General features: G+C 41.7%; 2 protein-coding genes and 1 long non-coding RNA gene across 9 annotated transcripts in view; 1 reads left to right on the top strand and 2 right to left on the bottom strand.

The window, feature by feature from the left end:
• LOC131706711 (uncharacterized) overlaps nucleotides 1-1852 on the top strand; it is a 7053-nt gene extending 5201 nt beyond the window's left edge. The window contains exons 3-4 of the long non-coding RNA XR_009310753.1: nucleotides 562-667; nucleotides 1673-1852. This is a non-coding gene — a long non-coding RNA (uncharacterized LOC131706711). The remainder of the gene's footprint in view (nucleotides 1-561; nucleotides 668-1672) is intronic.
• A 15039-nt stretch (nucleotides 1853-16891) lies between these two features.
• LOC131706654 (ubiquitin-like protein 4A) lies at nucleotides 16892-22798 on the bottom strand. 4 transcript variants are annotated; one of them, XR_009310721.1, is made up of 5 exons: nucleotides 22081-22798; nucleotides 21466-21571; nucleotides 20205-20310; nucleotides 17696-18074; nucleotides 16892-17401 (listed from the first exon to the last, which is right to left on the bottom strand). XR_009310721.1 is itself a non-coding variant. In XM_059008181.1 (5 exons), the coding sequence occupies exons 3-5, from the start codon at nucleotides 20298-20300 to the stop codon at nucleotides 17291-17293; spliced, it is 291 nt and encodes a 96-aa protein (XP_058864164.1). In that variant the 5' UTR covers nucleotides 20301-20310; nucleotides 21466-21571; nucleotides 22081-22798; the 3' UTR covers nucleotides 16892-17290. The 4 variants fall into 4 exon arrangements, 3 of the variants coding, with proteins under 3 accessions (XP_058864164.1, XP_058864165.1, XP_058864163.1); XM_059008181.1 differs by having other exon boundaries at nucleotides 17696-17779; XM_059008182.1 differs by lacking the exons at nucleotides 21466-21571; nucleotides 22081-22798 and adding an exon at nucleotides 20872-21079 and having other exon boundaries at nucleotides 17696-17779.
• Nucleotides 22799-28188: 5390 nt separating this feature from the next.
• On the bottom strand, nucleotides 28189-54190 carry LOC117409779 (prostaglandin E2 receptor EP1 subtype-like). 4 transcript variants are annotated; one of them, XM_059008177.1, is made up of 3 exons: nucleotides 54069-54190; nucleotides 33220-34102; nucleotides 28189-31403 (listed from the first exon to the last, which is right to left on the bottom strand). In XM_059008177.1, exons 2-3 carry the CDS (start codon nucleotides 34063-34065, stop codon nucleotides 31137-31139), a joined length of 1113 nt encoding a protein of 370 aa, XP_058864160.1. In that variant the 5' UTR covers nucleotides 34066-34102; nucleotides 54069-54190; the 3' UTR covers nucleotides 28189-31136. The 4 variants fall into 4 exon arrangements, with proteins under 4 accessions (XP_058864160.1, XP_033871934.1, XP_033871939.1 ...); XM_034016043.3 differs by lacking the exon at nucleotides 54069-54190 and adding an exon at nucleotides 40809-41003 and having other exon boundaries at nucleotides 28190-31403; XM_034016048.3 differs by lacking the exon at nucleotides 54069-54190 and adding an exon at nucleotides 40121-40244 and having other exon boundaries at nucleotides 28190-31403.
• Nucleotides 54191-72089: the final 17899 nt, after the last annotated feature.

The following is a 72089-nucleotide window of genomic DNA, read 5'->3' as shown; positions in this document are numbered from 1 at the left end:
ATATTGACTGACGGTTCGCATTGTGTGTGTTTGGTAAGACAAACCACATTTTCTACTTCTACTTTCTACGATTGGGCAAGTCAGCGGTTGTTTGATAACAGAACATAAAACATCACAGAGTGGGTTGAACTGCATTGCTGGAAATCAAGGCCCTTTAAAATGTGTACCTTCCCAGCTCAGGTATTGCTGAGGTAAAGAGACACTTCCTACAGGAGGACAGGACGTTGTCAAGGAGGGGATGTCGTCACGTGTCCTGAGGGCTTTCTTAAAAACATTGTTTTATTATTTCTAAGCGTACGTTGTTATTGCCTTTTAGCTCTTGAGCATAATAATCTCAATCCCGTTTGAAATGACACTAAGTGCATTTGCATGGTGGCAGATGAGGGATGTCGCTTCACTCGAGGCTTGCGTACTGATGAAGATGTAGTTTCAGTGTTTAATGCTCATCCCCTCACTGTGTGTGTTCTTGTCTCTCGCCTGTCCTGTGAGGATGAAGATGTAGTTTCACTGTTTAATGCTCATCCCCTCACTGTGTGTCTGTGTGTTCTTGTCTCTTGACAGGTCTGTGAGGATGAGAAGGTCTCCACAGTCTGGAGTCTGATCTCTGACAGCCTCAACATACCTGTCAATCAACAGGGACTCCTCTACAAAGGCAAGGCGCTGGCAGGTAGGCTGAACAGCACAGCACAGCACAGCACAGCTCACCCCTCCTCTCACCCCTCGCCTCATCCCTCCTCTCACTCCTCGCCTCACCCCGGGTCAGTGTGGCACAGCCTGCCAGCTCTTCTAAACAAACACTTCAGCCCTGCCGACGCAGTGAGAGTCTGGAGCAGCAACACGAGGTAACCTGAACACAAACACACACAAACACACACACAGTGAGAGGCTGCAGCAGCTACACAAGGTAACCTGAACACAATAAACACACACACACACACACACACACACAGTGAGAGTCTGCAGCAGCTACACAAGGTAACCTGAACACAATAAACACACACACTGCTATACACACACACACACACACACAGTGAGAGTCTGCAGCAGCTACACAAGGTAAATTGAACACAATAAACACACACACTGCTACACACACACACACACACACAGAGTGAGAGTCTGGAGCAGCTACACAAGGTAACCTGAACACAATAAACACACACACTGCTACACACACACACAGTGAGAGTCTGGAGCAGCTACACAAGGTAACCTGAACACAATAAACACACACACTACTATATATACACACACACACACACACACACACACACACTGCTACAATGCACACCGGATTTAAAAGTATGTTCTGTATTACAGTGCCACATGTCGTCTCTTTTGGCAGGTGATATTTTCAAAATAATATTGAGTGGCAATAAAGAGTGCTGACTGTATTTGAACCCGGAGTAACTGTTTGTTAAGGTAGTTAGTAACACTTGTGATTGTATTTAATGATTCTTTATATCCGTGATTGTCTTGATTTCAATGCAGTTAATTAACGCAGAAGTTGTTCTTCCCTGCAACTATTGTAAGGATTAATGCTGCCTCTTTCAACTTGGGGTGCATGCTATGTATTTTTTGGGTGACACTTGTGGGACAGGTAAAGTTGTATATAATGTCCAACTAGGCTGAAAGCATTTATAGATTGCTTAATTTTTTTTTTATATTTTAGGTGATGAAGTGACACTTTGAATATGGGGCCTGATGAGAGAAGTATCCTTTTCATGTGGTTTTGGTTTTGCCGTTGTGAGCAGGTGTGGGAGACAGCACCGTGTCTGCATGTGAAATAACAAAGTCATCGCAGTGGAGGGACTCTCTGAAGGCTGCTGTTTGTGGATTTGTCTTGTAATGTGAGTGCACTGTAGGGGAGACACCGCTGGCATTCACAGGGCATGCTTGTTCATTTAAAGCACGCTGCACTGCAGGGGAGAGACCGCTGGCATTCACAGGGCATGCTTGTTCATTTAAAGCACGCTGCACTGTAGGGGAGACACCACTGGCATTCACAGGGCATGCTTGTTCATTTAAAGCATGCTGCTGTGGGATGTTTGCACAGTGATCTTGTATCTTATTTTCAGGTGAAGTTTTGAATGCATCAAGTTGGAAGACTTGGCTTAAGATAATGAACTCCACTTTTCATAATGTAAATAGTTTAGTTTGCATGATTTGATAATACAGGTGGATTTAATTAGACAACAAAACCACCCATTACTCCATAAACAATGACTTGAACATTCATTATCCTGTCTGACCATGTTTCAGGAGACCTCTAGTGGTCAAGATGCACCATGTGAGGGAATAATGCTATTTTTATTCTCAAACCTCCCTTGAATTACTTTACCACAACATCTGCACACACACACACACACACATATATATATATATATATATATATGTGTGTATATATATATAATATATATATATATATATATATATATATATATGTATAATGTATGTATATATCAATACATGTATATATGTGTTCTTATCTAGTGTCGTGGTAGAACAGTTTTGGCCTTAGCAATAGTCAATGCTAGTAATTGGAAATGCTGAGTAATTGAAAGTATTTTATGTGTTTCACTGATCTGTCATGAGGGGTGTTTGTGCTGCACTGAGGGTCACTGATCTGTCATGAGGGGTGTTTGTGCTGCACTGTGGGTCACTGATCTGTCATGAGGGGTGTTTGTGCTGCAGTGTGGGTCACTGATCTGTCATGAGGGGTGTTTGTGTTTCACTGTGGGTCACTGATCTGTCATGAGTGGTGTTTGTGCTGCACTGCGGGTCACTGATCTGTCATGTGGGGTGTTTGTGCTGCACTGTGGGTCACTGATCTGTCATGTGGGGTGTTTGTGCTGCACTGTGGGTCACTGATCTGTCATGTGCGGTGTTTGTGCTGCACTGTGGGTCACTGATCTGTCATGAGGGGTGTTTCTGCTGCACTGAGGGTCACTGATCTGTCATGAGGGGTGTTTGTGCTGCACTGTGGGTCACTGATCTGTCATGTGGGGTGTTTGTGTTTCACTCATCTGTCATGTGGGGTGTTTGAGCTGCATTGTGGGTCACTGATCTGTCATGAGGGGTGTTTGTGCTGCATTGTGGGTCACTGATCTGGCATGAGGGGTGTTTGTGCTGCACTGAGGGTCACTGATCTGTCATGAGGGGTGTTTGTGCTGCACTGTGGGTCACTGATCTGTCATGTGGGGTGTTTGTGCTGCACTGTGGGTCACTCATCTGTCATGTGGGGTGTTTGTGCTGCACTGATCTGTCATGTGGGGTGTTTGTGCTGCATTGTGGGTCACTGATCTGTCATGAGGGGTGTTTGTGCTGCACTGTGTTTCACTGATCTGTCATGTGGGGTGTTTGTGCTGCACTGATCTGTCATGAGGGGTGTTTGTGCTGCATTGTGGGTCACTGATCTGTCATGAGGGGTGTTTGTGCTGCACTGTGTTTCACTGATCTGTCATGTGGGGTGTTTGTGCTGCACTGATCTGTCATGAGGGGTGTTTGTGCTGCACTGTGGGTCACTGATCTGTCATGTGGGGTGTTTGTGCTGCATTGTGGGTCACTGATCTGTCATGAGGGGTGTTTGTGCTGCACTGTGGGTCACTGATCTGTCATGTGGGGTGTTTGTGCTGCATTGTGGGTCACTGATCTGTCATGAGGGGTGTTTGTGCTGCACTGTGTTTCACTGATCTGTCATGTGGGGTGTTTGTGCTGCACTGATCTGTCATGAGGGGTGTTTGTGCTGCATTGTGGGTCACTGATCTGTCATGAGGGGTGTTTGTGCTGCACTGTGTTTCACTGATCTGTCATGTGGGGTGTTTGTGCTGCACTGATCTGTCATGTGGGGTGTTTGTGCTGCATTGTGGGTCACTGATCTGTCATGAGGGGTGTTTGTGCTGCACTGTGTTTCACTGATCTGTCATGTGGGGTGTTTGTGCTGCACTGATCTGTCATGTGGGGTGTTTGTGCTGCATTGTGGGTCACTGATCTGTCATGAGGGGTGTTTGTGCTGCACTGTGGGTCACTGATCTGTCATGAGGGGTGTTTGTGCTGCACTGTGGGTCACTGATCTGTCATGAGGGGTGTTTGTGCTGCACTGTGGGTCACTGATCTGGCATGAGGGGTGTTTGTGCTGCACTGTGGGTCACTGATCTGGCATGAGGGGTGTTTGTGCTGCACTGTGGGTCACTGATCTGGCATGAGAGGTGTTTGTGCTGCACTGTGGGTCACTGATCTGTCATGTGGGGTGTTTGTGCTGCACTGTGGGTCACTGATCTGCCATGTGGGGTGTTTGTGCTGCACTGTGGGTCACTGATCTGTCATGAGGGGTGTTTGTGCTGCACTGTGGGTCACTGATCTGTCATGTGGGGTGTTTGTGCTGCACTGTGGGTCACTGATCTGACATGTGGGGTGTTTGTGCTGCACTGTGGGTCACTGATCTGTCATGAGGGGTGTTTGTGCTGCACTGTGGGTCACTGATCTGTCATGAGGGTTGTTTGTGCTGCACTGTGGGTCACTGATCTGTCATGAGGGGTGTTTGTGCTGCACTGTGGGTCACTGATCTGTCATGTGGGGTGTTTGTGCTGCACTGATCTGTCATGTGGGGTGTTTGTGCTGCATTGTGGGTCACTGATCTGTCATGAGGGGTGTTTGTGCTACACTGTGGGTCACTGATCTGTCATGAGGGGTGTTTATGCTGCACTGTGGGTCACTGATCTGTCATGAGGGGTGTTTGTGCTGCACTGTGGGTCACTGCCACACAGGGTCACTGCCACACAGGGTCACTGTATTTTGGATCATGTTTTTTTGTTTTTTTTAAAACCTTTATTTAACCAGGAAGTCTTTTTAAGATTCAAAATCTCTTTTTGGAGACAGATCTGACCAATAGGGCAGTGTCACAAAGACGGCCAGAGTGGGTGGCGTCAGACCAGAAGCATGAAATAAACAGACAGAGATGTGTGGTTTGGTGAAGCTGAGCGAATGCTTTGCTCAGCATTTAATAAACAGAACAGAAAATAAAAGGTTTTAAACACAAAACAGGACACAGCACTTGCGCCAAAATAAATAGACAAACAAAACGTACTAAACACTTAACAAACGGTGCACAGAGAGACAAACAAACACGGTGAGTACAAACACTTCTAGATTATTATTTGACTTCACTTTTACGTTCTCCTTCTCTCTCACCCGTTCTCCACTCTCGAACACCCAACCCCGAGTGAAGGAAAATGTGTCTATATATACTGTTGTGCTGGGATTCAATTACTAATTAATTATTCACTTGAATCCCAGCACGTGAATTAATTACGTGCAACCCCGTGCTCACATATTACATTTAACCAGCACGTGAAGTGATTTGTGCCCTCCTCGTGCCTAAATATAAATCTACATTTTTAGCTACACGTGAAACACAGACCCGTTTATATCCCGTGTACCAATGACTATACACCAACATTAACACACGCACACAACATACAACACATAATATGCACACAGGGGCGGGGCACATTGCCACAGGCAGCAATACAGAAACAATCACACACATTAACAGATTAACAGAAACATTTCAAAAATAATAATACCATGAAACAGTAATTAATCAGGACATTCCATTGGATTATTTGCAACTTTAAAATTAATTAAAACAAGTACATTTATCAGAAATAAAATTTCCCCCCTGATTTTTTTTAATCTGTTAATAATGAGATAGTTTGATATGCTTTTGAAGGTCGTTCCATGACCAGTGTTTGCTCTGCAGTTGATAGAATGTCATTCGCTTGGTCGTTATTGTTGTCTTTGACAGATTCCTGGAGTGTGTGGCTGTGTGCCTGAGTGACATCCAGAACTTAAGAGAAGTCGTTTCAATTCTGGTTCTTTCTTGAGGAGAGGTGCCTTGTAGTGGTGAGTGTCAGGGTCAGTGTGGCTCGCTCCTGTGACTCTGAGCCCTGGAGCCGCTTTTAAGGGACAGTGTCCTGCAGAGTCTGCCTGTCTGCCCTTGACATTGTGTGAGGGCGTTTGTACCTGAGAATCAGGACTAGCTTCTCGTGACGAATGGGATGCTGGCTGGAGCATTTCTTTATGTAGTTCAGCATGTTAGTTCACATGTAGCTGACAGTGTGGACGTGCTCATCTTGCATTGCGAGTGTCAGCTGGTTAATTCATGACTACAGTAACCTGCAGGTCACAGCTTGCACAGGTTCATCAACATTGTCAGTTCCTCATGTATCCAGTGTGCACAGTGCTGTAGCAGACAGTGAGGAGTAGTGGAGCAACAATCAATCCATTTATCCATCCTCTGCCCTTAAATTTCCCGAGCTGCGATTACATATTGTTGAATCGATGCATGAGATGAGAGCCCAGTTTGGAGTCTGCTGTTGCCGTTGTCTCAGGAAATATGTTGATCAAGCTCTAGAATTTAAAGGGGAGGTTCCATTGTTTCTAATGTAACCGAGCCTAGGCTAGGAAATAAGTAGATCGAGCCAGGAAATAAGTTGATCGGATATGTTAATGAAAAATAAATAATTTAAAATTCATTTTGTAGGTATAATTTATATCAATTAGTAGATCGGATTTATTCATCAGTATGCTGCTTGATAAGATGATGTGAATATCACTTTAGATCCGATATATTAGCCTAACAAAAATGCATAATTTAAAATGACTTTTGTACGTATAATTTACATTAACATGTAGATCGGATACATTCGACAGCATTACGCTAGATAAGGGAATGTGAATATCGCTGTAATATATATTAGCAGCAAATAAATCATTTAAAATGAATTGTACGATTGTACATTTCTGATTGTGTATTTCTGTTTGTGTAACAAACATTAACTAGCAAAACGTGTTGCGTATTGACGTTATTTTGCATTTCTGGAGGTGTTTTTGTTTTGGGAAGCACTACAGTTTGGACAGCAGGTATGCGAGCGATTGTCCAAAAGTTAAAGCATGAGTTTCAATCATGGAAAACATTAAGCTCCATGCTGCGATCACTAACTAGGCCACGGAGCACATCAATCACAGGATGTACTTGAAAAACGTTGCTAATACAGTATTATTATTTGATATTTGTTCTTTCATTTATTTTACATACAGTATTTTGTATAATAAAAGACAGAAAATGAACAGGAAACTGGTTATCATAGTGCATGTGTTTCAATTACAAGTTTGGGAAGAAACAATACATTCATTAATTAAAATCTAAAGAGTTAACGTCTTTGCTAAACCGTGGTAAATACCTGTAGTTCAATACCAACCATGATTTTGTGTTGTGAGAGAGATCATACAGTATATGCAGGCTACTATATATCAGCATCATTTTAAAATGGTAAATCCCTGTAGTGCAACAACCAATAAGACATGTAACGAGAAAGAGATACAGTATATTGAATTAAAGTGAATTATCACGATTTAAAATATTAGCTATACTAATATTAAAATGTATAAAATGACTTGCCCTGCTAATAATATTATGGATGCAGCATGTCATTATATTACTGAAACATTTTAAGTTTGATTAAAGATTGACAACATTTTGACATGTAAAATCATTTAATATATAAATAAATCTCCGCGATCACACATAAACTACATCAGATTGACATCGATGTTATAGAAACATAAAAAGACAGGGGTTTAAAACAGTTTACCATTGAAACAGTCGTCGATCACACATTTTAAAGTTCATACGAAAAGACAGTGGCACGAACACGCACCAACATAATACACGGGCAGATCAAAATAAAAAGCCATGCAGTGAACCTCCCCTTTAATCAAACTGTAGCCCTGCCTTACTTTTGTCTACTTTTAGAACATATGAACATAAGAAAGTTTACAAATGAGAGGAGGCCATTCAGCCCATCTTTGCTTGTTTGGTTGTTAGTAGCTTATTGATCCCAGAATCTCATCAAGCAGCTTCTTGAAGGATCCCAGGGTGTCAGCTTCAACAACATTACTGGGGAGTTGGTTCCAGACCCTCACAATTCTCTGTGTAAAAAAGTGCCTCCTATTTTCTGTTCTGAATGCCCCTTTATCTAATCTCCATTTGTGACCCCTGGTCCTTGTTTCTTTTTTCAGGTCAAAGAAGTCCCCTGGGTCGACATTGTCTACCTTTTAGGATTTTGAATGTTTGAATCAGATCGCCCTGTAGTCGTCTTTGTTCAAGACTGAATAGATTCAATTCTTTTAGCCTGTCTGCATATGACATGCCTTTTAAACCCGGGATAATTCTGGTTGCTCTTCTTTGCACTCTTTCTAGAGCAGCAATATCCTTTTTGTAACAAGGTGACCAGAACTGAACACAATATTCTAGGTGAGGTCTTACTAATTCATTGTAAAATTTTAACATTACTTCCCTTGATTTACATTCAACACTCCTCACAATATATCCAAGCATCTTGTTGGCATTTTTTTTATAGCTTCCCCACATTGTCTAGAGGAAGACATTTCTGAGTCAACATAAACTCCTAGGTCTTTTTCATAGTTCCCTTCTTCAATTTCAGTATCTCCCATATGATATTTGTAATGCACGTTTTTATTGCCTGCATGCAATACTTTACACTTTTCTCTATTAAATTTCATTTGTCATGTGTCTGCCCAGGTCTGAATGCTGTCTAGATCATTTTGAATGACCTTTGCTGCTGCAACAGTGTTTGCCACTCCTATTTTTGTGTCGTCTGCAGATTTAACAAGTTTGCTTACTATACCAGAATCTAAATAATTAATGTAGATTAGGAATAGCAGAGGACCCAATACTGATCCCTGTGGTACACCACTGGTTACCTTGCTCCATTTTGAGGTTTCTCCTCTAAGCAGTACTTTCTGTTTTCTACATGTTTACCACTCCCTAATCCATGTGCATGCATTTGCATCCATGTGCATCCCCTGGTCAGCTGTCCAGCTCACTGCTGCAGAAGTTTGTTTGGGGCTGGGACAATGGACTTGTGTGTTTTAGCCATTTGTTAATCTTTGAAGAGGACCTGCAAGTTTGTCTTGCAGTCTTCCCTGCAATAATGATGGACTTTATTTATTTGAGAATCTGTGTTGGAAAATGTACTTTTTGACGGTGAAGTTGTGTTTAAAAAAACAAGTAAAGGAAATGTACATGATCTCTAACTCGCTATTTGACAAATAACAATTAAAAAATGAAAGCATGTGTGATGCCTATTTCCCTGCAAGCCCTTTTCTTTGCCCACTGGAGCACACAGCCTCTTATGGGGGTTTGGAACCGCAAATCACTGCATCTTAAACACACAGCTCTAGAGTCCGTAACTACAGCATGTACTGTACCGTTTATTGTGTGTGTTTTAATGAAGTCTGCTGCTGTACTTGTCTGGCTGTGAGCTTTTGCGTTACCAACAAACAAGGAATTAAACAAAACAAAAGCAGCTCCGTTCTCAGCCTGGCGTGAGATTGATTTTTTTTTTTTTTTTATCTACAATGGGAAGTGCTTTAGACTGAACAACCTCAAGCTCCCTTCATCTTGTCACAGCTCTGCACTGTGATATAAAGTCTATTTCCTGTACATTGTCATTATTTTTTGTGTTTTATTTATTGTGATTATTATTATGATTTTAAGAATGTATCGGAAATGTCTTTGTTTTTGCACAGTGGTAAGGTTAGTCCGAGTCATTACAATGGGCAACTGAGCTGTGTTAAGATAAAACTTTTTTTTTTTTAAATTAAAGAAAATTATCTTTATTAAAATCAACAGTTCTACTAAATGGCCACACGATGGCAGCATTGAATAAGGAATAGCAAGAGCTTCGTTCTGCCTGTCTTCATAAAGTGCACTGCCTGCTTTGCCCATTGTTGTAACCTGCTTGACAAAGCCACGCTGAATTAATCAGCTCACTGGGGGTGGGGGTGTGTCTATTTATTATTATTTTCTTAGCATGTGCCCTTATCCAGCGCGACTTACAATTGTTATAAGATATCACATTATTTTTTACATACAATTCCCCATTTATATAGTTGAGTTTTTTTCTGGAGCAATCTAGGTAAAGTACCTTGCTCAAGGGTACAGCAGCAGTGTCCCCCCCCACCTAGGATTGAACCCACAACCTTCCGGTCCAGAGCCCTAACCACTACTCCACACTACTGCCCGTATTTGTTTGACTCTGTCAAAGATACAATAGAAGTGACTCTTTTATTTTAGCTATTTTCAAGGCAGTAATCACCTCCATGTTGTACAAATCATTAGTCCAGTTCAAGTCACAAATGAGTGTAGTGGTACAGCTGGTAGGATGGCTCAGTTGGTAGAGCACAGGGCCCTGATTCCCAGGGTTGGTGGTCCAAACCCCATTCACAATGCCTGTTTTTCTGGTTTGTTTTTTTTTCAAGTTGGTTAATTTGCCTTGTAGGCAATGTAAAACTAACATCAAGGACAGCTGCTAGGTGTCGCAGTGGGGTTGGTCCCTGTGCTTAAATGCTGTTTACCTTGAGAGACTGGGATCAAATCCAGGCTGCAGATTGAAATCGTCTGTTTTCACAGCACCTTGGAGTTTGAATCTGTTAAAGACACGATAGAAGTGACTCTTTTATTGGATATTTCCAATGATCTGCATTTTGTACAAATCATTAGTTAATGTACTGGAGGTCATTTGACAGCAGGAGAGAGCAGTTGTCTGGCTGCCTCAATTGGTAGAGCACTGGACTCTGATTTCCAGGGTTGTTGGTTAATCTGTCGATTTAAAAAATATTGTTAAATTTACCTTTTTATCAGGTTTATAAGGTTTGGCTTTGAATCCAGTTTAAGTCACAAATGAAACGAAGCTGAGAATCCCCTTAGCCCCCAGGTCCACACCACACAATGTAATAATGTGTTTCACGCAGCAGGAGAGCCAGTCAGCTGGATAGCTCTGTTGGTAGAGCAGCAGGAGAGCCAGTCAGCTGGATAGCTCTGTTGGTAGAGCAGCAGGAGAGCCAGTCAGCTGGATAGCTCTGTTGGTAGAGCAGCAGGAGAGCCAGTCAGCTGGATAGCTCTGTTGGTAGAGCAGCAGGAGAGCCAGTCAGCTGGATAGCTCTGTTGGTAGAGCAGGGGACTGTGATTCCCATGGTAGCGGGATGAAACCCTTGCTAAGGGTATGTGTTTCATTTTCATTTCAAACACTTTGCCCATTTTGATAGACTTGGGTTTACATAACAGGACATCGTTTCATACAAATAATAATATAATGAGGGTGATATAAGGGCTTCTCTGCAATGCCGGCTTGTCACAAGCAGACAGGTGGTGCAGTGGGCTAGTTCACTGGTATGCTGTGTTGGTTGCTGTGGGGGACTGGGTTCAAATCCAGGTGCATTTTTCCTTTGTTTTCAAAGACTTGGTTAATTTCTTATATAAGGCAATGAAAAAGCAGACTACTCCGTGGAAGTGAGATGGGTTGGAATCCATTTCAAGTCACAAATGAACCGAAGCTGTGAATCAAATTAACACAATATAATAATGTGTTTCACGCAGTAGGAGAACCAGTCAGCTGTATAGCTCTGTCAGTAAAGCAGGGGACTGTGATTCCCACGGTAGCGGGTTCAAGTCCCGCATGTATATTCTTCTTCATATAAATTCATTTTGACCTTTTGTGAGCTTGGTTTTAAATCCATTTTGTCACAAGTCTCTCTCAAGCTGTTTATGGCTCCCCAGGTCTACATCACAACATGTAATAATGCTTTGACCAGGCCCCTTCATAAGCAGGCTGGATAGCTCACCTGTAGAGTGTGGGATTCTGTTTCCTAGAATTCTGGGTTCAAACCCACCAGGTGTTGATTGCATGTGTATATTCCTCTTTTTCTCTTCAAAAATGTTCTCCTTATTGATAAAGCAAGTGCCACGAAAGCGGGCAAGGTGGTCCAGTTGTCTGATCTGGTGTCCTCAAATGCAGGAAATGAGCCCCAATGTATTTATTGTACACAGAATGGATTGAAGCCGTGCTGTGCAGCTCAGCGTGGTGTTCGGCAGCTCTCTGGCTGGCTCGCTCGGTATATGAATTGAAGCCGTGCTGTGCAGCTCAGCGTGGTGTTCGGCAGCTCTCTGGCTGGCTCTCTGGGTATATGAATTGAAGCGTGCTGTGCAGCTCAGCGTGGTGTTCGGCAGCTCTCTGGCTGGCTCGCTCGGTATATGAATTGAAGCCGTGCTGTGCAGCTCAGTGTGGTGTTCGGCAGCTCTCTGGCTGGCTCGCTCGGTATGGTTTGGATTCAGGCACCCCGCCTGGGCCTTTGAGCGCGTCTGGTTTTTGTGTGATTCTCAGCACTCTGGCTGGCTCAGTATGGTTTTGGACGTGCATTACCTCTTTCCGTCGCTGGGTGGAGTCTTGAGCATACATTCATCAGTAGGAGGTCATGAGATTTCAGAATCCATAACCTCCTACTGCTGCAAGTATGCCTAAGTCGTTTTTCATTCATTTCACACTGATTTTATTATTTTGTATTATTAAATGTTCGAGTTATTGGTTTATTAGTCCACTGTTTACATCCTAGTGCGTTTCAATGTTGTATTTTTTTTTTTGTCAAAAAACAAAGTGATATTTTCATGAAAAACATTTACATTTAAAAAAAAAGTTAAAAAACACGCCGACCAGTGGAATAACGAGGAATTGCATGCTTCTCTTGTGTGGGTTACACTTGGTGCACTGAGTTCAGTGCTGTACTTTCATTTTTAAAGAATGAACCTTATAGACAATGTCACACACGATCCCACCTTAAGCCGACAGATAGCACAGGAGTCTGGTTGGCTAGGTTTGCATCAATGTGATTATTGGTGGACAGGGTTCAAACCTTGGCAGAAAAATGCAATGTGATGTTAAATGCCTTATTTTTTACATTTATTGTTCCAGAATCTTTGATGTAATGTTAAAGGTAAACTCAGCAGGGGGTCTGTGCTGCTGGTCTATTTCAGCATCCTTGCAACCCCTCAGCTGCACTCATGAAGAATTCAAATACTGGGGAGCATCTGAGGTGCTTTGAGAGCTTTCTGATTGGTGTAGTTGGTAGCGTATCGGCTTCAGATTCTCTTAACAGCTGTTTCAAGTCCCACATGAAACACACGTTATGTTTTTTTCCCCTCATTTTCAGAAATATTGTTTCATTTACCTTATAGAGCTGCCGTATAATAGGGTTGGGTTTGATAATCCCTCCTCTCTTCAGTGGCATGCAACTCTGCATGTGTGTGCAGTCTCTGACAAGGGAAGTGAATCTCATATACCAGGTTAGAGTGCTGGTTTGTCACAAGCAGCCAGGTGGTGGAGTGGGCTAGTTCACTAGCTTTGCCTGCCTTTCACCTTGGAGGTCTGGGTTCAAAGCCAGTTCACAGGACAAATGAACTGAGTTTAAAACCAGACCCACAATTCAATGGCACAGCATGACTGGTGTTCTATGATTAAGAGACTTAAAAAAGAATTGATAAATAAACACCAGCGTTGTGTTTGAAGTCTTGTGTTGTGTGCTTGTTTTGTTTCTCCACGGCGTCTGTTTGTTTGAATCTGTCAGATACAACAGAAGTGACTCTTTTATTGGATATTTTCAAGGCAGTAATCACCTCCATGTTGTACAGATCATTAGTCCAGTTCAAGTCACAAATGACTGCAGCAGTACAGCTGGTAGGATGGCTCAGTTGGGAGAGCACAGGGCCCTGATTCCCAGGGTTGGTGGTCCAAACCCCATTCACAATGCCTGTTTTTCTGGTTTGTTTTTTTTTCAAGTTGGTTAATTTGCCTTGTAGGCAATGTAAAACTAACATCAAGGACAGCTGCTAGGTGTCGCAGTGGGGTTGGTCCCTGTGCTTAAATGCTGTTTACCTTGAGAGACTGGGATCAAATCCAGGCTGCAGATTGAAATCGTCTGTTTTCACAGCACCTTGTAGTTTGAATCTGTCAAAGACATGATAGAAGTGACTCTTTTATTGGATATTTCCAATGGAGTGATATACATTTTGTACAAATCATTAGTTATGTACTGGAGGTCATTTGGCAGCAGGAGAGAGTAGCTCTCTGGCTAGCACAGTTGGTAGAGCACTGGATTCTGACTTCCAAGGTTGTTGGTTCAAGTCACATGTGAAGCACAAGTGTTAATCTTTTGATTTCAAAAATATTGTTAAACTTACCTGTTTATAAGGTTTGGTTTTGAATCCAGTTCATCACAAATTAAACAAAGCTAAGAATCACCTCTTAGCCCCCAGGTCCTCACCACACAATGTAATAATGTGTTTCAAACAACATCAGCACCAGTCGGCTGGATAGCTCTGTTGGTAGAGCAGAGACCCGTGATTCCCTGGGTAGCGGGTTCAAACCCGGGGCAGGTGTTTCCTTTTCATTTTCAAACACTTTACCTATTTTGATAGACTTGTGTTTACGTAACAGGACAAGGGGTCAGTGGTCTAAGCATACAAATAATATAAAGAGGATGATATAAGGGCTTCTGTGCAAAGCTGGGTTGTCACGAGCAGACAGGTGGTGCAGTGGGCTTGTTCACTAGCATGCTGTGCTGTTCACATTGGGGGACTGGGATCAAATCCCGGTGAGTTCCTTGTTTGTTGTCAAAGACTTGGTTAATTTCTTATATAAGACAATGAAAAAGCAGACTACTCCGTGGAAGTAAGATGGACTGGGTTCAAATCCAGGCGAGTTCTTTGCTTGTTTCAAAGAATGTGTTAATTGAGCTTATATATAGTGTGAACCAAAGCTTTCCTGTGGGAGCTGGTGGCGCAGTGGCTATGCTGCTAGCCTCCTCTCCCTGAAGACGGTGGTTCGAATCCTGGTCCCGGAGGCGAGTTCCTGAGGTAAGTAATGCTGTTGGTTGTGAGTCGTGGTGGTGGTTGTAAATCTGGGTGTTGACTGTAAGTAATGATGCAGGTTGTAACTAACAATGTTGGTTGTGTCTCCACAGATGGAGGAGGGCAGTGTGCCCTGAAGAGGAGGATGAAGAGGGGGCTGGGGCCCCTGGCCGCGGGGGGAGTGGAAGACAGGGGTGTTGGTACCAGAGAGGAGGAAAAGAAGAAGGAGGTGGTGGTGGTGTAAACATGGGGGAGCAGGCAGGGATATTCCTTTTGCCCTGCCATCTGACAGGGAGCGTTAAAGATATCTTCTGTCCTATAATCATCTCTAGAGCTCAGCTGATCGGGCCCATTGCAGGGCAAAAGGCAAGGTAACAGCCCTGCCTGCTCCCCCATGTTTACACCTCCTGCTTTTCCTCCCCCCATGGTACCAACACCCCCATCTTCCACTCCCCCCGCGGCCGGGGGCCCAAGCCCCCTCTTCATCCTCTTCCGGCTCCTCTTCAGGGCACACGGCCCTCCTCCGTCTGTGGAGACACAACCAACATCGTTAGTTACAACCTGCATTATTACTTACAGTCAACACCCAGATTTACAACCACCACCATGACTCACAACCAACAGCATTACTTACCTCAGGAACTCGCCTCCGGGACCAGGATTCGAACCACCGTCTTCAGGGAGAGAAGGCCATCAGCATAGCCACTGCGCCACCAGCTCCCACAGGAATGCTTTGGTTCACACTATATATGAGCTCAATTAACACATTCTTTGAAACAAGCAAAGAACTCGCCTGGATTTGAACCCAGTCCATCTTACTTCCACGGAGTAGTCTGCTTTTTCATTGTCTTATATAAGAAATTAACCAAGTCTTTGAAAACAAAGGAGGAACTCACCTGGATTTGAACTCAGTCCCCCAAGGTAAGCAGCACAGCATGCTAGTGAACTAGCCCACTGCACCACCTGTCTGCTTGTGACTGCCTTGTTGTCTAACCTTGTATATGAGGTTCACTTCCCTTGTCAGAGGTCGCACTGCAGGAGTTGAGAATCCTGGCGCTGACTGCACAGTTGCAGTCTTTCATGCCACTGAAGGGCAGCAGTGTGGAGTAGTGGTTAGGGCTCTGGACTCTTGACTCGAGGGTTGTGGGTTCAATCCCCAGTGGGGGACACTGCTGTTGTACCCTTCAGCAAGGTACTTTACCTAGATTGCTCCAGTAATAACCCAACTGTATAAATGGGTAATTGTATGTAAAAATAATGCGATATCTGTAAAAAAAAAAAGTGAAATAATGTATAATGTGATATGTTGTAACAATTGTAAGTCGCCCTGGATAAGGGCGTCTGCTAAGAAATAAATAATAATAATAATAATAATGAAGAGAGGAGGGATTATGAAACACCCCTGTTACACAGCAGGGCTCGGAGGTAAATACCAGGGATACCAGGTCAATGCTATGAGTGTTAACACTAATCATATATATAATAACTGTGTGGCTTCCAGAGGAACATGTGTTTTTTATATTGTGTTCCTCGTCAAGCTGTGGAATCTGAAGCTGCGCAGCAGAAATGATTCCACTTCCAGCAGGTTGACTTTGTGCAAAGTTTCTATTCTGATGTAAACTTTCATCCCCCCCGAGCACTGTACTGTCTCCACTAAATCATTATTACTGATGAACCAACGGGAGCGCCAAGCCTTCCTCAATAGGCAAAGCTAGCGCTGCTGTTCAGGGTGAGCGTGCCTCAGCACTGCCAGCAAGCACTCGGGCGCTGGGGAGCAAAGCAGCACAAGAGCCTGGATGGCTTGGCTTTGCGGGAGTGAAGGGAGCTCTGTGAACACTGTCCTGTCCTTTCTGCAGAGGAAACGGAAGATTAGCATGGAAAGCGACCCCTTAGAGGAAGGACAGCATTCTGATCAAGGACAGGTGGAGGGCCATGAAAAGGCTTCAGAGGCTTCTAGTCGTAGTTTAAAGTTTCAGCCAATAAAAGTGACACGTTGTGTGTCTGTATTGTAGCTGCAATTACTGCCTGGTGATTGAGAATAAATATGTATAGATCCCCTTTCAGGGCTTGTTGTGTGACAGGATGCTGCATGGAGCCATGAAGAAGGGAAACGCCCACACAGTATGTATTTCCAAACGTCCGGATTTATTAAAGAAAAAGGCTTGAAAGTAAAACAATCTCCCCTCTACGAGCAATGGTAATGGAAGGGCTGCAGTCCCCAGCAAAAACAACTCTGTTACCCACAAGCCTCCTGCACCAAACTGGGCTCCTTTTAAAATAGCAGAAAGTAGAAAATGTGGTTTGTCTTACCAAACACACACAATGCAAACAGTCAGTCAATATGTAGCGGTATTGTGAAGCGGGATGTGGGGCTGCTCAATGCCTTGCTCACTGGGTGTGCTTCTATTCTTTTAAACAAAGTAAGGAGAGGAGAGGAGAGGGGGAGGAGAGAGTAAAGAGGAGAGGAGAGAGGGGAGAGGGGAGAAGAGTGGGGAGAGGTGGAGAGGGCAGCAGCAGTATTCCTCAGTCTAGGAAGGACAGCTCCATGCACTCCACAGCCTCAGGGTGAAGCATGCGGGTCGCCAGCCGCTCCATATCATCCAGGCTCAACAAGCGCAGCCTCCGCTCGTAATCCTGAGAGAGAGGCAGAGGGAGAGACACAGTCACAACTACACGCTGCTCTACACCTGCATTTCAGAGTGTGTATGCTGCAGCTGTGATTGTGTGTGCGTCTCTGTGTCACTGTACAGCTGTGTCTGTGTGTGTCTGTATAACACTGTGCATGTGCTGCAGCTAGGATTGTGTGTGTAGCAGTGTTTATTGTGTTCAGGTTACCTTGTGTAGCTGCTCCAGACTCTCACTGTGTCTGTGTGTGTGTGTGTGTGTGTGTGTGTATAGCAGTGTGTGTGTTTATTGTGTTCAGGTTACCTTGTGTTGCTGCTCCAGACTCTCACTGCGTCGGCAGGGCTGAAGTGTTTGTTCAGAAGAGCAGGCAGGCTGTGCCACACTGACCTGGGGTGAGGCGAGGCGTGAGAGGAGGGGTTAGGCGAGGGGTGAGAGGAGGGGCGAGGGGTGACAGGAGGGTTGAGGCGATGGGTGAGAGGAGGGGTGAGGTGTGAGAGGAGGGGTGTGGCGAGGGGTGAGGTGTGACAGGAGGGGTGAGGCGAGGGTGAGGGGTGAGGTCTGAGAGGAGGGGTGACACAGGGAGTGCTGTTCTTGGGAGGGTGACACTTTCTCTGTTGGGGGCGTCACAACGAGTTCAGCTTGGAATCGGGAGCGATGGAGTCGTGTGACAGTCTGTGTTCATCTGAGAGAGAGAGAGAGGGAGGGGGAGAAACAGGAGAGATTCAAGACCAGGTAGATTAACCCTTAGCTGCCGACGCGGTGTAATTTCATAACTTTTGTTACGATGACAAAACACGTCATATCTCTGCCGTCCAATCAGCAATTTTGTTTTTTTAAAGTATGAGTCATAGCCATGACTACGGGGCTTGTCATGATACCATTGGTTTAGGGCTAGGGTGGGCGGGACATATAATATTTTGATTACAAGGGCAAGTCTCTGCTGGCGCCATTGTGACTGAGTGCACAGCAGAGTCGAAGCTCTGTATCTCCAGTTTTACAATCCCAAGAGTGCTAATCTACATAGCATCTAAACGGGAGGTACTTGGGCTAATTAACCATACTGTTGTTGTTGTTTTTTTCAACTTGATATTGTTTTTTTGTGCTGAGTACATCTGCAGTGTTTATTTTTGTTTTGTTTTCGCTGTGTCTCTTGTGTGTGTGCTTGCTTGCTGGGCAGGGCTAACTTCATGACTGCTGTAGACGAGAGGAGCTACTGTACCAACACCACGTTTTGTTTTGTTTGTTTGTTTTGTTAAACATCTTTCTTATAGTTAGTTTCACATACGGTTTTATTTTAGACTTGTTTTTCCTCAGGAGAGAAGGCAAAACTAACAGGTCTATCGCATGTGATGCAAAGTTAGGCGTTTGTGTACGTCTGTGTTTTACTTTTTCTAGTCGATTCATTATTTCTCTGTAGTCGTTATTATTTAATTATGCATCTATTATTTTTTAACTTTTTATTCGATGTGTAAAAGAATGAGGAAAATACCTTGTTTAGTTTTTATTTTTACGTTGTGTATGTAGCCTATGTAAAAAACAAAGACATTTAGCTGTAGTTATTATTTAGCCATGTATTTTATTACTCGTTTACTGTGTGTAAACAGAAAACATTATTTAGCTGTTGTCACTATTATTATTTAGCCATGTATTTTATTACTTGTTTACTTTTTTATGTGTGTGAAAAAGGATGGAGCAGAATATTAATATTAGTATTAATATTATTATTATTAATTGGTATTTATTTTAATGTTTTATGTGGGTGTGTGTAAGCCAGAAAATGGATGCAGACAATCAGCTCCAGCATGTGGTTTAGTCACTGAAGAGGAGGAGGGCCCTGACTGAGGAAGAGATCGAGGGCATGTACGCCATGGAGGAGGACCTCCCTGATGAAGAGCTGCTGCAGGAGGATGAGGAGGAGGAGGAGAGTGATCTGGAGGAGCCCCAGTCCAGCACTTCAACTGCAGGGTAGTTTTGATAATAAATATATACAGCACAATATGGAACGTTTTATTTTTTTTGTCTCCCTCCCTCCCAAATAAAATTCTTAATTTCAAAGTTTTATTTGTAATATACTTTTTTTTCCAAATAAAAAAATTAAACATTTTACTTGATAACTTGTGTGTTGTTTCTTTATTTTTATACTGAAATATAATTGTATCTCAAACAGGGCAACAGTGTTTCCAGTCTCACTTTTTGCCAAGTTTTAATCCTGGTCTGCCTTTGCCATTTCGGAGGTTGATTTTTGTAAAATACTAGGCATTGCAAAACCTTATCTAGCTCTGCAACTGTGCAAGATATTTCAATTCTGATTTCAGATTTGAATTCCTTGGAAAATTGTGCAGCTACAATATACTCTAGTTTTTTTATATATATATATATATATATAACTCTTGGAAAGAGGTTGAAATTGACCAATTTTTAAAAATATTATTTATTATTTTTCATATTTCGATAATTTTTGGGGAGGTGTAGCTCATATGAAAATAAAAATAAAATCACCCCACAACAAAATAAATTACATCAATGGAAAGATCTACTTAATGCCTTTCTGTAGGTGTATTGGGTTTTCATTTCTGATTTAAGGTTCCAAAACTACAAGTGTTTAAACAGAAAGGCATCATGTTTATGACCGGATATGTTTATTCCCCGTAGGCAGCATAGGGTTAAAACACTTCATGCAACTCAATGATGATAAAAGATTGAAAACACTTTGTTTGCAGGTGTTACTGTTAATAGATATATGTAGAATAACATGCATCCTTTTTAACCGAGTGCTGAGCTGTGCTGTGCTGTGCTGTGCTGTTCAGCCTACCTGCCAGCGCCTTGCCTTTGTAGAGGAGTCCCTGTTGATTGACAGGTATGTTGAGCCTGTCAGAGACCAGACTCCAGACTGTGGAGACCTTCTCATCCTCACAGACCTGTCAAGAGACAAGAACACACAAACACACAGTGAGGGGATGAGCATTAAACACTGAAACTACATCTTCATCCTCACTGGACAGGCGAGAGACAAGAACACACACACACACACACACACACACACACACACACACACACAGTGAGGGGATAACCATTAAACACTGAAACTACATCTTCATCAGTACACAAGCCTCGAGTGAAGCGACATCCCTCATCTGCACCATGCAAATGCACTTAGTGTCATTTCAAACGGGATTGAGATTATTATGCTCAAGAGCTAAAAGGCAGTAACAACGTACGCTTAGAAATAATAAAACAATGTTTTTAAGAAAGCCCTCAGGACACGTGACGACATCCCCTCCTTGACAACGTCCTGTCCTCCTGTAGGAAGTGTCTCTTTACCTCAGCAATACCTGAGCTGGGAAGGTACACATTTGAAAGGGCCTTGATTTGCAGCAATGCAGTTCAACCCGCTCTGTGATGTTTTATGTTCTGTTATCAAACAACCGCTGACTTGCCCAATCGTAGAAAGTAGAAGTAGAAAATGTGGTTTGTCTTACCAAACACACACAATGCGAACAGTCAGTCAATATGTAGCGGTATTGTGAAGCGGGATGTGGGGCTGCTCAATGCCTTGCTCACTGGGTGTGCTTCTATTCTTTTAAACAAAGTAAGGAGAGGAGAGGAGAGGGGGAGGAGAGAGACACAGAGTCACAACTACACGCTGCTCTACACCTGCATTTCAGAGTGTGTGTGCTGCAGCTGTGATTGTGTGTGTGCGTCTCTGTGTCACTGTACAGCTGTGTCTGTGTGTGTCTGTATAACATTGCACATCTGCTGCAGCTAGGATTGTGTGTGTAGCAGTGTTTATTGTGTTCAATTTACCTTGTGTAGCTGCTCCAGCCTCTCACTGTGTGTGTGTTTGTGTGTGTCTCTGTGTGTGTGTGTATAGCAGTGTGTGTGTTTGTGTTCAGGTTACCTTGTGTTGCTGCTCCAGACTCTCACTGCGTCGGCAGGGCTGAAGTGTTTGTTCAGAAGAGCAGGCAGGCTGTGCCACACTGACCCGGGGTGAGGCGAGGAGTGAGAGGAGGGGTGAGGCGAGGGGTGAGAGGAGGGGTGAGCTGTGCTGTGCTGTGCTGTGCTGTTCAGCCTACCTGCCAGCGCCTTGCCTTTGCAGAGGAGTCCCTGTTGATTGACAGGTATGTTGAGCCTGTCAGAGACCAGACTCCAGACTGTGGAGACCTTCTCATCCTCACAGACCTGTCAAGAGACAAGAACATACAGACACACACTGAGGGGATGAGCATTAAACACTGAAACTACATCTTCATCCTCACAGGACAGGCGAGAGACAAGAACACACACACACACACACACACACACACAGTGAGGGGATAACCATTAAACACTGAAACTACATCTTCATCAGTACACAAGCCTCGAGTGAAGCGACATCCCTCATCTGCCACCATGCAAATGCACTTAGTGTAATTTCAAACGGGATTGAGATTATTATGCTCATGAGCTAAAAGGCAATAACAACGTACGATTATAATCAATAAAGATGACCCCCAGTCAATATAGCCGGGGAATCACACCCCCGTCAAACCGCACCCTGCTGATCAGAGCTCACAAAGACAAACACATTATTAAAAGCCACTCAGCAAACAGTCACAAGCGGGTCCGGACGGCCATTTGTTATTAAAAATGCGGGATTCAAAAACAACCGCTGCACTGAATAATAAACAAAGTAAACGAGATGCACTCACCTGGTTTAACGAGCGCTGTCCCTCGTAGTCTGTGTAAAACAAGAGCAAACGCCTCCTCACATGGCGTCCTTCTTCCACAAACTTATCACATGAAATAAAGTCGTTTCACACAGACACACGCCTCCGGCTGAGCTGTCCTCTGCTCTTTACAATTGGTTGCGAACTTCAGGGAGACAGACGAGGCTTTAGCTTTCATTTCCTATCCAATGCTGCCCTCGTGTGGACATTTAGTAGAACTGCTGTCGAGGGGTTGATTTGAGTGTTAACTAATTCTGCTTCATAAAATCAAATGAAACCTGCTGAAAAACGTCACGTTAGCATACTGAAATACACACCGCTTGTAGTTTTCCAATTTACTTAACTAAAAACTGACACAAATATAAAATGTGACATTTCCAAAACTGATGCTGCTCTTTTATTTAAACAACTGCTCTATCAATACATTGGTCGTCGTGAATCTTGGTTATATTTCTACGTCTGTGATTAAATTATTGCAAACACCCGTATATACTTTTAGATACATTTTAAACCGCTATAAAAGAGAACTACAGTTCATTCCTTCAGGCACGTTCCGGTTTAGAATCGTTGTTTTCTTTGGTTATTTCGAAACCTCCCGTTTTAAAATATGACTGATAGTAAAACAATTCTTCACTAAAAGCATGAAAATATAATATTATTAAAATACTGACGTGGACACGTGTACTAAAAAATGTTTTATTAATAATAATTGTACATTTTTAAACAGGTGCGCACCTTGGACAGCCATAGGGTCTATACAAATTAGGTAACGCATTTCTAACTTTTGATTCGCTAACTGCGTTCGCCAATCAGAAGTCACTTAATTTGTGACTTGTCTTTTATCCAATCAGATTGTTTAGGACATGACGTAACCGTTCCACTTTCTCTCCACGAGATAGCCGCATCGGTAAGGAATTCATCAAATAATCTTCCAGCGCCTCCCGACTGCAGTACCGCTGCGTGTCCACTGGAGGGAGCCGAGCGCCTCCGTGGCGGCGGCTCCGCATGACTCGAGCGCGTTTGTGACGTCCCCGCCCCGATTGGCCCGTCTGTCGCTGTTTGTGAAGATAGCGTTCGCAGTTTTCACTGTGAACCTCTGGAGCTTGGGAAGGGAAACTGCCCGTGAAAGCTGAGCGACCAAAACTGTGAAAAATGACATCGCTCTGATAAAAATACGAGACGACCTACACAGCATGAGTCATAAATCACAGAAATCGTGATTCCTACAAACATCATCATCATTATAATAATAATAATAATAATAATAATAATAATACACGTCATTAATTCGGCTGCAGTGTTGCTAGGACTCCCAGCGTCACATTCCCCTCTGGCTGTAGTACCGGTGTGTGTCCACGGGAGGGGGCAGTGTGCCTCACTGCCTGCTTGCCTGCGCTTTGGCTCCGCACCCACTCAAAAACCTTTTTTAAAATGTATTTTGGAATCTGAATTTGGACGCGTGTATTGTTTTGAAGTCAGCAAACATTTGAATTGCAGATGAACGAGTGTAGCTGATGGAATTGCATTAAGTTTAACACAAAGAATCGTTCGTGTCAGTGCTTCACAGAGGGTTGTTTTAATATAACAGTTTTTTTTTTAATTTGCAGACAGTTTGTGTGAACTCTATGGCGTTGCAGACAGGACGCTTCACGTGCTCCAGTTTACACGCAGTGACTGAAGAGGAGATGCGATGTACCGTTGCTTGTTTTAGACAATGAGGACGGGACTGAGAGCTTACAGAGACGAGGGACTAACATGAACACAGAGTAACATGAACACACAAAGGCACACACAATTTCACAGTCACGATGTTAACTCGGGGGAAAGACGCCCTGCATGGCCGATTGGCTGAAAAGCAGAACAGAAGCAGCCTATCACATGAGGGGAGGTGGGTGGTGTTCTTATGACGTCACCGCGGTTAGCCGGGGCCCCGCGTCCCGGGTGAACAGCGATTAATTAATTAAATGCACGTCCCCTGTTCCCCCGGGAGCACAGGTGTTATGGGTCCGGGCTGGAGTTCCACGAGCTCGGGTGAACACCTGCACAAGCGCTGCGGAGACCCGTTAGAAGCAGCCCCGGAGGCCAGCGAAAATAGCCGAGAATTAAGCCCCTCCCCGCTGTGTCTTCGGCAGACTTCCGCAACGTCACGTTGGACGGGCCTCTGGTCATGTGATTTGTCACATTACCAGAGTCCCGTCCATCTTGAAGTTGCGGAAGGCTGCAAGGATTTCGGTCGTTAGGGGCGTTTTCCTTGGCCATTTTCAAGCTCGGCGGGAAGGCAGTAGGAGGCTCCGTTAACGGCTAACTCCCCGCGATCCCCACTCACCGATCCAAGCCGGTTTAGCGTTCCAGGCAGTCGGATACTTTAGCGCCTCAGCAGCGGGGCCGACGACCTCTAACATTCCCCGGGGAGCTGCCCGAGTGTAAGGCCGGGACCCGTCTGCTGGGGGAAAAAAATACCTGCACATCCCCCCCGGGTGCACGGGTGTTATGGGTCCGTGCTGGAGTTCCGCAAGCTCGGGGTGAACACCTGCTCGTCCCCCCGGGGAGCTGCACGGCGGTTAGCCGGGGCCCCGCGTCCCTGGAGAAAAGCGATTAATTAATTAAATGCACGTCCCCTGTTCCCCCGGGTGCACGAGTGTTATGGGTCCGTGCTGGAGTTCCGCGAGCTCGGGGTGAACACTTGCACAAGCGCTGCGGAGGCCCCCCTGTCCTTAACCCTTTCAGACCTGGTGTCCATTACAATGTACATCACCTGTTTGAGCGTTTTTTGATAGTTCTAAAAACACCTGTAGTGTTTTTAGAAGAATTCCTGCAGAAATCTGATTTTTTTAGCAATTCAAATAAGAGTAACAGCATTTGTGTTGGGTTCCCCGATGTCATAAATATTTTCCACCAGTAGATGGCAGCAGCCCCTAAGAAGTGGAGTCGACAACCATTCAAATATTTGAAAAAGTACATTTGGAAGATTTTTGAAGCCATGCAACCAGGTAGAAACACCATTACAAGGGCTGTAGTATCAGACTAACAGCCTGTAACTGAGCCCAGTGTTTTTAGAGCGATTCCTGCAAAATTCAGCTTTTTTGCCATTCAACTAAGGCGACCGCTGCTTTAAGCCTATGGGGCATTTGGAACAGCTTTGGCAGGCTCTCAAAGAATCAGCGAATGTGGTAGGTGGCTGAAAATTGCTACAGAGTACCTGTAGGACATGCAGATAATTGGTTGAAAAGCACAGGTTGCTGGGCCTTTCGGTTCCGACGCTGCCCCTGTCCTTAAATGCCACTTCTAAGTGCATTGCAGGCCCCTTGAAAAAGTACATTTGGAAGAGTTTTGAAGCCATGCAACCAGGTAGAAACACCATTTCAAGGGCTGTAGTATCAGACTAACAGCCTGTAACTGAGCCCAGTGTTTTTAGAGCGATTCCTGCAAAATTCAGCTGTTTTGCCCTTCAACTAAGGCGACCGCTGCTTTAAGCCTATGGGGCATTTGGAACAATTTTGGCAGGCTCTCAAAGAATCAGCGAATGTGGTAGGTGGCTGAAAATTGCTACAGAGTACCTGTATTATATGCAGATAATAAATGTAGAAGCACAGGTTTACGGGGCTTTTGGTTGAAATGCAGCAGCTTGCCTTAGATTGACTCATACCGAGAGATTGCAGCATATTTGATAAGAACCTTTTTAAAGAAAGTACATATTAACAAAATTCTAGAATAGGCCATCCCAATCTACAAAAAGGCCTCTGCATGAAAATGTGTTTTAAGCTTTGTTTAAATGCATTACTTGCGTCAGTTTCAGAAATGTCTTTATATTTTAACGGGGGTCAAGGTTAATTCGACTCATTTCAAAAGGCTCCTGAGTGGTCTAGATTTAAAAAAGAAATGTTGGTTCATTAGAACCAGCATTTTCATTAAATGACCACCAGATGGCAGTATTAGGCCATTTTATCTGAACTGTTGTCCATGTTTTGGAATGTAGGCGGATAGGGCGCTGTTATTTCCACACTCCTTGTCTCGTGCATCGTTTGTTCTCCTTTATTTCTGTATTTTCTAATTTGATCTCTTCTAAAACTATAGGTCATTCAAGGTGTGTTTATCTTTTTGATTTTATTTACTGTTTAATCTCGTGTCTTCTAAATCTACAAATCTTAAGAGTTTATGTAATGTCTGTTTTATTGCATTTCTTATATTAATAGGTGATTTTGTATTTGATATGTTGTTGTACTGGTCTCTCCCACATGTTTTATTTCATTACACTTTGATAAGATATGACATCAATGAACTTGTTACTTTAGGAAAATCTATTCTTTAGTATTTATGAATTGTGAAGAATGGCAGGTCTTTCCAATTGTGTTTCGAGCTCTTTGGTAAGAATGTCATCACTAAGGGCACTCTCTCTCTGAACTGGTTTGTGAATGAATTGGTCAGAAACAACGGTGTCTCTCTGCCCTACGGTTCCAGAGAAACAACAACAGCATCCATTTTTCCACTGTAGAGATTCTGTTATTTCTGATTGTGTGAGCGAGGGTCCTGCTGCACAAGGATAAGAAGCCTCACACATGAGGGTTTGAGCATAATGTCTGCATGTCTAAGTGATCAGGAGCCTCACACATGAGGGTTTGCGCATAATGTCTGCATGTTTAAGTGATCAGGAGCCTCACACATGAGGGTTTGAGCATAATGTCTGCATGTCTAAGTGATCAGGAGCCTCACACATGAGGGTTTGAGCATAATGTGTGTCTCAGTGATCAGGAGCCTCACACATGAGGGTTTGAGCATAATGTCTGCATGTCTAAGTGATCAGGAGCCTCACACATGAGGGTTTGAGCATAATGTCTGCATCAGTGATCAGGAGCCTCACACATGAGGGTTTGAGCATAATGTCTGCATGTCTAAGTGATCAGGAGCCTCACACATGAGGGTTTGCGCATAATGTCTGCATGTCTAAGTGATCAGGAGCCTCACACATGAGGGTTTGAGCATAATGTGTGTCTCAGTGATCAGGAGCCTCACACATGAGGGTTTGAGTATAATGTCTGCATGTCTAAGTGATCAGGAGCCTCACACATGAGGGTTTGAGCATAATGTGTGTCTCAGTGATCAGGAGCCTCACACATGAGGGTTTGAGCATAATGTGTGTCTCAGTGATCAGGAGCCTCACACATGAGGGTTTGAGCATAATGTCTGCATGTCTAAGTGATCAGGAGCCTCACACATGAGGGTTTGAGCATAATGTCTGCATGTCTAAGTGATCAGGAGCCTCACACATCAGGGTTTGAGCATAATGTGTGTCTCAGTGACAAGGAGCCTCACACATGAGGGTTTGAGCATAATGTGTGTCTCAGTGATAAGGAGCCTCACACATGAGGGTTTGAGCATAATGTGTGTCTCAGTGACAAGGAGCCTCACACATGAGGGTTTGAGCATAATGTGTGTCTCAGTGACAAGGAGCCTCACACATGAGGGTTTGAGCATAATGTCTGCATGTCTCAGTGATCAGGAGCCTCACACATGAGGGTTTGAGCATAATGTGTGTCTCAGTGATCAGGAGCCTCACACATGAGGGTTTGAGCATAATGTCTGCATCAGTGATAAGGAGCCTCACACATGAGGGTTTGAGCATAATGTGTGTCTCAGTGATAAGGAGCCTCACACATGAGGGTTTGAGCATAATGTGTGTCTCAGTGATAAGGAGCCTCACACATGAGGGTTTGAGCATAATGTCTGCATGTCTAAGTGATCAGGAGCCTCACACATGAGGGTCCTTAGCCTCACACATGAGGGTTTGCACATAATGTTTGCGTGTCTCAGTGATAAAGTGATCAGATTGTGAAGTTCTTAAACTGGCACAGTATGGAAATTTTGTGAACAACTTCCAAGCTACGGGGAAGCTCTGGGGTTTTTATTTTCACTTTGGCAATGTTTGATCTAATATTATTATTATTATTATTATTATTATTATTATTATTATTATTATTATTATTATTATTATTAATATCATACTGAAAGTGAATGCAGAGACTCATGCTGATATTCAGAGTGGAATCTTTTACTTTTAAAAAAACTTTTTTGTGAATAAATGAATTTATTGTCTTTGTAATTTCATTTCTACACAAGTACAGTTATTACATTATGCAGTAGTAATCCAATAATATCTTTGATTTCCACTTTTCATCTCACTCTTTTTCTTTCTCTTTCTCTTTCTCTTTCTCTATCTCTATGCTATCCTCCAGTGTCCAATCTGCAAACCAGGCCCTTCCTGTATCAAAATATTTAATTTCTTACCATTTAATATGACATAGTATTTGTTCTGTATATATTTCTTTTATTGCAGTTTCTGCTTGGATCGTTTGCCGTGATTAAAAATACTAGGATTTTTTTCAGCCACTTTCTACTATTAAACTATTAAAGGTGATGAAATGTGTTAAATATCTTATTTTTTGACTGTGTCCAATAAATTAAGTCACGAATCAGCTTTTGTGAGTTTTGTTTAGAAGCTGCTCTGATTGCAGAAACAGGAATTTCCTTCTGAAGTCGTTATTCTGATTAAGTCTGGTGAATAGTAATCCATGTAGGCAAACCCTTTCAGTTTCTCTGAATGGTTGTATTTCCAGATCCCCCCTTTACCATGCTGTAAGGTGATGGGCATCCCTTCAAACAGAAAGGAACCTGTTAAAAACTTGTTAATTGCATGATGACATTTCCTGCCTATTCCATTTTTCGGTACCAATTAATGATCTTGAGAAAGCGCCTTCTGACAATCTAAATTAACTAAGTATTTTACGAAGGCTAATTTCTTTGCTGATCTTGGCTGGAGTTTTTTTGATCCAGGTGTAATAAGATTACATCGTATTCCTTTTCTGATCAAATGAAATGTTATCACTTCTTTACTGACGAAATGAATACTATGTAATCTTCCTTAATATAAGCAAAAGCAGGAGACGCTTTCTCATCATCATTGATTGGTACTGAAGTGCTGAAAAAAAGCACATAGAAGGCAAAAAATGTCATCATACAATGAACACATTTTTAAAGGGTTCCTTTCTGTTCTGTTCGGCTTAAAACATGTTAAAAAGGAAACGTGGAAATAAAACTATCTGGAGAAACTTAAAGGAATCAACCCCACCCCCAGCCCCCCAGTCATTGGCACCCTGACATCTGCCTCTTTTGCTGAAGGAAAAACATATGTTTTTATCAATGTGATATTTTTCTTCTATTAAACTAATAGCAGTGATGAAGTAAAATACCTTATATAGCCATCACACGCTAGCATTAATCTTCCCCCGGTCCACAGCACCAAAGGCATTTTCTGCAAGCAATCTTTTTGTTCTTTGTGTTTCTTGTTTAATGATGCTCTGTGTTACTCAGGTAATAACTTGCTAATGGCTCGATAGCTCACAGTGGAAAGTGGAATCTGTATTGCAGTGTAGATAGACAGTGGAAAGTGGAATCTTTGGAGATATTTCGGTACATTATTTCAGCTGATTCAGGGAATTTATAGGTTTACTTAAAAAACATTTGTAAGGTGCATTATTTACATGTACACTGCCAAAACAACATGTGGGTAATCTGCCATTTTAATTTACAGCTACAATTGCAGTTCAGTTTCATTAGGGATGAAATCCAGTTGTCTTCACATGCCTGTGCTTCTCCTCTCTGTGGGGCTCTGCAAGGTGCTGCACAGATTTCCTCCTGATTGAAGGAGGGTTTGAAGAAGTTACTGAATGTTGCTCAAAATGTTCTGATGTTCTAAGACAAAGGAAGTAACAAAGACCAAACATTGCACAGGAGTGTATTGTGTCACAGTGCAAAGAAGGACAAACAGACTTAAATACATTGTATTACAGCTCTGGCCAAAGGCTTTGCATCACCTAAAGTTTTAGGATTGTGACATAATTAAAAAAAATAAGATGAACATAATTTAGATCTTTTCTTTAACATCATGTAATCAAAGAAACTACAAAATGATATCACATTGCTTGAAATGTATACTGGCAAAAATAACCATGTTCCTATTCATTCATGTCACAGTTTATATATTACTATATTACAGATACCATGCACAGGAAACACATAATCAATGTCTGAAATCAATTACACACATTCCACGCACATACCAGCGTTTCTTTCCATCCTTTAACAGGTCATTTAATAAGAGTGCCACGGTTATTTTTCTACCTAATTCAAAAATATTGCAATAACTGTTTAAAGAAAGAATATCTGAACATGAAAGCGATGTCTGTCCCAGCTCTAACTGGCAGTGTGTAATGGTTAATTGTGATACCAGTGAATGTCAAGCTATGTGCTACCATTCTGCCAATGACAGCCTCATCCTTGTAGCTGCCCTTTTGCTACCATTGGATTACTGAAGTGCCACTGAGTTTGTTGGTAAGGTTTATCCAGCAATACAATCAGCTACCAGCACTGATGGGCTGATTGGCCTCCTCTCATTCAGAAATGTTCGTGTTAAAGGATGCACAGAACTCCATTGCCTCTTCTGAAGAGCACTACTCTGTGCAGTCAACCCCAGTCACTATTTCGAACTCCACATTTTGTGCGATGGTTTTCCAAGCTGTTCTGAAATCAATCGCTTACTAGGAACCAAACAAGTAAGATGGACCAGATGGGCTGCTCTCCTTCCTAACTGATCTTATGTTCTTATGTCTCACCTTCTCCCAGCAGATTCCTGAGAGTAGGAGGTGATTTTCAAACTGCTGCCAAACACAGAATCAGCATTGTGTCAAACTAGACAGCAGATTGAGCCAACATGGCCGACAGCAGGATGTAGTTTCATAACCTTCTCCGCCGGCTGTCCTATTGGATTAGATCAATGTGATGTTGGTTACACTGGAATGCTTATCCCAGTCTAACAAGCTTCCAGCAGAAACATTTGAGGCACATTTCATGTACTCCACATACAATGTGGAAAAAGCAAAATCCATGGTCCTTGTTTGAGCCAACGGAGTTGCAGAAGACCCTATTGCTGCCTCTCCCAGGGAGGGTTCATGAAGCACAGCTGAAGATGGGTGTGCGCAGGTGGGTCAGAGCCGCTTCATGACTGTCCCTTCACAGCTCTGGAAGGAGCTGGCCTCCCATCGTCCCAGCTTGCTGCCCTTGAGGTCTCCCTGCCTCATCACAATCTGATAGATCTTCCTCAGGACGGCCCTCCGCAGCAGGATATAGACCCAGGGGTCCAGGATCTGGTTCCAGGAAGCCAGCCGCACCCCCAGGAACATGAGCCACTCGTAGTGTCGCACGTCATACTGTGAGCTGCTGAGCGACTGGCTGACTGACAGAGCCACGAAGATCTGAAACAGGAGGGAACACAGAGTTAATAAAACAGTACTTATAAGTCAATACTGATTTGATTTTTTAACCAGGAGAAAACCCTGCCTTTTTTGAAGATGCAAAACTCAAAAAACAATACAGTATATACAAATGTGTTTGACATTGGACAAAATTCCTTCTATATAATACTATAGTACATAATACTTTGGATGGAGAAAATGTCTAATTATACCAAATTCAGGTAGAAGAACATTTTAATCTTATTATTATTTATTTCTTAGCAGATGCCCTTATCCAAGGCAAGTTACAATTGTTACAAGATATGACATTAAACATTATTTCATATTATACAGATATCACATTTTTTTACATACAATTACCCATTTATACAGTTGGGTTTTTACTGGAGCAATCTAGGTAAAGTACCTTGCTCAAGGGTACAGCAGCAGTGTCCCGCACCTGGGATTGAACCCACGACCCTCCGGTCAAGAGTCCAGGGCCCTAACCACTACTCCACGCTGCTGCCTCTTATGTGATTAAATTTTAAATATGCAGTTTTTAAATGTTGCAACACAGTTTTTATAGTAATGGATGCAATATGAATACTGCAATATCATTTTTTAAGACTGAAACAGAGAATTTTAAAATGCAGTTTTTCAAAGTGTACAGCGGTCTCTGTGATATGTCTCTTTAATAAGCGCAGTCTCTGTGATGTATCTCTAATCTGGACGCTGATAAGGCAAAACAGCTGAGCTACGAAGCCCTCTGGTCACTTTCTCATTCCAGTGTTGAATTCCTCTGATCACTTTCTCATTAGTGTTGAATTCATCTGGTCACTTTCTCATTCCAGTGTTGAACTCCTCTGGTCACTTTCTCATTAGTGTTGAATTCATCTGGTCACTTTCTCATTCCAGTGTTGAAGCCCTCTGGTCACTTTCTAATTCCAGTGTTGAAGCTCTCTGGTCACTTTCTCATTCCAGTGTTGAATTCCTCTGGTCACTTTCTCATTAGTGTTGAATTCATCTGGTCACTTTCTCATTCCAGTGTTGAAGCCCTCTGGTCACTTTCTCATTCCAGTGTTGAATTCATCTGGTCACTTTCTCATTCCAGTGTTGAATTCCTCTGGTCACTTTCTCATTAGTGTTGAATTCATCTGGTCACTTTCTCATTCCAGTGTTGAAGCCCTCTGGTCACTTTCTCATTCCAGTGTTGAAGCCCTCTGGTCATTCCTGTGTTGCTAAACACGATGTGGCTTGTTGTGAAGAAACAGATGATGATTGATTACAACAGTCCGCCTCCAGTTTGAGATTTCGAAATGCTTTTGGTAATCTAGCCCTCCAGAGACACCACTTTGCTTCCTGCCTCCTGCAATCAGCCCTTCTGTTTGAGCTGAGCAGCTGAAGTCAATGTTTATGTTACAGTTTTGGGCTTTTAAAACGATGGGAGTTTTCATTAAGCTTCTTAGTGCTTATATTGTTGTTTAGCAAGTATAATCGTTTAGACTAGTGCTCATTATTATTAAGGTGACTTCACTTCAATTTAAGATACCAGGTAAAAAGCCTCAATAATCCTATAGTAGTCAGAAGCAAGAAGCCACAAAAATACAAAACAAAACTGAAAACAAGCATGTTAATATTAAACCTGAATATTAAACATCAATAATACATTCATTAGATTGTGCCATCTATTGTTACAAAACAAATACAAAGAGAAAGAACTTTAGTCACCACACAAGTAAAGCACCTGATTAAAGAATCGAGGCTCACAAAATAAAAGCCACATCGATCAAGAGTCGACTGTTGCATCTCCACCCTACAGTACCAGACTAAGACTCACCAGAATGGGGCTCCAGCAGATGCAGGACACCACCATGATCCCAAGCAGCTGCACCACCATCTCAATGTCGTGGGACTTGGCTCTCCGGTTGCAGGTGCGCTTGCGGCAGCGTGCGCGGACCAGGCTGAGCCCGCTGATGGTGTTGCAAACCAGGGACACTCCCAAGGAGGCCAGGCCGAGCAGGGAGAAGAGGAGTCCAAAGGCCAGGTCTGAGCTCTGGTTGGGGCCATGCACCCTGATAAAGCACCAGGTATTGGGGAACTGTATGGAGTAGTTGCCCACATTCAGGCTGGGCAGCAGGGAGATGCAGAGAGCAGAGAGCCAGATCCCTGAGAGTGTCAGCTTAGTACGGGTCGAGGTCACCAGAGAAGCATGCAGGAGCGGGCGGGTGACTCCCACACAGCGCTCAATAGCCATCACACAGCCAAGAAAGAGTGGACACAGCCCAAAAAAGACCATGCTTGCCCCAAAGAGCTGACACAACGCTCCCGTGGGGTCAATATCGCTCCATTTTTTGTGTACAGCGTACAACCGGAGAACAAATGCTCCCGGTATCACATGTCCTGCGAAGTCCGTCACCACCAAGCAGCTGGCAAACAGAAGGAAGGTGGCTTTGGAGCGCCGTCGGAAGCGGGCGTAAGATTTAGCCAGGATGACCAAGGCGATGATGTTGGAGATGGCGCCCAGTGTCATAGACAGGCCGGGGATGATGGCAGAGACAGAAAAGTTGACCGGTGGGGGGTCTGGCACCGCCGCAACTTCATCCTGGGTCCCGTTCCCCTGGCCTACCGTCCCATTGGAGTTCAAGGGAGGGAGCAGCTGGGACATGTTCTGGATGGCTAACATGGTGATGCTCACAGCGCCAGGGTGCCCATGAGAGTGTCTGTAAAGAGAGAGAGATGAAGGGTTGGACATGTACACAGCACGCAAACCTGCTGATGATGAACAATGTGTTTATATGAACAACTGACCCTGTCTATCAGATGGTATAAGAGTGCCTTCTTATGAGCACTTTGGGTAGGCAGGGGGACTGTGATTACAAAACGAGTTGCTGATTGTACCTCTGGTAATTTATTTGACTTCAAAGAGTCTGCTGACTGTCAATGAAAACTTGAAATATTTCCAACAAGCCCACAATATGCATTATTAAAAAATCGAAAAGCTACTTTAATTTTTTTTTCTAAATCACCTTGCTGATGTGGAGTCAAACTGCAATTAAAATCTGGATATAATAATGGCTGCTTGAATTATTCATCTGTTTTCATTAGAGTTTTGCATTTGATCCCTTTAAGTACATTAGTTCTTAATGTTTGAGGTTAAGCAAAAGACCTTTAATTGATTCGAGCTGCTGGATTTTATGTCGGTCTAACAGTAAAATACACATTTTAAATTTGTAGTGCCCTTAAAATTAATATGTTGCAAACTTTTAACCATCTTGAAAATATCAATTAATGTTTCCAGTAAAGTCTTATTGAAGACCACGTAGAGGGGGGAGACATTGTGAATTTCTGTTTAGCTTCCTGAGCAGCTTGATTTCAGCTTGAAAACTGCATTTACACCCCCAAACATTAACCCCAAGAGCATCCCTCCAACAAGTACAGCGGTGTCGGTGATCTTGACCGTCATCATTGCAGAAACCAAGAGCAAAAATCTCCACCCCAATAGTTTACCTTGTATATAATATTGGGGTTATCACTGCACAGGACTGTACCTGGAGGCGGGCTGCTCATTAAAATCTTACTCATGAATAAAGCCCCGGTCACACCTGGAACGATAACGATAACCATAAGTCGTTTATGGAGCGGTCACACCAGAACGAAAAAGGGCTCTGATATATTGTACAGCAAATGCCAATCAACTTTTTATTATACGTCCACTTTTATTTCCAGCAAGATGAGGGACAGTGATGAGGAACATGAAGAAATACTCCTGTTGTATTTGATCAACAGAAGGTGCAGGAGACCGAGAAGACGAGTGTGGGGACACAGAATGCTACAAAGTAGGGAGGAGTTAGGGGGATGCCACGCGCTCGCTGGTGCTGAAAATCACGCCGTGGGTATTGCCTCAAGGAAGTATGCACGGTCGCCTTGGGTGCAAACACTTCCCATTAAAGTAAAACACAATAAGAACATGTAATGTATCGCTGATTACACCTTACTGAATATGACGAGAGACGATACTCCATACATTAGGTATATATGTATACTAATTATTATTATTATTATTATTATTATTATTATTATTATTATTATTATTATTATTATTATTATTAGTAGTAGTAGTAGTAGTAGTAGTAGTATTATTAATATTATTAACAACAAAAAAGCAACTGCAATATGCATGTCTTTCTGGAGCATATAGGATTATACATCGTGCTTGTGCTATAATTATACATTAATAACTGTTTATCAAATCATTTATAACACATAATTTTAAAAAAAAGATTCCTTGATGTATATGAACCAGTTTTCTGACGTGATGTTCTGCGGTGGAACAGTGGAGGACAGTCCTCTCTGTAGTAAATCATTGCAATTCCTGTATTTACTGTGTATCGTGTTTAAGATAATATATAAAATAACACTAGTCAGGTGATGATGTCACATTTAATACAGCCCTGATTGGCCAGGATCATTTATCGTTATCGTTGTAGCAGGGGAAAATCACTCTGAAAGCGATGGAAACGATAGCTATCGTTATCATTTACAATGATCGTTATTGTTGTGTGGTGTGACCACCTCCATTCATTTGAACTGGAACGATTTTTAAAAATCGTTATCATTATTCCAGGTGTGACCAGGCTTAAGAACGCGTGATGGTCTGCCAGATACCAGGATGTAAGCCCCACTTGCCTGTTTCAATACAAGGGACAGCAGGGCCAATAGAACGTTATAAAAACGAACGATTTAAACAGAAATTCAAATTTGTCAAATTTACAGGTATTACAACCACAGCCGCGTTAACTAATACACAGTTAAGTAGCTTACAATAATAAAATACCAGTGATTTGTTTTGCTGTATACCTACCGTTCCAACCGTGTTACATTAAAACCACCCAAAAGTGAAAATTCACTGAATGTCATAAACAGTGTAAAATATAATTAAACATCGATATTATTGAGCAGTATTTAAACACATCATTACTGTTTGAGAATATAGTACCGTATATCGATATTATTGAGCAGTATTTAAACACATCATTACTGTTTGAGAATATAGCACTGTATATCGATATTATTGAGCAGTATTTAAACACATCATTACTGTTTGAGAATATAGCACTGTATATCGATATTATTGAGCAGTATTTAAACACATCATTACTGTTTGAGAATATAGCACTGTATATCGATATTATTGAGCAGTATTTAAACACATCATTACTGTTTGAGAATATAGTACCGTATATCGATATTATTGAGCAGTATTTAAACACATCATTACTGTTTGAGAATATAGTACAGTATATCGATATTATTCAGCAGTATTTAAACACATCATTACTGTTTGAGAATATAGCACCGTATATCGATATTATTGAGCAGTATTTAAACACATCATTACTGTTTGAGAATATAGCACTGTATATCGATATTATTGAGCAGTATTTAAACACATCATTACTGTTTGAGAATATAGTACTGTATATCGATATTATTGAGCAGTATTTAAACACATCATTACTGTTTGAGAATATAGCACTGTATATCGATATTATTGAGCAGTATTTAAACACATCATTACTGTTTGAGAATATAGTACTGTATATCGATATTATTGAGCAGTATTTAAACACATCATTACTGTTTGAGAATATAGCACTGTATATCGATATTATTGAGCAGTATTTAAACACATCATTACTGTTTGAGAATATAGTACTGTATATCGATATTATTGAGCAGTATTTAAACACATCATTACTGTTTGAGAATATAGTACTGTATATCGATATTATTGAGCAGTATTTAAACACATCATTACTGTTTGAGAATATAGCACTGTATATCGATATTATTCTGCAGTATTTAAACACATCATTGTGAATACAGTACAGTATATCGATATTATTCACCACACATTATTGGGCTACTGTTTGAGAATACAGTACAGTGGGCTCTATACTCAAAGGTGTCGGTATTTCAGCGTTGTGGTAAACAATTTTCTGAACATTCTTTTTTTTTTTTTTTTGCACTTTGTCGGAAAATCGAAGCGATAATTAAACAAAATCCCCTAAAATAAGGGAATTCGGTGAGTACACATTCCTCATTATATCCTTTGGTACAATCAGTCAATTCAGGATTCAATCAGTAAAAACAAAATGTATATTAACAGGTCGATCGCCTTCCTCCCAGGAAAACAAGACAAAAACAGATCAGCAAACGCGATGAACTCGGATTCAACTGTTTCCAAAGAGTGCTTTATTACTGGGGTATGTCTTGTTTTTACAGGAACCGGCTGAAAACGAGCTCTTCGTGGTTTGGGGTACCATTTATTTAAAAAACTAAATTGTAAACTGGCTTCTAAACACTGGAACTGCTAATTCCTGTCATTCCGTGTTATTCATTGCGCACTTTCCCCCCATCTCCGCCAGTGCAATGGTTAAAGCCAGTAGAGTTTTTTTTTAAAATCTTAAGTTTAATAAGAGGTACGTACGTCGATGATCCGTATTGTTATACAAACATTTATGTATTAGAAGAGGTTGAACTACTACAATGCACACGAATGAAGGTTGATAGAATGAAAAAATACAAAACATCCTGGAAATAAAATATATTAACTAATAAAACACACATCAATATTAATGAATAAAACACACATCACCTTTGTTTTAAATATATGTTATGCTATAACATTATATATATATATATATATATATATATATATATATATATATATATATATATATATGTGTGTGTGTGTGTGTGTGTGTGTGTGTGTGTGTGTGTGTGTGTGTGTGTGTGTATATATATATATATATATATATATATATATATATATATATATATATATATATATATACGATTGCTATACGATTGCTATACGTGTATTTGTCTGGTATGAGATTTTTATATTTACGTCCGCTGGTGGTAGAATAATGAAGGCTGAGCAGTGGTCACTTTCTGCGGCACGCATGGACAGCAAAATGTTTAATCTAAGGGCGATTTTTAAGTGAATGCATTATTTATAAAAGCTTGATATTGAGTCTATATAGAATGAACAAGTTGCTGATTTACACATCCATCTGCGATAAATGCGTTAAATCATTATTATCTTCATACATCAGAAATGCTTGGCTTTGCGAGTCATTCAAACAAGTAAATGCAGTAAATACGTGCACATAAAACAGTAATAATCATCAGTGGTAGCATTACCCATATACCTGCTACAACACGAGGGCACGACGTCACAAAATGCTTTACAAGATGCAGGGGACAGAATCCCAGTTCCTATGGAGAACGCTGGGGTGATGCGCTTTTCAGGGCAGACCAAACCTGTCGGTACATTTTTAAAACAAAAAGTCTCCTTAAACATTACGAAAACTTGCGTATCACTTTGAACTCCTACATGATAGTTAATGAGGACATAACAAGCCAAAGAGTCAGAATTTTGTCAATTGTCGGAATTGTGAAAAACAGTGGTATTTTATTCCTTAGATAGTCGGAATGTGGAAAGGAGTGTTTTGAGAATCGCAAATATTGTTTAAGCGTGCCTTGCGTTCCTTACATCATACTGTTTTAGAATACAGTACAATTTATAGATATTATTCAGCAGTATTTAACTCATCATACTGTTTTAGAATACAGTACAGTTTATAGATATTATTCAGCAGTATTTAACTCATCATACCGTTTGAGAACACAGTACAATATCGTGGCAGCGCAAAGTTTAAACATTACAGTATACAGTATATCAATACTAACACGAGTTTTAAATGTGTTGCTTACGATTTATGTTTGATTCCTAAACATTTGGTTTACAGGCAGTGCAATGCTGAACACACCTTTCTCTGAGCAGCCTGTATCTGAAAAATGAAAGCGGGACTTACCTTTCTTGTTTTAATGTAATAAGCCCAGGCGAGCAGTATTATCCAAGGCAAAACAGCAACTGCTCGTTCCGTACAATAATAAGAACATGTCAAATAAAGGATGAAGCGACAGAATTGATGGCTGTCAATATCGTGTTTCCAAAACAAACGAGTCAAAGCCTAGTCTGCGTGTTTGATGCTCTCTGTTCAAGCTTCAGATCTGAGTAAACCTCTTGGTTTTGCTGTTCTCGAGGCAAACACCTGGTCGGGAACACCTTTGTTAGACACGCGAGGAACTGGAAAGTAACAACGCGGTTCTGTCAAGGCGCGCAGAACAAGAGTCGAGAGTGATTGAAACACTCGCCACATCGCCGACATCGGCATACCCTCCTTTTCCTAGAAACATCTCAGTATCGTTCAAGCGCAGGTCATTATCATCACACCGCTTCGGAAGAACCCGCTTCCTCGTGTCTTTATCGAACAGCTTTCTATATTTGATACAGTTAATCACACAACATGAAACGCGCATTTATATATTCCACTGGCGTTTTTTTTTTTATTTTTTTCCTTCCAAGTATCTTGCCTTAACGCTCTTCTCACTCGGCTTCTCTGGGGGGGAAAAATACCCTTCATTTTATTTTATTTAACCTTATAAATATTTTACTATCACTATTAAAATCATTTTGCAGAGGTTTAATGTGCTTTCAAACCGACCCTTATAAAATACCTGACAATATGAACATAATTTTCGTGTATTCTCTCCGATGTGAAAAGTAGTTTTTAATAAAGTAGCAGAAAATAATTGTCCGTGAAAGTCCACAGCTAAATAATAATCCCGATTTTTTTTTTTTTTTTTTTTTTTTTTAATAACCTCACCTTTGGAAGCAGGCAAATTAACTTTTAAATGGATAATGCTGACGCCTTCATCCTAACACAGTGTGCGTCACACTGCCTCTATGAGCCGTGGCACTAATATATATATATGTTTGTAGTTCCCTGGTTTTCGTTTTGCTAACTTGAACAGAGAAAGCTTGTGCTGTCCGCCCCTCTCATTGCCTCCTCCACACCCTTCAAATCAAAACGCAGGCAACTGCAGCAAAGCCGGCGCCAGCGTCGCAGCCTGCCTGACAAGCACACCTTTATATTCACACATAGAATTCATCGGGTTAGAAAAATCGCAGTCGCCAACAGAAGTGGGGATCAAAATAAATAAATAAAAAAGCTGTGCACCATGTAACTTTTAGTTTAATTGTATTTATGTATTTTAATTGTATATATATATATATATATATATATATATATATATATATATATATATATATATATATATATATATATATATATATATATATTCTCAACTAAAACCTTCTAAATAGAATCCAATGCCACTAGTGTTTCTTCTGTAACTGGTCCTGCGAGTGCAGCGTCCGTTAGTTAGTATGGCTGTGGTTCTCATTTCGTCCGTGTGCACAATATACAGTTTTAGCAGGATTCAAAACCGTCACACGAGTTTATATTGCATTTCCAGAGTGTTCCAGGACACATGTCCTTCATTTAAAATTACCTCTATATCTTCTATTTGATCTCCGGTGAGGATCGATGCCTCCTCTTCTGTGAAGTCCCCATAACTAGCGTTTCAACCTCGTTTCACTTTTAAACACAGTTTAATGCTACTATCAATTTCACTTTCTGACTCAAAGTCATTCTGGTGCTCAGTATAGCTCAGCATGTTTTATATGCCCGTAAGGGGCGCTGTGAGACCATTCCGAATATTACTACAGCCCACTTCCCATCCGTCCCGTTTGTACTGGAGCAGCGTCGCTCAGTATTAGCAGAGCGGGTTTGTTGGTCAAGTATTTAGTTTGAGCTGCAGATAGAAGCACATTATACCAAACAACCAGACCAGAGATGACCTGCAACGCTTGTGCCAACATTTAAAAACATAATCATGTTGAGCTACAACACACAGAGGACGGCGAGTTTACTAAGCACCACGTTTTCTTTCTTTCTGAATGGAGTATAAAAAGTTCAAAACCAGAATTAAATTAACTCTGCAATGTTGATTTCTGTGCAGCTTGCTTGTGATTTATTGTTTTTGTAACATTATAGCAACCGCTTTGGTTAAACATATATTATGAACGTAAAAAAGGAAGTAATAAAGACATCTTTAAAAGGGGGACAGGAAATAAAATATACACAAGGCTTAACCAGACTGCAAAATATCCAGCTTCAGCATGTTTGTGTCCTTTCAAAATGTGTCCTGTTTAAACACAGCAACAGGCTTGCTGGATTTTGACGGCTTGCTTCAGTCAATTTTGGCCCAGTAAGCAGTGTAGGGCTTACGAGAGACCTCCATTGAACAGCCTGCATTGAGGATTGGAGGGTTAGATTACTGAAGAGACCTCCATTGGACAGCCTGCATTGAGGATTGGAGGGTTAGATTACTGAAGAGACCTCCATTGAACAGCCTGCATTGAGGATTGGGTTAGATTACTGAAGAGACCTCCATTGAACAGCCTGCATTGAGGATTGGAGGGTTAGATTACTGAAGAGACCTCCATTGAACAGCCTGCATTGAGGATTGGAGGGTTAGATTACTGAAGAGACCTCCATTGAACAGCCTGCATTGAGGATTGGAGGGTTAGATTACTGAAGTACTTCTGCCACAATGTCAGGACAAAATCACTGTAATACAGAGCATACAAAAATACTATAACAGGATTACTTTCAAAAACATTAAACATTTTATACAGAGTGATACAAACAAGTGGGCATTTGTGGGACAGATTTTGCATTAATATGCATTTAAGGTCAATTATATTTTTAGAGCTAACAATAAATGTGATGAGCATGGAGTTGTCTCTGCAGAGAGACAATTACAGAAATAATGTTAAAATATTCAAACACTGTTTGAAATGAATTCAGAGGAAAACATGCCCATGTTCCTTTTGTGTTGCTATAATCAATAACATCTCTACTGGACAGAGCGTTGCTATAATCATTAACAGCTCTACTGGACAGAGCGTTGCTATAATCAATAACAGCTCTACTGGACAGAGCGTTGCTATAATCAATAACAGCTCTACTGGACAGAGCGTTGCTATAATCAATAACAGCTCTACTGGACAGAGCGTTGCTATAATCAATAACAGCTCTACTGGACAGATTGTACTCTTTTGGAAGGTAATTCATTTGGAAAAGTTAATTTTTTTTACTATCAAGGCATTTCTTTTGGGAAATTTAATATAGTAAAAGCATAGTAAATATTAACTGCAAAGTTACTGTGCAAATCTAACTTTTAAGGTAATTCAAAATTAAAGTACATATTCAAACATGAAAAACACATGTTCATCCTCGTACTGAATTAAATTATATACATTTAAAAACAAGACGAAACCAAGACCTGTTTTGACTTTTCTTCAGTGCGAAAACCCTTTGAGGACGATCTCCAGCAAAAGTACCACAGCGTCCAGGAGAACTATTCTGAAACATTGCATGGCTTAGGACTGTAAAAGGGAAGCTCATCAAACAATGGCAGCACTGTCTGCAAACGCATGTGGACTATGAGCTGTGCTAGAGGCTGCTGACTGAAAACCAGCTGCACAACCAACATGAGCGCTGGAGAGAACCAGGGGTTAGATCTGTGCCAACTAAAGTACAGCACTGGAGAGAATGGAGTGTGTATACTAGTGCTCATTATTATTAAGGTGCAGTGAATGGAGTGTGTAGACTTGTGCTCATTATTATTAAGGTGCTGGTAATGACAGCGCTGGAGAGCTGAGAGTGGAGTGTTGTGCATGTTGATGTGTTGTGTATATGGATTTTGGTCAAACAACCTTATTCTGGATATTTTTACATCTCCCGAGGCGTCCCGATGAAGCGGTGCTGACTGTACAACATTTCAGTTTCAAATAACTTATACAGGGTAATTCATATTTTAATTTGTAACTGTATTTAGCCATAAAAACATGGCCTCATTCTAAATTCAGAATATTTTCTAGGAGTCTTTAAAGATCTCTATCCTAGGTGGGTCTTTTAACATTGCCTTTCAGAAATAATGTGTTTTCTGAGTAGCCCAATCAGCAGATATATTGTGAACAGGGCTGACTATAGATTTAGAAGCAGCACAATTTGGAGAGCAATGAAAAGCTTAAAGTAGTGATTAGGGTGAACCATGTAAACCTTTAAGATTTCAAAGACTTCAATCATTTCCTACCAAACTCTTGCTGGCTAAACAGATTCTGTTCTTTCAGCCTGCCCTCTCGTAGCTCAGTCCTGCAATAGTGTAGAGCTGGGGGTGCAGCAAGTCCTTCTTACAGCTGCTGCACGTGATGTCAGGAAAAGAGCAGCTGAATGCAGTCAACACAGCCTGCTCTGAGGAACCAGAGTGCCACCCCTGTCCACACCTAACCAAAGCAGCTCTTAGGAACCAGAGTGCCACCCCTGTCCACACCTAACTAAAGCAGCTCTGAGGAACCAGAGTGCCACCCCTGTCCACACCTAACCAAAGCAGCTCTGAGGAACCAGAGTGCCACCCCTGTCCACACCTAACCAAAGCAGCTCTGAGGAACCAGAGTGCCACCCCTGTCCACACCTAACCAAAGCAGCTCTGAGGAACCAGAGTGCCACCCCTGTCCACACCTAACCAAAGCAGCTCTGAGGAACCAGAGTGCCACCCCTGTCCACACCTAACCAAAGCAGCTCTGAGGAACCAGAGTGCCACCCCTGTCCACACCTAACCAAAGCAGCTCTGAGGAACCAGAGTGCCACCCCTGTCCACACCTAACCAAAGCAGCTCTGAGGAACCAGAGTGCCACCCCTGTCCACACCTAACCAAAGCAGCTCTGAGGAACCAGAGTGCCACCCCTGTCTACACCTAACCAAAGCAGCTCTGAGGAACCAGAGTGCCACCCCTGTCCACACCTAACCAAAGCAGCTCTGAGGAACCAGAGTGCCACCCCTTTCCACACCTAACCAAAGCAGCTCTGAGGAACCAGAGTGCCACCCCTGTCTACACCTAACCAAAGCAGCTCTGAGGAACCAGAGTGCCACCCCTATCTACAGCCACGTGAGAATGAATAGACCACGTTAAGACTAACCTGATTGCATTGGTACTGAAAAGACTTGTGAGAATGAGGTCAGGTTAAATTGGTAAATTGATTTCCAATTGAACCTGACCACCCTTATATAAGGGGGATGCTGGTCTTCAAGTCTGTTCAGTATGTGACTGTGCTTTCTATCCTGGTCACTAAGAAAGCTATTAGTTTGGGTGACTGTTGCAAAACTCATAGAAGTGCTCCACCTTGCACCTAACTGCCTGCTTGAGTCAGCCAAGCTGTTGCATGTTCATTATTAATGTGACCACACTGGAGAGCTCAGCTTGCTTTCTATAATGTGTTTTTCTTGAAAACCCGCAGGATAAAGAACCTAAGAGGGAATGGCAGTATAATGGTAGTGTTATTATAATACGTGTTGAATGACTCTATTAGCTTTGTCGAAGTTCTGTATTTGAAGGCAGGTTCCTGAACCGATGAGCCTCGATCTGAGCAGTCAGAGAGTGAGCACTTGTGTTTCTTCCCCCTGTTTGCAGCTCAATCCACTCCAGCTGTTTGAGTCCCAGGTGGGCATTTGACCCCGTAAGTTCAGCCCACACAGAGCTTCCATTACAGGACAGGTGTGTCTCTTGTTTGTTTAACTGAAGCAGTTCCTGAAGCTAATTTAGTCTGGCGGTCTGGAGCCCAGCTTAGAATAATATTTGAAATAAGGAAGCAGCAGGCCTACCCAGTCACTCCGCTCATTCACAGCTTGTATATTACTTTGAAAGATCAAGATCTCACCAAGTTCCAAAAGCAATAAGAAAAAGGCTTGGGTTCATACAAATAAATCACAGCTTATAACTTATGTGGCAGATTCTGTGTAGCCCTACTAACTTCTAAATGAATAAACATCTACAATACCCACCTCTAAATAAATGAACAGCTTCGATACCAACCTCTAAATAAATGAACATCTTCAATACCAACCTCTAAATAAATGAACAGCTTCGATACCAACCTCTAAATAAATGAACAGCTTCAATACCAACCTCTAAATAAATGAACAGCTTCAATACCAACCTCTAAATAAATGAACAGCTTCAATACCAACCTCTAAATAAATGAACAGCTTCAATACCAACCTCTAAATAAATGAACAGCTTCAATACCAACCTCTAAATAAATGAACAGCTTCAATACCAACCTCTAAATAAATGAACAGCTTCAATACCAACCTCTAAATAAATGAACAGCTTCAATACCAACCTCTAAATAAATGAACAGCTTCAATACCAACCTCTAAATAAATGAACAGCTTCAATACCAACCTCTAAATAAATGAACAGCTTCAATACCAACCTCTAAATAAATGAACAGCTTCGATACCAACCTCTAAATAAATGAACAGCTTCAATACCAACCTCTAAATAAATGAACAGCTTCGATACCAACCTCTAAATAAATGAACAGCTTCAATACCAACCTCTAAATAAATGAACAGCTTCAATACCAACCTCTAAATAAATGAACAGCTTCAATACCAACCTCTAAATAAATGAACAGCTTCAATACCAACCTCTAAATAAATGAACAGTTTCGATATAGCCACACCCACCTCTAAATAAATGAACAGTTTCAATATAACCACACCCACCTCTAAATAAATGAACAGCTTCGATATAGCCACACCCACCTCTAAATAAATGAACAGCTTCGATATAGCCACACCCACCTCTAAATAAATGAACAGCTTCGATATAGCCACACCCACCTCTAAATAAATGAACAGCTTCGATATAGCCACACCCACCTCTAAATAAATGAACAGCTTCGATATAGCCACACCCACCTCTAAATAAAAGACAGTATTTACAGGACAGGTTTTATGCACCTTGCTTACAATGTGCTCATCACAAGGGCGGGTCAGCTCAACGCATTGATGGGACACCCTGAGAGAGGTTGGGGATTTTGTGATGGGGGTGTCAAGTTTATACATGTCCAGGCTTCAACACAATTACTACTACTACTAAACAATTAGCCAATCTCTCGAGAGCAGTATCAGCCCCTATACTCAGCATGTTATTTATTCCATTTACTATACTGTGAAATTAAACAAACACCATCCTAGTGGAAATGCTGCCGTTTAGTTTACTGCACCTGTTTAATGTGTGTGTTCTCCATCCTTCTTTATTGTGGTGTCTGATTAGATCAATATTTAATTCCTCAAAGCCGAGTTTCTGAAGGGTGGTTTGAGAAATGGCACTCTCCCACTGTTGTAGTATCTCTACACAACACAGCAGTTATAATAAACATTTCAAATAAATATGAAAATTACTGTATCTGAATATATAAATCGTAGTACGATATCTCACAAGCAATGCCTTCTCTGTCCCTTTATCAATATGGATAACAACAGCCAAAATATACAAAGAATAACCAGATGAAAACATCTTTAAAATGTAGGCAAGTTACTGCCTGCAGCTGAGACCAAGTTAAAAGCTCTATAAACTACACCTGCGTACAAGCCTCTTGTGCACAGTGGTTAAGATGCTTATTTTCCAGTTTGCAGCCAGGCTCTGACCTGTTACATTTGCTGCGAAATAGACGCGTGTGTGTGTGTCCCTGTTCAACCCACCCAACTCATTGTGCTTCATAGACCCACAGTTCAATCCCGAGCATATCTGTGCTAATGCTGCCTTGGCGTTGTGGATATTGACATTGGATTAACATTCTGTACAAGGAGTAGTTCATCGCTGTGTTTACAGAGCGGACATCATTTGGAAGGTATTTGGCCTGTGCAGATTGTTTCCAGTAATCTACTCTGCTAGGGTCTTAATTCAAGTGTTGATGAGCTATAAAACTCTGGGCTTGGTGGCCCTTCAGACAGTTTCTTTGAACAAACAAGTTTCCCAGTGATGTTTGCTCTAAAACACAGTGTCGCGACTGAAAACAAATTACTAAAGATGTATTTTTTCATTTTACTTCAAAATATGTCTGGCTGCTCACTTGAAATCACTTCCAAACTATACAAATCCTAACATTTCAGTTTCAAATAACTTATACAGGGTAATTCATATTTTAATTTGTAACTGTATTTAGCCATAAAAACACAGCCTCATTCTAAATTCAGAATATTTTCTAGGAGTCTTTAAAGATCTCTATCCTAGGTGGGTCTTTTAACATTGCCTTTCAGAAATAATGTGTTTTCTGAGTAGCCTAATCAGCAGATATATTGTGAACAGGGCTGACTATAGATTTAGAAGCAGCACAATTTGGAGAGCAATGAAAATCTTAAAGTAGTGATTAGGGTGAACCATGTAAACCTTTAAGATTTCAAAGACTTCAATCATTTCCTACCAAACTCTTGCTGGCTAAACAGATTCTGTTCTTTCAGCCTGCCCTCTCGTAGCTCAGTCCTGCAACAGTGTAGAGCTGGGGGTGCAGCAAGTCCTTCTTACAGCTGCTGCACGTGATGTCAGGAAAAGAGCAGCTGAATGCAGTCAACACAGCCTGCTCTGAGGAACCAGAGTGCCACCCCTGTCCACACCTAACCAAAGCAGCTCTGAGGAACCAGAGTGCCACCCCTGTCCACACCTAACCAAAGCAGCTCTGAGGAACCAGAGTGCCACCCCTGTCCACACCTAACCAAAGCAGCTCTGAGGAACCAGAGTGCCACCCCTGTCCACACCTAACCAAAGCAGCTCTGAGGAACCAGAGTGCCACCCCTGTCCACACCTAACCAAAGCAGCTCTGAGGAACCAGAGTGCCACCCCTGTCCACACCTAACCAAAGCAGCTCTGAGGAACCAGAGTGCCACCCCTGTCCACACCTAACCAAAGCAGCTCTGAGGAACCAGAGTGCCACCCCTGTCCACACCTAACCAAAGCAGCTCTGAGGAACCAGAGTGCCACCCCTGTCCACACCTAACCAAAGCAGCTCTGAGGAACAAGAGTGCCACCCCTGTCCACACCTAACCAAAGCAGCTCTGAGGAACCAGAGTGCCACCCCTGTCCACACCTAACCAAAGCAGCTCTGAGGAACCAGAGTGCCACCCCTGTCCACACCTAACCAAAGCAGCTCTGAGGAACCAGAGTGCCACCCCTGTCCACACCTAACCAAAGCAGCTCTGAGGAACCAGAGTGCCACCCCTGTCCACACCTAACCAAAGCAGCTCTGAGGAACCAGAGTGCCACCCCTGTCCACACCTAACCAAAGCAGCTCTGAGGAACCAGAGTGCCACCCCTGTCCACACCTAACCAAAGCAGCTCTGAGGAACCAGAGTGCCACCCCTGTCCACACCTAACCAAAGCAGCTCTGAGGAACCAGAGTGCCACCCCTGTCCACACCTAACCAAAGCAGCTCTGAGGAACCAGAGTGCCACCCCTGTCCACACCTAACCAAAGCAGCTCTGAGGAACCAGAGTGCCACCCCTGTCCACACCTAACCAAAGCAGCTCTGAGGAACCAGAGTGCCACCCCTGTCCACACCTAACCAAAGCAGCTCTGAGGAACCAGAGTGCCAACCCTGTCCACACCTAACCAAAGCAGCTCTGAGGAACCAGAGTGCCACCCCTGTCCACACCTAACCAAAGCAGCTCTGAGGAACCAGAGTGCCACCCCTGTCCACACCTAACCAAAGCAGCTCTGAGGAACCAGAGTGCCACCCCTGTCTACACCTAACCAAAGCAGTGTGCCACCGTGGACCCTCATTGCTATTTATCTGTGGCAAAGATGATGAAATAATGGACCTTACTGGAGAAAGGTGGGGATTTACCAGCAAATCAATGCAACATGTATATGCAGCCCCACACTGTGATTCCTCAACCATTCCCAGCATTTCTGATCTCAATAAACCCCTGATTATTACCTTGGTAATTATACGGCTCACTGTCAGCTAACGGATGGTAATGTCTATTGCTTACATGTCCTTATTGAAAACTATTAGCAGCAGGGACACATACAATTCCACTGGGAGTGTAGTTCTCACACTCAGAATGTCAGTGACAAAGCATTGTGAACGCTTAAACCACAACAGGTTATATATAAAGAAGATTAAGGGCATTAATATCAGGTTTTCGTCTCTTTTTTTAAATTTAGATTTCATGACTTATAATATGTTTCTAAATGCACATTACAGCATGAGGGCAAATTTGTCAGAAAGCACACAGGCGAACAAATCAAATAAAAATGAAATGTTAATCAGGGGCTCACGTACACGAAGTCCCAGCCCTCATGATCACTGCGGGAATGTGAGGAGACCCTGAGAAGGACTGGAATGGGTAAGTGATACCTGTCCTGTTCTATAAAGAGCACTGAAGTTTGCTGGGTCAGTTCTTAAAGCTATCTGTCATCATTTTGCTTGTCTGTGCAACCCACACGGACTGCCAGGAAGTCAGCGGGAGGACATTAAAAAACAAGAACACCTACACTATGTAGCACACACTTGTGCACAGTACACGTACAGTCCCAAACACACCGGTTATATTTATTATGCAATTTTGAGTCCTTTGGACATGTTTTCTGTAATTTATAATTCCCCTTTTCAAGTCAGTATGTAAAAATATATCCATTTTGTATTTATTAACTAAATTGATATAAATTTCTTGTAAATATGAACACATCATGTCTTTCACAGAAGGTCCAGGCTCTTTTCCAGACTGTTTGGGGTTGCAGTGACTATAAGGTTTTAGTTCCACCATTGTTTTCCCAGCAGGGCACTTCTTACTAGGAGCAGAGTGTTGCAGGGGGACAGCTCAATGGATGCACTCTGGTGTACCTAAGGCACTTGGAGTTTAGACATGATTCTAAGAGCTCTGTTAAGACTTTTCAAAAACTCACCGGGGTGTGATAACTGAAACAGAAAAGAACAATCCATTAGTTAATGAGCTCTGACAGTTCCAAAGTTAATAACTTAAACTTGTGGCTTGGGGGCAATCTCTTTGACCTTTGCAAAGTTCAAACTCTATACAAATGCATCTGTTGATTTTGGGTTTCCATCCCTGCAGAGAAAGGCATGTCATGCTAATGTTTTTCAGTGGCAGGTCAGGGTGTTTCGGTGATTAATTGCCCCTGGAGTGTGCAAGCTTTATTCTGAAGAGACCCCTTGCCTGTGTTTTTAGACTTGAATTAATACATGAATACAGAATCCTTGCATTGCCACTCAAGTGTCGCAGCTGGATTGTCGAAGATAATTTGGTAAGGAATGCTGCAGTGTTAATATCGCATTACAAAGTACACCCCATTCTAATATCCAAAAAAAGAAGCAGCAATTCAACTTTATACACAGAGCACAAATAGCAACACAAGACACAACTACTAATCTGCTGCCGTGCCACACTGCAATGCCCGATCAGATTATTACTTTCTGTTGTCTGCTTCAGAAAACATGACTGCAAGTGTAACCCTTCTAAATATCTGAAACACATTTGAAAATTCCCACTCTTACAATGTAATGGTTATAAATGCTTGGATTTGCAAGCGTTGTTTCGGAGCACGAAGAACCTAAACTAACAGCTGGTGGGTTTGGGATTCGTTTCATTGTGTTGTGCCGTGGATCCTAAGGATCATTGTATGATCCAAAACAGTGCTGCTGTTGTCTTTTCAAACCTACTGCATTAAAAGCGGAGCCTCCTGGCAACATTATTGCGGAGATCGAGAACAAACTCCTACTGTCATAGGTTTCTGATCTCTTCTGCAATCTCTATGCTATGTGTGTAGGGTGTCTCATTGTGATTAAAACTGTGCTGCCCTGTATTTTATAACAGTAAGAGACACCCTGCACACAACATGTAACCTGCAGCTTCAAGCATTCCACACACCATGTAGTAGATTACACAGAGCTAGACATTCACTTACTCTTGAGAGTGTCCAGCGATAAGTGAGTGATCTGCTCACGCGAATACAAGTTGTAACACATGCAATAAGCAGCATTCTCTTAATAGGAGCGTTAGTAGATCTGGGAGATGAAAGGTTAGGGACATTGCTTTTACTGCCCACACACAGAAAGAAGGCAGGTGGCAGAGTGCTCAGCTTTAAAACACCAAAGCTGTGGAATGATTTGTAAGGGAGGCACCATCTCTTGCTGCTTTTAAATTAAGATTGAAAACAAATGTTTTATAATTTGGCATATGTATTCTGAAGAGAAAATATTATCTTTACTACTTTTTATCACTGCTTTTTAAAGTAATAAAGAATTATTAAGTGCTTTATGTAATTGAAAGGAGTATTTTATCATATCCAGGGCCTCATCAGCAACAGGAAGATGGGTGCGTCCGCGTTTGCTTTCTCATGACACTTTTGCCTGATTGTAAGGATGATCTGTTTAGCATGAGGGCAAGTTTGTCAGAAAGCACACAGTGTAAAATGGAAACCCTGACACAGGTGAACAAATCAAATACAAATGAAATGTTAATCAGGGGCTCACGTACACGAAGTCCCAGCCCTCATGATCACTGTGGGAATGTGAGGAGACCCTGAGAAGGACTGGAATGGGTAAGTGATACCTGTCCTGTACAGAGCGCTGAAGTACAGACTGCAGAAAGCTTCCTCCCAGCCAGTAATCACAGAAACCTCAAGCAACGTCACTTAAACTGTATTTGACTTACAAGACTTTTGGAGTATTGATAACCAAGGCTTTACAATCCAGTTACTTACCCATTAAAAATCCTACTGAGTTCCCATTATAATTCTAGTGTATTGCCCTGAAGAAAAGTCAGCATTGTCAGCAATTGATTTAATACATATATTGAACAGTAGTGATCCGGATATTTTAAAACAGACCCATCACCATTGTAGCGTCACAGCTGCACTGCCATTAAAAAGAATCATTGCTAGCAGCCTCGTCTCATTGTAGCGTCACAGCTGCACTGCCATTAAACAGAATCATTGCTAGCAGCCTCGTCTCATTGTAGCGTCACTGCTGCACTGCCATTAAACAGAATCATTGCTAGAAGCCTCATCTCATTGTAGGGTCACTGCTGCACTGCCATTAAACAGAATCATTGCTAGAAGCCTCGTCTCATTGTAGCGTCACTGCTGCGCTGCCATTAAACAGAATCATTGCTAGAAGCCTCATCTCATTGTAGCGTCACTGCTGCACTGCCATTAAACAGAATCATTGCTAGAAGCCTCGTCTCATTGTAGCGTCACTGCTGCACTGCCATTAAACAGAATCATTGCTAGAAGCCTCGTCTCATTGTAGCGTCACTGCTGCACTGCCATTAAACAGAATCATTGCTAGAAGCCTCGTCTCATTGTAGCGTCACTGCTGCACTGCCATTAAACAGAATCATTGCTAGAAGCCTCGTCTCATTGTAGCGTCACTGCTGCGCTGCCATTAAACAGAATCATTGCTAGAAGCCTCGTCTCATTGTAGCGTCACTGCTGCACTGCCATTAAACAGAATCATTGCTAGAAGCCTCGTCTCATTGTAGCGTCACTGCTGCACTGCCATTAAACAGAATCATTGCTAGCAGCCTCGTCTCATTGTAGCGTCACTGCTGCACTGCCATTAAACAGAATCATTGCTAGCTGTCCTTGTGTTACCTTACCCAGGACAGAACAATTGCTGTCGATTATTTAATAAAGGTTGGCGAGATGCAATTTAAAAACACTCCAGAGATTCATTCTATCTAATTTACACAGAAAGATAGCAAAACTGCTTTATTAAGATTCATGGGCCACTAATGAAGAGACAGCAGATAAAACCCAGATATGTTTGATTCGCAGTGCATGTTTCACAGGAGCGGTACAGTGCTTCCAGGTGGTTGTAAAGCAGTTCCAGAATTCCTCAAGGCAGGATTTAATAATGTACAGCTGCATTTTACACCCATTTTCTACCAAATGTTCCCAATTCAGTCACCCCCACAAATGCAGTTCAGGTACCAACTCAACCTGACCCGGTGAAGCTAATCTTCAGATGCAGCCAAGCTACTAAAAGAGTTTAGCTCCAAAAATCATACCTGCAGATCTCAAACGTGGCTCATTTGAAAGAAGCACATAAGGGTAGGAATTGTGACAACAGTACACCACAGGGTATATTTGTAGACCCACTTGTGCAGTCGTGCTCGTTTGAAGGGCATTACGAGACACATATTGTTTAAAGATGGCATTCACATTAAAGAATGGATGCAAAGTGGATGCAAAGAGAAGGTGTTTGCCAGTAAAGTCCTGACAATACTAGTTACCTTGCTTCAGTAGATTTGTAGTGTTGCTCTGTGGGGTTGATGTTGTTGAATTCCTGTTTAGCTATTCTTTTTAGAATTTTTAGGATTGGAAAACTCTGCAACACATCTTTTTAAAGTAGATATTTTGGTCGCTTGTCTTTCTTGGGAAATCTGCTTCTCAGTTTCTGGTCTATTTTTCTGAATTATAAAGAACTTTTAAACTATTTATTTTGTCCAGTGCGTAACTGGCTACAAATGTAACCCACTGGATTATCTGGGTCTTTTCAATAGTGTTTCACTATCATAGCACAGGAATATGAACTTGACTGGATTGTTATAAAATGTATATAATATGAAAAAGGTTTATGTTCTCTTGTGTAACCCACGTAATACCTGGGCAGAAACGCAATAATAATTTTATAACTAATTCTATATGAAGCATGCTTTTGAATAATGTTAGTGATGCTTGAGGCATCAAAACCAAACTCCAATAAAAGTAACAATAAATTAATTTTAAATTACCCCCAGATCATTATGAAATGCCTGATCTCAAGAATAGTTCTTGCAATTCCAGTTTCCCTGGACTATACTTCATGTTTTAATTGTATGTTTTAGCATTCCTTACCTTTCTATAATATTTCCAATCTTTCCGTGTTGTTCCGTGTTGATCCAATTCTGTTGATTTTTCCCATTACAATCTGGAACAGGAATTTGAACTGTTTTGAAAGGACAGTAACTTATCGAAGAGGCTGGAACTCATTCTGGCTCATGAATTTCCGAGGCTAGCAGTCGTGTCCCTTTGACTGATCCCTCCCTGAATGTGAAGGTTGAGCCTGTGCTATTTTTACTGTGGGGTTATCTGTGTGATGTTTAGAAGGATCAATGTTATTAATGTTATCGTAACACTGTGCTTATAAACCCTAGTGGGCCGGTGTCTGACAAACACTCTCAAATCAGACGGGGTGAGTTTGTTTCAGGCCGAGGATTCTCAGACTTGGTTTAAAAAACATTTAGAAACAGCAACAACAACAACCACCATTTTACTACACAGCTACAGCCCTAATATACAGCACAGAGCAAGCTGGCATCAGCTACTGTTTATTCACTCTTAGCACAAGTGTCTACCCAAATGATCTATTGTGTAAAAAGTAAGACACATTACAAATGGAATCCATTTGTTTGAATTATTATACCATAAATATATTTATGGAACTGGACTTTTCTTCACACTCCTGGCTGAGTTGAAGCAAGAAGACCAATTCTATTTGCACAGAGTGGGTTATTTTAATTAATATCATACAGATATAATGATTGAATAAATCATTTAAATAATCAAATCTGCCCTGTATTTCTTTCATTTGGGTCCAACTGTTTAACATACAGACAAAAAGATACCCTCTGATTCTGATCATCTCAATGAAGAATGTCCTCAGCAAGTTTCATCACAGCTGGACAAAGTGTTCTCCAGATGTAAGAGTCTCATATTAACTGTGTGTGCTAAAGATCGCCCTCAGCAACTTTCATCTGGCTTGTCAATCACTTCAGATTGTAAATATGAGCAGGGCTCTGTGTATTTTTAATGGAATTGAACACATACTGTATTCCCCATGGTAGTTCCATTAAAGATGAAGTATGTTCTTTTTGTCTGTCACTTGCAGGCCCCTTGTTCTTTAAATTGGCAAATGTGCCTTTTCTAATTAAACAGTCATTGGCTCAAACTTCTTTTTTTTTTAGAAAAGCCTGGCATCAGGCTAAATGTCTAAATCACAAACATTTTAAAGAAATAAGCATTTAGTCCACAAGCTCTCCGTGTGCAGTTCTGAACACAGCAGCCTTGTGTTCTACAGAGCCCCTGTGTTTGGATTTGAATTGATTTTCAATGCTGGCGATCCCTGGTCTCAGGAAGAGATGCTGTGTCAGGCACTCTGTAATTGGGGTTGGGAATTAAACTGACCTGATCCGAGGTTTCGTACAGGATGTACAATTTCCCTCTCCTTGCTCGTTACCGTGGGAACAGCCATTAAAAAGCCCTGTAAACCTGTGGTGGGAGCCCTTGCACTCCACTGACTTAAGAGTCATGTTTCACTTGATTGCCATTGATTAAACTAGACTGCGCATCAAATATTATTTTCATCCTGGCCCATTTCCTGTCTTAACCAATCAGCTGCCGTCCCTGGTGGCAGACAAGACTGTAAGCCAATGATAGAGGCCCTTCAGTCCTCATTGGACAAAGAATCCTGTTTGAACCTTAGGATGCAATTGACCTGAGGAAGGACAGGTTTTAATATAACCCCAGGTGGAAGGACTGGTAATGATAGCATTTTGCTTCCTACAGTTTTCTGTCCACCTCTTTCTGTGAGTTGGTTACTTTTCAGCCCTAGAATTTGAGCCCCACAAGGAACTGGAGGGCTGTAATGGTAAAGATTACTCATTTTCAAAGATTAGATTTCAAAGATCAATGGCCTCTCCTGGACTGTTAACTGCTCTGCTGTGCAAGGATTTATGAAATCAAACATGTCTGTGTTTTATTGGCTAAATATGGGATTTTTTTTTTTTTTTGATAGCACAATAAAGAGTTTCAGAAAACATACTATGAAGTTGAATAGATGTTTATTTAGTGAACTGCATTAGTTTTAATTGTTTAAAACTGAACATTATTGTATTTAAATAATGAAAATAGAATTGTTATTACATTGTAAAATATAGAGTCTTCTGTTTATTTTATCAGATGTAATATATAAACATTTGATTGATAAACAATATGAAGAGAACACATTTTTATAATTTTAATGTTACTAGAATTTCTTCAAAATGGTTAAAAAATAAACCTAAAATGCCCCCCAAAAAATGTTTAGATAAGTGAAGAACGAGATGAAGAAAAACAAAATCAATGAATAACTTTAAATTTACTTGAAATCATAAAGTGAACTTAAAATGTACCTCTCCTCGGCCGAGCATTGCAAAGCATTGTACATGCACTCAACTCTCATTAGTAAACTCCTCTATCAGCTTTGTAAAATCGTCTCTTTGTGTTAAATTAATTTGAATTCCCTGTTTGCTCATTTGTTAGACCATCAGCATCATGTTTCCGTAGAAGGACCTTTGAGAGACCCTTGGGATCTAGAACAATAAAACCCCAGATATCCACTCTGAATCTCACAGCTGTAAAGGGAATCGTTCTGTGTTCAGATCCCCACTCCCAATCTCACAGCTGTAAAGGGAATCGTTCTGTGTTCAGATCCCCACTCTGAATCTCACAGCTGTAAAGGGAATCGTTGTGTGTTCAGATCCCCACTCCCAATCTCACAGCAGTAAATGAAATAGTTCTGTGTTCAGGGAATGCTGGAGAAAATTACATGAAATGTTCTGGGTTCAGCTTAAAGCAGCAAAAGTCGTAAAAAATAACATGGTGTAGGGCTAATGAGGCACGGATATCAATTTCAATACCTTAGCAACACCACATGGAGAGGTTCCATTAACAATTATGAGAGGAATGGGGGGGATCAAGTTGAACACACAGTTTTGAATGGATTTGTTTTCCTGACTTTGAACTAAACTCTTAACATTATTGTGATGTAATGTTATAGAATCGTATACAATAGAATAGTTATGTGTTCAGGAAATGCAGGTTACAGTTTCATACCATAATTATCAAGCATGTCAGTTTCCCCACCAAAATAACCAATTCTATAAAGAAGTAGATTGCCATGCCCTACAGTCTCTGTGTGTGTATGTAAAAATGTACCTTTGATATATGCCTACATGGAAGTATTGTGATCCTCTCAATAGTTTATGCTAAAGAAATTCAAAGCCTAGTTTCTTCACAACCGAAGAAGCACATCTCTAGATGTTATGGGGAAGCAAACAGATTTTTTTTCTGCTTCAATAAAGATTATGTTCAGTTGTGAAATATCTATTTTTAGACCTTGATGTGTCGTGAAAAAAGCCATTTTGTACCATGAAAAAACCACAGCTGTGAAGCTGAAGACTGATTCACAGTTTGAAACAGTTTTGAAGTGATATAGAAGGTGTGTTGCTGCTAGACACTGCGTCAGTCTAGATGATATTGTTCAGAAGGTTTGTTGCTGCTAGACACTGCATCAGTCTAGATGAGATTGTTCAGAAGGTTTGTTGCTGATAGACACTGCGTCAGTCTAGATGATATTGCTCAGAAGGTTTGTTGCTGATAGACACTGCATCAGTCTAGATGAGATTGTTCAAAAGGTTTGTTGCTGATAGACACTGCGTCAGTCTAGATGAGATTGCTCAGAAGGTTTGTTGCTGATAGACACTGCATCAGTGTAGGTGAGATTGTTCAGAAGGTGTGTTGCTGATAGACACTGCATCAGTTTAGATGATATTGTTCAGAAGGTGTGTTGCTGATAGACACTGCATCAGTTTAGATGATATTGTTCAGAAGGTGTGTTGCTGATAGACACTGCATCAGTCTAGATGAGATTGTTCAGAAGGTTTGTTGCTGCTAGACACTGCATCAGTCTAGATGAGATTGTTCAGAAGGTTTGTTGCTGCTAGACACTGCATCAGTCTAGATGAGATTGTTCAGAAGGTTTGTTGCTGCTAGACACTGCATCAGTCTAGATGAGATTGTTCAGAAGGTGTGTTGCTGCTAGACACTGCATCAGTCTAGATGAGATTGCTCAGAAGGTTTGTTGCTGCTAGACACTGCGTCAGTCTAGATGAGATTGTTCACTTTCATGTTTTTGCAGAAGTTCTCATTTAATTAGCACAGTGTCTTCTGCCCTGCTGGAATAAAGTGTACATTGAGTGTTTTTTTTCTGCTCCATTTCCAGGAGAAAGTTCATGAATTTGAGGATAACTCAACATTTGACCTTGTAGGACCCAGCCTTGAATCATTAATCCTAGTCCATCCCCAGTGCCACTCAGACTGGCTGTGGGGAGAATCTCATCAAGAGGAAAGCATGTTCTCAAAAGCATTCAGACTCCATGGAGGGCTATCTGGTGCTGGGCACTCGTTTAATAAACCATGCAAGCGCCCCAGAAAATGACACTGCAGACAGACAGCTGAGAGGGCAGCCTGTGCCAGTCCAGTCTAGGAAATTAAAATGGTCCGTTTTCAAAGACAGCTGGTGTTTCTTTGTGGTAATCACAGCACACATTGTCATTTCCAGTGTTGGTGTCTGCAGCCACACACAGCGAGACACAGTATACTATAATGATGCTTTCTGCCTGTCCACCCGTCCCTCACAAGAAATGTCTCCAAAATGAAGCAAGTCATCGAGGTCATGGTAACCTTCGACCCTCGACCCTCTGTGTTTGACACTCTCATGACAGGAGTGGAGCCGATGTTCCAGTATGAATAACATTGTGTACAGTTACACAGTTTGGTACAATCTTGGTTCTATGGTTCTTGGTTCAATCTTTACCAAGCTTTTGCCAGACACTCCCAGTCTGCTATAGATGTTTCGGGTTGCATTTAGCCACAGTCCGATATGCTCTGAATTCTATATAAATATTTGTAACCTTTCAGGTGCTGTGCGATTAACATGATTATGAGGACCGGCTGTAAGTGCTCAAGCTTTTAGAAACATATCTTGACAGTTTAGAAAGCATTTGTTCTGCTATTCTTTCCATGACAAAAAAAACAGGTTGTGAGTTTCTGTATAAGAATTAGTGAATTTGAGCTACTTGTTACACAAGCGGTTTTGAAAAGGATTCCAATAAGGATTAAGCCAGGATCCCTGAATGCCCCTCCTGCTGCAATACTGTGTTTTCAGTACAAGCAGCAGGACCTTGTTTTTCAGACATGTAACAAGCTGTGGCCAGCTCTGAAGTTCAGAAAGTGAAATCATTGATTTTTTAAGCCCAGCTGCCATCATCAGGTCCCCAGGCCAGGAAGCACAATAATAACCCAATTCATAGTGTGCCAGCACCGTCCTGCCTCAGCAACCCCAAGGATCTGACCATTGGAAACAGATGTCTGGCAACAAACGCTGCCCTATGATAGCCATATAACAGCTATTCCCTAGCACTCCACTGGGAAATCATTAGTACATTTAAATTAAAATGAGATCCCTGTTTAGTGTTAACGACTCTTAATATTATAAAGCCATGGCATGATGTTTGTTTCTACCAGCTTGTGGCAGAGGGAAGTCTTGTACATCATGGAGTGAAGATCAGCTCTGACACACATGATTTGCATTTGTAATAAGGAGAGAGTGAATGTTTATTAGACAGCATGAAGAAAGAAATCACGCTTTTCCCATTTGGATTGTTCGCTTAAAGAAATATTAATAGCAACAGAATCCTCAGCCCTCTTTTTTTCCCAGAGCTTGGTGTTACCAGGGTGTTATTTTAAATGATTTGTATAATCCTATTGAATTACCATGAAGCAGGCTCCATTCAATCAGTGTATCAGTCACCATCACATTTCACCAAGCCTGAGCAAGGTGGAATTTCTGCAATGAGCCCAGTGTGAAAATGACCTCTAGGGATGTGCACTGGTGATTTCTTCAATGAGCCCAGTGTGAAAATGACCTCTAGGGATGTGCACTGGTGATTTCTTCAATGAGCCCAGTGTGAAAATGACCTCTAGGGATGTGCACTGGTGATTTCTTCTCCGCCTGAAACAGGGGGGTTGAATTTACCAAGGCACACCCCTGGTTCACCCCCTAGTGGTCATTTTTTGTAATTGCATCTTTACAGAAATTCAACCTTACTCAGAATAAAGCAGCTTTCAATTACAATGCAGTTTTTCACTGTTCCCGTCGGACAATGTTTGCAAGAAGCACCACTCAGAGAGATTACTCAGATACTGTGTTATGGGGCTTTGGCCGTGTCCAGGAGCTGCTCTTCAGTTCTTGTTGACAAGCATAGCGTCAGCTAGATCAGCCAGTGTCCAGAGTAAGAGCATCGCCAGTGCAATCATTCTGCAGGGAGTGATCAGTCCAGAGTAAGAGCATCGCCAGTGCAATCATTCTGCAGGGAGTGATCAGTCCAGAGTAAGAGCATCGCCAGTGCAATCATTCTGCAGGGAGTGATCAGTCCAGAGTAAGAGCATCACCAGTGCAATCGTTCTGCAGGGAGTGATCAGTCCAGAGTAAGAGCATCGCCAGTGCAATCATTCTGCAGGGAGTGATCAGTCCAGAGTAAGAGCATCGCCAGTGCAATCATTCTGCAGGGAGTGATCAGTCCAGAGTAAGAGCATCGCCAGTGCAATCATTCTGCAGGGAGTGATCAGTCCAGAGTAAGAGCATCGCCAGTGCAATCATTCTGCAGGGAGTGATCAGTCCAGAGTAAGAGCATCGCCAGTGCAATCATTCTGCAGGGAGTGATCAGTCCAGAGTAAGAGCATCGCCAGTGCAATCGTTCTGCAGGGAGTGATCAGTCCAGAGTAAGAGCATCGCCAGTGCAATCATTCTGCAGGGAGTGATCAGTCCAGAGTAAGAGCATCGCCAGTGCAATCATTCTGCAGGGAGTGATCAGTCCAGAGTAAGAGCATCGCCAGTGCAATCATTCTGCAGGGAGTGATCAGTCCAGAGTAAGAGCATCGCCAGTGCAATCATTCTGCAGGGAGTGATCAGTCCAGAGTAAGAGCATCGCCAGTGCAATCATTCTGCAGGGAGTGATCAGTCCAGAGTAAGAGCATCGCCAGTGCAATCGTTCTGCAGGGAGTGATCAGTCCAGAGTAAGAGCATCACCAGTGCAATCATTCTGCAGGGAGTGATCAGTATAACATGTGTTTTCACGGGGAGAAAGGACAAAACAACATGACCGTTTTTGGTCCCCATTGTTTTAATTCCATTTCTAATTCAAAGTTCACTAGAACTCGTCACTCTTATCACATGCAGTCTCACTTACAGTTTGACCTACCTTATTCCTTATGTTTTTTGTTCTGTTTCACTCAATTTTCATTCCTCTGCCTCCTGCCAGCTGGTTTGGTTCCCAGATCCATTTCCCAGACTTCTTATTTGGGAATTCACCTGCTTATCTGCAAGGAAGTTTCTTCCTCCATGAAATCCATATTTCCCGCCAAGCACATATTATTCCAGTGACTGAGGTATTTCTCTTAATCCTTCAGTATTATAACACTCCGGCCAGTGCAATGCATTCTCTTCATTATAATGCTATTGAAGTGATAACAGAAACAGGGACATCTTTTGGTTCTTCTTTTGGTTTTTTGTTTGCATTCATTTGGGGGTATTTGAAATACAACACTAAAGATACATGTAAAGAAAAGAACGAAATGACATCTGAAGCTGAGCTTGTCACACACACACACTGTGGTTATTAAAACCCTGTACAAAGTTTAAACTCAGAGGTAAAAATAGCTATAAGTAGACAAATAATTAGAAGCTATTATCCAAATTGATTGAGTTTTTTGTTTTATAATTTGCTTCATTGTTGATAAACATGTTAAATCTCCTAAATGTGTCTCTGCTTCTGAGACATGGTTTCCCAGTTTCTGTGAACGTTACACTCCGGGACACTCTCATAGCCAGGAAGAGCGCAAATGAGAGGGTAATGGGATGTCTGATGAACAATTCAGTTCAATCAGATACATAAGAAGACTTTCTATTCTGCAGGGGTTGTGGCTCAAGTACAAGTACAGGTACAGTCAAAAGTTTTTAGTCTTGGGGGGCTCCCGAGTGGAGTGCAGGATGCACCCTATAGCCTGGAGGTCGCTGGTTAGGGGTCAGGCTATTCCACTGCCAGCCGTGGATGAGAGTTCCCAGGGGACGGAACACAATTGGCTAAGGGTGGGGAGGGATTAGGTCGGCCAGGGTGTCCTATGCATGACTGTGCATTAGCGACCCCTGTAGACTGGCCGGGCACCTGAGCTCCTGCCTGCAAGCGGCCCATTGCTGATTCCAAATTAAAAAAAATAAAAAGTTTTTGTCTTGAAGGTGAAACCGAATTGAAACTCAAGGTATTTCTTTAGATAAAGTTCATGAGCTTTGTTCTTACAAGTAGGAAACACAAGGCAGATTGGCTTGAATACGGACCTTAAACCAGAAATATGCTCTAAACCAAACAACACAAGCTGAAACAAATGGGAAAAGGCAAGCAAAAGAAATTGCTGATAGAAAACATTAAAGAATCAGTATGCTAAAGAAAACAGTTTGGAATCCACCCGCCAGAAAACTCTGTGGCTTTCTTTGATGCAAGAGATACATCTGAACAGGGCAACATGAGGTGGGGAGAGATTCGATTAGAAAGTGGATTGTAAAGGATGGTAAAAGTTTACAATATGCAACTCGTAGACAAGATTTAAAATTTAAAAATGTATGATCGAGGGGAGGCCATTTGGCCCAGCATTGCTAGTCTGGTTCCTAGTTGCTGATTAATGTCAAGACTTTGTCAAGTCGGGTCTTAAAGGATGCCAATGATTCAACAGCACGGCTAGGTAACTTGCTTCATAGCATCACCACTCTCTGTGTAAGTACATGTCTCCTTCCCTCTTTCTCATAAGACCGCCTCATTTCACTGTGTGTTCTCTGGTCCTGGATTCTGTGCTGCACTTGAAGTATTGGCTAAGGTTTGTCAGCTCCTTCGAAGATTTTTACAGACTTCAATCCAGTCCCTCTTAATTCTTCTTTGTTTTAGGGTTAATAAATTCGGTTCCTTCAAGCTGTCTTCACAGCTCATTCCTTTAAGCCCTGGGATTGGTAAGGTTGCTCTTTGTTTGAATCTCCATGTCCTTTTGGTAATGTGGTGGTCAGCACTGAACACAGTTTTCCAGTGGAATGTACAACCCAATCATTCTCTCCTGTGGTTTGTGCTGTACACTTTCAACCACGTAACCATTCTGGGCCAGACTCAAGGGCCATAAAACCAAAGATGTATTAAATAAATATAAAAACAAACACGACTCAATCACTGCAAATGAAAAGGACACGCATGCCCAATACAGAAAGATTTCCTTTGCACGTGTTCAAAGCAGGGCTCCCGGTGTTAAGGGTAACACCTACATTCTTTTGAAAGCAGATTTCCTGTAGCAGAATCCTGCAGGTTACCCTGGGAAAACATAGAAAAGTAATACACTAAAAATATCCCTGGCTGGTTTATTTCGTTTTTTGACAGTTTGTTTGAGGTTCTCCTCGTCAGGAGGTCCCTGCATCTGGCTGCTTCTCCTGTTAAAAACAGCTTCAATAAACAGCCTGATACAGGTCAGCAGATGAAACAGAGGAAAAAGAAAATATACAGGGCAGCAGTGTGGAGTAGTGGTTAGGGCTCTGGACTCCTGACCGGAGGGTTGTGGGTTCAATCCCCAGTGGGGGACACTGCTGTTGTACCCTTGAGCAAGGTACTTTACCTAAATTGCTCCAGTAAAAACCCAGCTGTATAAATGGGTAATTGTATGTAAAATAATGTGATATCTGTAAAATGTATGTAAAATAATGTGAATCTGTATAATGTGAAATAATGTAAAAATGTGATATCTTGTAACAATTGTAAGTCGCCCTGGATAAGGGCGTCTGCTAAGAAATAAATAATAATAATACAGGAGACTTTCAGCGGCTGTAGCCAGAGTTAAACTAACAAACAAACAAAATGGGAACTATTTCTGAATCCTGCAAATGCTTTAAAATAAATCATCTTTAGCCAGTAAGGTCTCCCTGCGACACGCTACCCCTAGTGGGTATAAGAACTACTCTAATTACTGTGCATTTACATATAAGTTACTTAGAAAATACAGTGTACTTGCACATAATTACAGTGTTATTGTGCATAGTTACGATGTACTTCATGTGTAATTTTTTTGCCCTAATCCTAAACCTAACTCTAATCCTAACCTTAACCGTAACCTTGTTCTAACGTCCAGGGCCTCAGGGCCTGATTTAATAAAGGGTTCATGTATTTATTCTGAAACACACGCTTGGATCCTGGGGGACTAAACACACAGAAATGACTCATTAGTGGCTCACAGGAATCACACAGAATGCAGGTTTGTATTGCCATGGCATCACAGCTCAGGGACAGGATTAATTAACTGCTCAATCTGAATGCATACCGTGGCTCCCCACAAGGAAAGAAAAGTAATAAGTGCACCGTGATCCTAAAAGGACATTGCTTTCCAGACGAAAGTGTTTCATTAATATTACTCTAACAAGTGACTCCGAAATGTAACAGCTGGCTACACAGACCCCGATTAGTGCTTGTCTTGGACTATGTTACCTCAATTAACATCGGGTGGTCCAAGATTAGTGCTAATCAGGTTGTGTGAAACGATCCAACTGCAGGCACTGTGACAGCACTCTCAGCATATCAAAGGGGTCTGAGGCAGGGACAGTATACTGCACTACAAACCCGAGTCACTCAGCCTGTACTCATCTATCTGTATCAGGCTCTCCTGCTGGCAGCATTTCTAGCTTCAGTTTATTTTAAAATGACAGAATTCTTCTTCACTTTCCCTGTGATTGTGTCTCAGATCATCAATCCAGGGAACAATGCCTCATTACAACGCTGTATAACAGCTGCTGAATACACACAGCAGGCTAACTAGCAGCCTTACGAGAGCATTGGCAGTTTTATAACTCATAAAATCAAAGGGCACTGTGATGACATATCCTCCCCACTGCTGGCTCATCTATTGATGTTATAGAACAGAACAACATCTTTCATCTATACCTAAACACTTAAGCTGCCAGGTAATTTCCTCTGATAAAAACAGCTCCTCTCCACAGTGTTATCAGAAAAGCTCCCAGTGTTGCACTCTGAATGCCAGACTCACATTAATCAGTCGCACATCTGATTACACCCCTCTTGCTACCCCTTTGGGATGCAAACGCACAACATATTTGAAGCTACTGTTTGTTTTTGAGAGAGCTGCTCACCTCAGTGTGTCTGTTCAGGGGGGGCTGCACACCTCAGTGTGTCTGTTCAGGGGGGCTGATCACTTCAGTGTGTCTGTCAGGGGGGCTGCTCACCTCAGTGTGTCTGTTCAGGGGGGCTGATCACCTCAGTGTGTCTGTTCAGGGGGGGCTGATCACTTCAGTGTGTCTGTTCAGGGGGGGCTGCACACCTCAGGCTCCCATGATCACTGCACTATATATATATCAGTGTTCTCAGCTGTAGGGATGTACCCTCCTGCTTGTCACTATAGTTGGAGTTCAGTCTGTTCATAACAATAGTGTGAAATCTCATTCTTATATAAATCTGGGACTGCGAGCTGCAACTAGACATCACAACAAACTCAAAGGTCCTCTGGATGTACATTCTTTTTATATAATTTCAACCTCCAATATTATTGTGACAGACATTTCTAAGGAAACCTTAGATCAAAAAGATTTTTAAATCAAAAGTTTAAAAGAAAAGTAATAAAAATAATCGCTGATAAAATGTGAGACCAATTAGCAGCTCTTCAAAAAACAGCCATTGACACAAAGCCTCTTAATAGAACCAAAAACAAGCAGTCACCTCACAGAACGGTCCAGCCAGCTGACCTGGAACATGAAGTGTTTGTGAACCAAGGAATTCACTTTTACAAACTGTGATGATAGGGTTTGTAATTAGGACACACACACAAATAATAATCCCAGGGGGTCCAGGCAGACAGACAGGTAAACAGGCAAGAGGTCTTTTCTCTCTCTCTCTCTCTCTCTCTCTCTCTCTCTCTCTCTCTCTCTCTCTCTCTCTCTCTCTCTCTCTCTCTCTCTCCTCTCCACATCTTTTAATGAACATGAAAGGTTGTTGCAAAGACGTGCAGAGTCAAAGCAGGCCGGTGCTGATGATAATGTGAATAATGTCTGTTCACCTTGGAGCACGAATGCTTGAGCACAGAACAGAATCCACATATGCTTCAGACAGTAGACTCCTGGATTGCCTGTGTTGTAAGGCTGGCTTGGACAATGGTGATCCCCATCACATCAGCATATTCTTTGCTATGCTTAACACATACAGTAGCACAGTGTGGTAAAACGATCCAACATGAAATTAGCATTTCAATCTGTCATAACTGGAGCTCCGTTCACTAATCGGCAGTACGGTACAACACTATTGTGAACATTAATCATTTCAGTGCACCATACTTTTAACCACAGACTATAATAACAATACAGACCATTCGCTGTCAAACAGTGTCTTTACAAGCTGTGTTCTATAATGGTCTCATTCATTATCACTGCCAAATTATGATATGATCCAGATAGTTTTCACATTTTCATTTTACTGAGATCAGACATGACATACCTCTATGGGAGAGGTTTAGTTTGTGTTCACTAAAACTCCTGTTTCTAGTTTATAAAATTGAACACAATTACATTCCGTCATACTGACAGACAGCCATATACAGCACCCCCCGGATTAGGACTCAATCAATGGCATGCGCTAAACAAGGTGCTTGGCAAAAAACTGGCATTTCTAACCGTACCCGGGACAATAAATAATGAAGGAGTAATCCCTGCCTGATCCTCTCAGTATGAGGCACACTGTCCTGTTGCAGACTGAGAGAGTGCTTCCCGGCAGCTCTGACTGAACTAATTACCCAGCACTGGCAGTCCAGCCGAGAGCTTCAGGAAATGTCTAAAACGGAAAACATGTGGAATGTGTAAAATCAGGATTACAAGATATAATGGGCTTGTTTGTTGGCACAGCTGAGTTTTTTTTTGTGGAAATAACAGAGAGGTTTAAGAAAAGTATTTTTTTTATATATTTATTTAAAAAATGTAACCCAGTTAAGATGATTTGGTTTACCAGGGTGTCCAGCGGAGATCATTGGAGGCATCATAGCGCATCAAAATTTTTTATTTCATGTTATCGTACATATCCAGCAATACATCCGCAAGTTAGTTACTGTGCACATCACAATCTGCAGTGGTAGGAAAGACTGAATCAGCTGCTCACTTTAGTCACCAATCAGCTAAAGCAAAGTACATCTTCTGCTGTTTAAAGCCAAACGCTTTCAAGTTTCCAGCGCTTTCCATAACTGCGGCCAAAAAGATGACAATATGACTCTCTGGTTGGGGAGCTCCTTATAAAGAGGCTTGAAGGATTTCACAATGTTTGTTAATAACTTCACATGTATAGTTGATATTCCTATAATGGTGTTAGACTGAGAAATACATTGTGTCTCATAGCAGTAGCTGGAATTTCAGAGAGTGATGTGGGAGTCCTGCTGAGTTCCGGACTCTGAAGGTAAATCTAAACTCCCCAAGCTGAAAATACTGCATGAACGAGTGGAGAAGCATCTTCTCATGTGGCTTCACATTAACGGACATACATCTAACAAACCAATTCCAGTAAATCTTAGGTAATATGTATTAACCTCATTTTACAGGTGTCAAAGTTTCCTACATAAAAGACCCACATGGCAAAAGTGCATTTAGATTTTTTTTTTATTCTCATATTAGTGAAGACAGATTTACTCACTGCTCCTTGCTGATGTGTTAATGCAGCATTCCAATATCAGTTTTATCTACTATTACAGCGTATAACTTGCTCTAAAGTCTTATTAATGCATTTTACAAAGCATATACAATATCTACACATCATTTGGAAGATGTGTTTTACCTGCACCTGTGGGGATCCCAAACACCCTGAGATGTCTTTTCCACGTCCTCGTATCTGTACATTTCCTTCAATTGTACAGTTCTCAGTATACAGGATGGTTCATAAACAAAATATATGTGAATCAGTCTCTATACTGAGGACTGTACAATTGAAGGAAATGTACGCACATGTGGATGTGTGTGTGTGTGTGTGTCTATATATATATATATATATATATATACATACATACTGTATACACACACACACACACAGAACCAATTTCCTTGGAGAAAAGTCATGCTTTTTCCTGTCATTTCATTTCATACTGAACATCGAAGCAATTGTCAAAATGATGTAACATATTTTTCGGGAAATGTCTTGAGGGCATGACTCTCTTTGTGTGGTGCATTAAGTAGCCTGTTCTACATTGAATAAGGGTCATATGGGTTATATTAACAAAGTCTTTACCCTTGTGTTAAGTTCACACCCATTTCTATTTATACAGAAGCATGCTGCAAACCTGGCAATGCTTTGTGAATGGGTTTATATATATATATATATATATATATATATATATATATATATATATATATATATATATATATATATATATATATATACTTTAGTTCTGAAATGGGTTTATATATATATATATATACTTTAGTTTTGAAATGCTGTTATTGTAGTTTTCAGATTCAGGCTGTACTTGTCTAACCTGTAAAATCTTCTTTTGCAATGGCAAGCATCATTAATAATAAATACACATCTAGATTGTCTTTATTCTCTTGTTCGCTCTTGGTGGATTTCAAAATCAAAATATACCAGTTAAGTTTAAGAGACATGATAAGAAAAAAAGTCAGTTAGACAAACGTTTCCTTTTTCAGTTTACTGATGAGGTTGTCTGCTTGACTTCAGAGCTGCTTTCCTGGCTATAGTGTCACCATTCTTTCCTGGTCTGGTAGGAGAAGGTTCACCTATCAATTATTACTCGAGTGCCACAGACATAGATCTTCTATTAAACCCAACTTGCTACAGCCCTTGTTCCATTGTACTCATTTTCATACAATACGTGTGGTAATCATGTAGGAAAACATTTTCAAATGTCTATCACTCCAATTTGTTTTATTAGAGCCATTAAAAAATGAATTACATAAATTAAATACCACTTAGACCAGAGAACAACTGATTTGCACGTGTCTAATACCAACGTGAGGCAAAGAAAAATAATATATTGTCACGTTGCACTGTATATTATGGAAATAGCTAACCCCTTCTCCTCCACTGACAAGACTGCAGTACTTGGGCTGACTTTATTGAGAAGGCAAGTCTTGTTTTCTGAATGCTTTGGTTTGTAGTGGGCAGTGTTGTGTGTTGCTGCAGATCTGACTCTTTTCCGCTGGATAAGGTTAAAATCACAAACACAGACGAATTCTCTTGCACAGTGGTTAAGAAGCTCGCTTGCGGTGTGAGAGGTCACTAGTTCGCACCCAGCCTCTGCCCTGTTACATTGACTCAGATCTCACAGAAAGCAGTGTACTATCTCCGAGGTCAAAGAAGGAGGAGTGTTGTGTGATGCACTGCCATTACGGATTCTGCCCCCTTTTGGTGAGATGAGGTTACAAAGCTCTATAACCACTCATGGAGACCAGCCTGGCTCTTTGTATAGAAGGTTTGAGTGCGGTGGGTGTATCTGCCAGGTCACACCCATTCTACTAGAACCCCACCAGCCTTCTTAAAAAAAGCAAGTCAGTCCTATTGTCTAGATGTACTTCAATTCAGGTACTTTGAAAATATAAAGATGTTCACTCTGGTATTAAACCTCCATCCAGACCCTGAAGCAGTTTATGATCTCATTTTACCTGTTAAACCTGGAGTGGAATAATGGCCCTCCAGGACAGGGATTGGACACCCCAGCTGTAGGGACTCTCCGATACGGGAAAGCAGGAGAAAGCACTCCTGTTACAATGCTACAAAGGGTTACCTTATGATGCTGACCCTTGAAGAATACCTGCATCCCAAACACTCTAGAATCTCTTTATGATGCTGACCCTTGAAGAATACCTGCATTCCAAACACTCTAGAATCTCTTTATGATGCTGACCCTTGAAGAATACCTGCATCCCAAACACTCTAGAATCTCTTTATGATGCTGACCCTTGAAGCATACCTGCATTCCAAACACTCTAGAATCTCTTTATGATGCTGACCCTTGAAGAATACCTGCATTCCAAACACTCTAGAATCTCTTTATGATGCTGACCTTTGAAGAATACCTGCATCCCAAACACTCTAAAATCTATTTATGATGCTGACCCTTGAAGAATACCTGCATTCCAAACACTCTAGAATCTCTTTATGATGCTGATCCTTGAAGAATACCTGCATTTCAAACACTCTTGAATCGCTTGTTTACTACGTCTCAGCCGAGCCCCTCTCTTCATCCACGAGATTCATGTGCTCTTTGGGGTTTGTTTGCTAATTCTGATCAGATGTGCTTTCCTCTCATTGCTTGGAAAGCAATCCCTTGTTTACCCGCATGTGGACGGCGCTCATTTGCAAGCTCTGCTAACGTGATTCCAGAAGGGAAACATAAAGCTGCTCCAGTCTGCTGCAAAGCCAGATTTGAGCCTGGTGTGCTCTTCTGGTCTGAGGGATATGTTGAGGAGTTTTCTCTATCCAGTGCCTCCATTAGCTTTGAAGTGGTTCACTCCATTTCTGTATCTCACACTGTAGTGCTGTTTTTATTATTATTTTGCCTGGTGTGCCTCTTCTGCTTATTACTTTGTATTAACAATGGCTGTTAATTTAGGTTAAAGAATATCCACAATGAAAGGTCACAGAAATTATTTAAGAGTAAAAGAAAAACATGAAACCGGTTCCCAGTTTTAAAAAGCGTTGTTTACTTTAAGACCAGTCTGTTTCTTGTTTACAGAAAGCGGGTTTCTAAGGGAGCCAAGTTAGAATGTCTAACATGAGACATGCACTGTATCTCCCCAGCTCTGTAGAAACAAGCCTGTTTTTCTCTCTTGCTGCTGTGTGTAGCGATGCTGCGTTCTCACAGTCCTCTTGCAGAAGCATCGCTCACAGCACAGCATGGAATGAAGCAATAAGGAGGTAATAATAAGAGGATATTGAAAGGTGGTGGACAGGCAAAACCCTGAACTCTGTGCCAAGAGTCAAAGCTAATTTACAGTGTGACACGCGTGAATACAAATATCAAACCTATCAGGATTCTGTAGAGAAAAGATATTGCTGGAAAATGTACAGCCAGCAAAGGGAAGCAATGAGCTGGTGTAAACCCTACAGTCTGTTCAGTAAAACTGAACCAACTCGAAGGGCATGCATCAAAAACAAAGCTTACCAAACAACAATCCCATTTTCCCCCAAATCCTCGTTTGTGGAGTCGGGAAACACAATAACCACCCTGACCGACTGTAAACATGACAAATGATAAAGAATTTCACTTCTGGAAAATGCCTAGAGTGATGTGCTTGTTTGAGGATTTTTGTTATGTGGCTCTGTCGTTGCATTGATACAAGTGGGTTCGAATGAAGACGTATGGCTCTGAAGTGTGCAGCTGTCACTGTATTATCAGAACACACACTCTGAGAATCATATAAAGCAAATTGAAATCAACTCTCAAGACCCACCTGTTCTCTCTTGCTTTCCATGCTCTTTAAGCCTGATATCTGCTGTTAGCTGCTGTGTTGCTGCTACTATCATGTATTATGCACTTTCCACTGTATTTAATGTATTATGCATTGTTTTTTCCCCTTTTTTTACTGTATATCATGTATTATGCGTTTCTCTGTATTTAAAGTATTATGGATTTTCTTGCTGTTACTGCATCTTGTAAAGCGCTTTGTGATGGTGGTCCACTATGAAAGGTGCTATATAAAATAAAGATTGATTGATTGATTGATTGATTGAATTGACATAGGTTGAATAACCCATGTTGGGATGGCCCTACACTGCAAGCTTCATGAAAGTTCTCAGTTTCCTCGCTCCATTCAATCCCATACTGCATTGCAGGTACAGTAATATGACTACCTGAACCTGACACTTGAATTAACATCTACAGAAAGAGAATGGCAGACATTGTGTCGCTAGGTTACTGTATATATATACTGAAAAGCCGGTCACAGCTGACTGATGAAAACTCATTACTGAGCCGATA

Source organism: Acipenser ruthenus, chromosome 36 (assembly GCF_902713425.1).
Source record: "Acipenser ruthenus chromosome 36, fAciRut3.2 maternal haplotype, whole genome shotgun sequence".
Taxonomy (NCBI): domain Eukaryota; kingdom Metazoa; phylum Chordata; class Actinopteri; order Acipenseriformes; family Acipenseridae; genus Acipenser; species Acipenser ruthenus.
The sequence above is the reverse complement of the archived record's forward strand: the minus strand, read 5'-3'. Positions and strand labels throughout refer to the sequence as shown.

Excerpts from the sequence above, each read along its gene's own strand:
- LOC117409779 (XM_059008177.1), bottom strand. The coding sequence starts at position 34,065 with ATGTTAGCCATCCAGAACATGTCCCAGCTGCTCCCTCCCTTGAACTCC. Across the intron at positions 31,404-33,219 it reads TCTGCTGGAGCCCCATTCTG|ATCTTCGTGGCTCTGTCAGT; the intron begins GTGAGTCTTAGT and ends CTCCTGTTTCAG.
- LOC131706654 (XM_059008180.1), bottom strand. The coding sequence starts at position 20,357 with ATGCTCATCCCCTCACTGTGTGTTTGTGTGTTCTTGTCTCTTGACAGG. Across the intron at positions 17,780-20,204 it reads CAAAGGCAAGGCGCTGGCAG|GTCAGTGTGGCACAGCCTGC; the intron begins GTAGGCTGAACA and ends GCCTCACCCCAG. Across the intron at positions 17,402-17,695 it reads GTCTGGAGCAGCAACACAAG|GATTACGAGCGGAGGCTGCG; the intron begins GTAACCTGAACA and ends CCTCTCTCTCAG.